This window comes from Salvia hispanica, chromosome 5, assembly GCF_029641045.1.
Source record: "Salvia hispanica isolate PSC_SH4W2 chromosome 5, Shi_PSC_v1, whole genome shotgun sequence".
Lineage (NCBI taxonomy): Eukaryota > Viridiplantae > Streptophyta > Magnoliopsida > Lamiales > Lamiaceae > Salvia > Salvia hispanica.
In genome coordinates, this window is record NC_142696.1 from 5,979,593 (window position 1) to 6,046,721 (window position 67,129).

General features: G+C 36.8%; 6 protein-coding genes and 1 long non-coding RNA gene across 7 annotated transcripts; 4 read left to right on the plus strand and 3 right to left on the minus strand.

The window, feature by feature from the left end:
- Positions 1 to 8,123: 8,123 nt before the first annotated feature.
- Positions 8,124 to 9,541, minus strand: LOC125216980 (uncharacterized). Its single transcript, XR_007175536.2, has 2 exons — positions 8,938 to 9,541; positions 8,124 to 8,394 (listed from the first exon to the last, which is right to left on the minus strand). It is a non-coding gene; the product is annotated as an uncharacterized LOC125216980 (long non-coding RNA).
- A 2,499-nt stretch (positions 9,542 to 12,040) lies between these two features.
- Positions 12,041 to 13,598, plus strand: ROP9 (RHO-related protein from plants 9). Its single transcript, XM_048118603.2, has 8 exons — positions 12,041 to 12,312; positions 12,393 to 12,480; positions 12,565 to 12,674; positions 12,754 to 12,817; positions 12,889 to 12,953; positions 13,036 to 13,101; positions 13,185 to 13,291; positions 13,405 to 13,598. The coding sequence occupies exons 1-8, from the start codon at positions 12,214 to 12,216 to the stop codon at positions 13,436 to 13,438; spliced, it is 633 nt and encodes a 210-aa protein (XP_047974560.1). The 5' UTR covers positions 12,041 to 12,213; the 3' UTR covers positions 13,439 to 13,598.
- Positions 13,599 to 15,295: 1,697 nt separating this feature from the next.
- On the plus strand, positions 15,296 to 18,853 carry LOC125216815 (cyclin-dependent kinase F-1-like). Its single transcript, XM_048118591.2, has 2 exons — positions 15,296 to 15,906; positions 17,304 to 18,853. Exons 1-2 carry the CDS (start codon positions 15,418 to 15,420, stop codon positions 18,219 to 18,221), a joined length of 1,407 nt encoding a protein of 468 aa, XP_047974548.1. The 5' UTR covers positions 15,296 to 15,417; the 3' UTR covers positions 18,222 to 18,853.
- A 792-nt stretch (positions 18,854 to 19,645) lies between these two features.
- LOC125216805 (putative plastidic glucose transporter 2) lies at positions 19,646 to 25,613 on the minus strand. The gene is made up of 14 exons (XM_048118581.2): positions 25,491 to 25,613; positions 24,935 to 25,096; positions 24,387 to 24,498; positions 24,237 to 24,304; positions 24,025 to 24,157; positions 22,956 to 23,055; positions 22,735 to 22,847; positions 22,503 to 22,596; positions 21,733 to 21,886; positions 21,477 to 21,620; positions 21,307 to 21,380; positions 20,618 to 20,706; positions 20,294 to 20,408; positions 19,646 to 20,173 (listed from the first exon to the last, which is right to left on the minus strand). The coding sequence occupies exons 2-14, from the start codon at positions 25,023 to 25,025 to the stop codon at positions 19,985 to 19,987; spliced, it is 1,476 nt and encodes a 491-aa protein (XP_047974538.1). The 5' UTR covers positions 25,026 to 25,096; positions 25,491 to 25,613; the 3' UTR covers positions 19,646 to 19,984.
- A 10,220-nt stretch (positions 25,614 to 35,833) lies between these two features.
- LOC148924261 (receptor-like protein EIX1) lies at positions 35,834 to 41,598 on the plus strand. Its single transcript, XM_089059033.1, has 3 exons — positions 35,834 to 35,921; positions 38,942 to 39,169; positions 39,335 to 41,598. The coding sequence occupies exons 1-3, from the start codon at positions 35,834 to 35,836 to the stop codon at positions 41,596 to 41,598; spliced, it is 2,580 nt and encodes an 859-aa protein (XP_088915159.1).
- A 655-nt stretch (positions 41,599 to 42,253) lies between these two features.
- Positions 42,254 to 45,235, minus strand: LOC125216794 (uncharacterized). Its single transcript, XM_048118569.2, has 3 exons — positions 43,649 to 45,235; positions 43,413 to 43,539; positions 42,254 to 43,026 (listed from the first exon to the last, which is right to left on the minus strand). The coding sequence occupies exons 1-3, from the start codon at positions 44,987 to 44,989 to the stop codon at positions 42,389 to 42,391; spliced, it is 2,106 nt and encodes a 701-aa protein (XP_047974526.1). The 5' UTR covers positions 44,990 to 45,235; the 3' UTR covers positions 42,254 to 42,388.
- Positions 45,236 to 54,112: 8,877 nt separating this feature from the next.
- Positions 54,113 to 59,500, plus strand: LOC125191186 (protein LIKE COV 1-like). Its single transcript, XM_048088685.2, has 7 exons — positions 54,113 to 54,555; positions 55,264 to 55,316; positions 56,719 to 56,828; positions 57,233 to 57,400; positions 57,488 to 57,585; positions 58,692 to 58,818; positions 59,113 to 59,500. The coding sequence occupies exons 1-7, from the start codon at positions 54,400 to 54,402 to the stop codon at positions 59,202 to 59,204; spliced, it is 804 nt and encodes a 267-aa protein (XP_047944642.1). The 5' UTR covers positions 54,113 to 54,399; the 3' UTR covers positions 59,205 to 59,500.
- Positions 59,501 to 67,129: the final 7,629 nt, after the last annotated feature.

The following is a 67,129-nucleotide window of genomic DNA, read 5'->3' on the forward strand; positions in this document are numbered from 1 at the left end:
TTGGTGGCCCGGCCACACTTTGTGGCTTGGCCCGGCCAACTATAGTGGACACTCTAAGGTGCATTTTGTATATAGTGTGCAGTTTGTATAGTGTATTTTGTTATAGTGTGAGTATGTATTTTGTGAAATGTGTCGTGTAGTGGTTCCGAAATTTGCTTAGATCATTCAAAAAGTTCCGAGTATTTCTCCTTCATCTTGTCTTCCAATTCCCGCGCAGCTTACTCAACACCATGATTTCTCCACTGAACCTTCATCGCAACAATAGACTTATTACTCAACTCTTGCACCTTTTGTTCGAGAATAGCTTCAGGCTTCTTTTAATAACTCAAATTGGATTCAAAATCATCATTTCCTCTTGAAGAATTATGTGATTAGGGTCGAACACGTACTTCCTCAATTGTGACACATGAAAAACATTGTGTACTTTTCAAAGGCTTGGTGGTAGCGCTACGGGATCCACTCTATCACGAACCTCATAAGGTCGTGGTCTCAATTTGCCTTTCACACCGAACCGAGTTATCCCTTTAGACGGAGCTACCTTTACAAAAACTTTATGTTGGGTTTCGAATTGTAGATCTGTTCTTCGAACATCAACATATGATTTCTGTCGATCCTGGGCTTGCTTGATCTTCTCACAGATTTGTTGAACAATCTCTATCATCTCTTCCATAGAGTCTATTCCAAGAATTCTTCTCTCACCTACTTCATCTGTGTTGACCTACATTTCTTCCCATACAATGACTCATACGAAGCTATGTATTAAGTCACCTGATAAATACTGTTGTAAGCGAACTCTATTATTAGCAACTCTTCCTCCTAACCTACTCCTCGATCTAGCACTACAACTCTCAACATATCCTCCAAACTCTCTATCGTCCTCTCTTCAGGTGGAATGCAGTACTAAAATTCAACTTAGTATCTAACTCTCTCGCTACAGGTTCATCCAGAATCTAGAAGTAAACTTTGCATCACGATCGGATGTGATGGTCAATGATACTCCATGTAAGCGTATGATCTCTCGCACATACATCTTAGACAACTTATTAGCTTCATAGGTATCATGAATCGGTACAAAGTGAGCGGATTTCGTTAGATGATCAATAATCACCCAAATAATAGTGTTCCCTCGTTGAGACCTTAGTAATCCTATCACGAAGTCCAATGCAATGTGCTCCCATTTTCATTCCGGAATCTCAAGTGGTTGCGGTCTCCCATAGGGTCGTTGATGTAGAGCTTTCACTTGTTGACATGCTAGACATCTCTCCACAAATGCCGCTACATGCTTTTTCATGTCATTCCACCAAAACTATTTCTTCATACTTAGATACATCATGGTACTTCCTGGATGCGCAGTATACAGTGTTTCATGCGAATCCCTTATGGTTCCATATCTAAGTCCTTTGTCTCTAGGCACACACAACCTTCCCTTGAATGTGAGGGCATTATCCGTCTCCTTGTGAAAATATTCTTGCTCTCCCGTCCTCACTTTCGAACGGATTTTCCGAACGAATTCCTCACTCAGGGCATCAGCCACTACATTCACATTTCCTGGGTGGTAGTTTATGCTATAATCATAATCCTTTATCAACTCGAGTCATCTACGCTGGCACATGTTCAAATTCTTTTGTTCAAAGAAGTACTTGAGGCTTTTATGGTCCGTGTATACACAATGAAATCCATAAAGATGGTGTCTCCAAATCTTCAGAGCATTTACTACTGCTGCCAACTCCAAGTCATGCGTTGCATAGTTCATCTCATGTGGTCTAAACTGCCTTGATGCATACATCATCATTTTCCCATTCTGCATAAGTATACATCCAAGTCCTACTTTCGATGCATCAGTATACAACACATAGTTAGTTTCTGGCTCCGGCACAGTGAGAATCGGTGCGGTGTGTTAGAGTTTGTATACTAGAATTCACTTTTCGAGTGATTGAATACTGTAAAAACTCTCATTTTATTTTCCATTTCTATCATAACGTTGTTATGTTTTACATTTAATGGATGTTTATTGCATGTTTAAATGTATTAGTAATTTAACAAAGTTTAAGGCTTTTTTTTAGTAGACCGGTTGTGAGCGTCGTTCACCTAAGTCAAATTCAAACCTCGCCGAATGTGAGCACAATTTACACCATTCGATTCCCCTAATTCTCATTTCTCCCCTCCCCACCGCCTGCCACCAGCCACGATCAATCATTTGTGCTCCGCCACCAGCCAATCTCTCTCTCCCTCTCCCAAATTGAAGAACAACAAATGTCCGTGAAGATCACTAGAAAGTAAGATCGCTAAAATCCAGCAGTTGTATCTTCCTTTTCTTTTTTTGAAATTGTATATGTTCGATTTTTTTTAATTATCGGATTGATCACTAGAAATGTCCGACTTGCCTGACTGATTTACTAGCAGAATTTCTGTTTTTAATCATCTATTGTCTAGCTAGTTTACTTGCAAAATAATTCCCCTTTGATGATATATCCTATTTATGCTTTGAATTTGAAATAATGACCAGGAACACAGTTAGGGATAATGGCGTCAATTTGTCTTCGATAGTTCCATGAATCTTATCAATGTGGCTTCGGAGGATTTCTATTGCCATTAAATTGAGTAATGGTGTCAATTTTACTGTTTCAATTTTGTCGAGAGCTAAATCAGGCGTTTAATTGAGTCATTTTTGCTTTTTGATATAATTTTGAGTATATTTACGTGTACCAGGTGTTTCATTTTTTATTGTGTCATTACTATAAAAAGAGGTACTAGCAAACCTCTCTTATGCTTTTAGTTGTTTACTTTGAAAATTGAAAATGGGCCGGATTCAGTACTTTTTGGACGATGCCGTTAAATATTAACACAAATTTGATCCCTTTCATTTTACTTCGTAAATTTGTTTCAAATTCATTTGAAAATTCAATCGAATTAATCATTTTGACTGACTATTTTTACGTAAATGATAAGTAGAAAGGCGGTAGGAACTAGAGTGAATAGTGCAATAGCAATAAATGCAAGAATATTTACTTCCATAATCTCATCGGTTTTTTACTTCGTAAGCTCTCTCCCAAAACCTCCGACCTCTTAGCATAAATTATTTCTAATATCGCGAAAATTTCTCCATTCTTATAAAATCACTGCACCTCAACGCATGACGCTTATTAGTACTTCAATGACCCGACTTTCTGAAACAAGAGCTAAACAAAATGACGATTGCGTTTCTTCCACCTCTGCCTCTCTCACGTATCTTGCCTCTCTCTCTCATTGAATTTCAACATTTCCTCAATTTTTGTTGATTGCTTGAATCAGTGGCAGATCCAATGTATATGGTGACTTACTCCCAAATATATCCTATTAAATTATATATGGAGACTTACTCCTTAACACTGAATTGGTGCTGGTAGTGGTAGCCGACCTCTAATGTTTATTTTTTGATCTTTCATTTTATTGTATAATTATTATATAACAAAATAATAAATGAATTCACACCCTTAACAAATAATTTATGATAGTTATTATATTTCTATCGATCTAAATTGGAAATAATTTTATTTTTGTGTACTTGTTATAGTTTTTCCATTTTTTTTTTATAAAAAATTTGCTCAAATATTTTGTGTTCTTTCAAAGTAATTTATTCTTTTTTAATGTAAACTTTACATTTATGTTTATATAAGACATTCACAACTAATATTATAAAACATTTAAATTTAGTAAAATAGAATAAAATGACCAGATTTTAAACTTCAAAGCCCTGTGTCTCTACAATTAAATATCGTAATCCCGAATCAAAATTTCTAGATCTGCCACTGGCTAGAATAATCCTTGATAATAATGCACAAATTTTAGAGGTAATTATATGAGCATGAGTTTTCACCTAATTTTGATTTTGTACAATCAAATAAAAATTTACTTAGTTGGAGACATCCTTGAGCAAACTAAAAAGAATGTTTGCGTTGATGGTTCATTCATGTGCCTCGTCCACCATTATCACACTATAGCTGACAAGAATCGGCTTGTTGCGAACCTGTTGAGGAAATTCATGGAGTAACCTTCCATTCATCATGTATTTCAAAACCGCATAATTCGATGTGGAGTCTTCGAATCGAATCGAGTAGCTGACTTAAATAGACTCAACTCATTTTTAGAAGGCACACTTGCAAAGAAATCACTCTAGAAGTTCCAGCGGATGCTAGCTCCACACCTCTCGTTCCTCGCCACCAGTCATGACCACTTGAAGACCTCGCAGTTCCACCGAGGATAGTTACCGTCAACTCCACCAGCCGTTGTAGTCGCCTAAATATTGTTTCATCGTCCGGAGTGGCAAAACAATCTTTATTTGCTTTCTAGTTTAATTCGTACTTCGTTTTATTTCGTTGGATCTTTGCTAGAACTAAATCTCTTGTTGCTTTTGAAGTCTTTTGTGGAGATCCAGATGCTATGATATGAAAGTTGTTTGAATTTCCTCTTTTCGTTGTTGTCGTGTTTTATTCTGCCTAGCGTAGAGTTGTTTGCGAGAAGTTTCTAAGTGTTGAAGCATGGTTTCGTTGAGTGGGCTGGATCTTTTGTTAAGTTTCTAAGTATTTGATAATTCGATTTGAGGTTTAATGTAAGAGATTTGTGATTACGTGACTGTTGCCACCTTGCATGTTAGTCAGTATGTTTAAATCTGAGTTTATCGGTCGTTAATCCGTGAGTTTTCATCTTTTGATTGTAAATCTTAGTTGTAGAAATTGTTGATCTGAGCTGTTATCCATAGAATCTGTGTTTATTTGAATTTGAATTTTTATGCATACTTGTTGGAGAAGACAACATCAGCATCCGGTTTGTGGACCACTTTTACTTTTCAGCTGCTTTTTCTCGTCCTTTCCCCTTTTGTCAGACTTTCTGCAGATCTGGCAGCACATCAGCCAGTTCGTTAGGATATTCACTCCAGCTTTTGTTTAAGTACTTTTAGTAAATTTATACTTTTCACATGCACTCTAGTAGAGTATTTCTTCTCTCTCACACAGTCCGCCTCTCCCAGATATTAGATAGTCTTACCAATCAGCAGAGTCCATGTCCACCTTTAGTTTTTCTGCCTAGGTAAAAACCTCAACCCATCCCTCCAGAATATTACCACAATCCCAACTTCCATCCATCTATCTCTGTGGAATTCGACCCTTACATCCACTATACTAGCCAGTAGAAGTGAGTTGAGGAAATTGTTGAGACCAAGGTTTGAGGTAATAGAGTCAGTGACGTGACTAGATTAGGAGTCTTCTTCTGACCAGTTGAATACAACCTGAGCCTTGTTCACTTTCAATATCACATTGATAAAGGATTGGGGAATGATTTTCTTGTATTTCTTATTCACAATCATATACATAGGTACATCATTATATATGACTAACAATATCTACACAAGGTAAACCTAATATACATTAATTCCATATCTCCTATTCTTAGTAAATATAATCATTGCATATTATCCTCCTAATATCTTGAGATTTCGTTCTAACACTCCCCCTCAAGTTAAGTAACGAGGTTACCGATACTCAACTTGCACAATACTTCTCGAAAAGACTTCGAGTTCACGGCTGTCGTCAACATACCGGCCAGCTGATCTTCGGACTTGACATATGGCATTTCAACTATCTTGGCTTCAATATTCTCCTTAATAAAGTGTTGATCCACTTCCACATGTTTGGTTTGATCATGTTGCACTGGGTTCTCTGATATACTAATGGCCACCTTATTTTCATAAAATAGTCTACACGATCGAGTGGGACCTATATCCAATTCTCTCATAAGTCTTCTCAACCAGTCTACTCTTAATTCCCCGAAACTTTGCTTCTGCACTAGAGAGTGCCACCATCTTTTGTTTCTTGCTCCTCCAAGTCACAAGATTACCTCCCACAAAGGTGAAATATCCCGCAGTCGACTTCCTATCATTTGGATTCCCAGCCTAGTCAGCATTAGTGAATCCATGTATCTCTAAGTGCCTGTGTTTCTCAAACAATAATCCATGTTTGGATGTCCCTTTCAAGTATCGAACGATCCTCAGAGTAGCTTCCCAGTGTTCCTCTTGAGGGGCATGCATGAATTGACTGACTACTCCCACATCATAGGCAATATTTGGCCTAGTATGAGCCAAATATATCAAATTCCCAACTAATCTCTGAGCTTCCCTTTCTCTTTTATCTACAATCCATGATTCAGAACCATTGGGGTGTTTGCTGGCTTGCAATCTAGCATCCCAACCTCTGCTAGAAGATCTAGTACATATTTCCTCTAATTTATGAAAATTCCTTTCTTCGATCTCAGCACTTCTATTCCTAAAAATATTTGAGAAGCCCCAAGTCATTCATCTCGAACTCAGTGAAAAGATTCTTCCTTAGCTCGGCCATTTCTTCCTCATCGTCCCTCGTGATAATCATATCATCCACATATATAATTAAACACGTGATTTTGCCATTCTTCTTCTTGAGAAACTGGGTATGGTCGGAGTTACTTTGTTTATATCCATACTTGTTCATCACCTCTGTGAATCTTCCAAACCATGCCCTTGGAGACTATTTTAACCCGTTCAATGTCTTTTTCAGCCGACAGACTTTCCCATCTTGAAACTATGCAATGAAACCCAGGAGGAGGTTCCATATAGACAGGTTTCGGCAATTCATCATGTAAAAAAAGCATTCGTCACATCAAATTGGTGAAGTGGCCAGTCTTTGTTGGCTGCAATCGAGAACAACACCCTTACTGTGTTGATCTTGGCTACTGGTGAAAAAGTCTCTTCATAGTCTACTCCATAAGTCTGAGTGTATCCTTTTGCCACCAGTCGAGCCCTATATCTCTCTATCGTACCATCTGGCCTTTGCTTTATCGTGAACACCCATCTGCACCCAACAGTTCTTACTCCTTCAGGCAGCTTTCCTTTTACCCAAGTCATGTTTTTCAGTAGTGCTCTCATTTCGGTGAACATAGCTTCTCTCCAATGCTTGTGTTTCATTGCTTTCTCCACTGACTGTGGAATCTCCTCTTCCTCATACAATAACTTCAAATGCTCGTGCTATCTTAGTTAGATTTCCTTGCACAAAGTTTGTCACCCCATACCGGCTTTTCTTTCCAATCTTCTCGGGAGAATGTCTTTTCGGTGGGACTCCTCCTGTACTTCGATGAGGAAGTACCAATAGTATTGTCTTCCTCTCTTGAAGTTCTGTATCATCATGGTTAATAGAAAATGTATCCTCATCAGGGCTTAGTTTAGAAGTTACCTCGGATATCGGTTGAGAAGGATCAAAAGGGTAGTGGATGAGACGACTCTTGTGGTGAGACTTGCTCGGCGGCAGTGACAAATGGATCTGTTTGGCCCATTATCGAAGAGTTTGGCAATGACACAACCTAACTTAGATAGTCCGCAGAATCAGAACAACTCGGATTGCTCTCCCCCTGACTACTAAGGTGGGTGTGGTAAAAGAATTCGGTTTCCAGGAAATTGCAATTCATGGTGGTGATGACTTTCTTGGTGTGGGGGTCAAAACATCGATAACCTTTTTGGTTGATCCCATAACGGACGAAACACACTTGGAGGCACAGGGTGATTGTTTGGTTCTTTCATGCTTCGGAATATGAACATAGATAGTACAACCAAAGACTTTGGGCTGTAGATTCAAATGTTGGGGAATTTTAGTGAGTTTAGAAAGGGTATCGAGCGGGGTTTTTTTGTTGAGGACTTTTGTAGGTAATCGGTTCATGTGGAAGACAGATGTGGCTATAGCTTCGGGCTAAAAATGTGTAGGGACTTTGGATTCAAGCATTAGGGCACGAGTTATTTCCAAGATTGTCCTATTTTTCCTTTCTGCTACCCCATTTTGTTCGGGAGTGTAGGCACAAGAAGTTTGATGAATCATGCCTTTTTCTTTACAGAATTGGGACATAGCATTCACGAATTCACTCCCATTATCTGACCTAAAAGTTTTTATAGTAGTGTGTAATTGTGTTTGGACCATTTTGAAGAACAAGATAAACTTATCAATGATCTCTGACTTATGTTTCAAAAAATAAATTCAAGTCATCCTAATGCAATCATCAACAAATATCACAAAATATCAAAAGCCACCCCTACCAGTAATTGGTGCAGGACCCCAGACATCAACATGCACTAAGGAAAAAATTGAATTCATTCAAGTATTGGAAAGCTTAAAAGGTTGTCTGTGGCTTTTGGCCAAAACACAAGTCTCACATAAAAAATTAGAAGGGATCGAAAAATTCATAAAAATAAGAGTGTCTTAGTCTTCGGTGCCATAGCCAAATTTCTTGTTTCATGGACTCGTGAGCCAGCATTGCACTACCATGTTGAGCTATCTCGTCCACTTAGTAGTAGAGTCCTTGCTTCTCAGTGTCACGCCCAAGAATCCTCTTCATCCGAATATCCTGTAAGGTACAAAAATCAGGGTGCATTAGCAGAGTACAATTCAACTCCTTCGTGACATGACTTATAGACATCAATCTCTGAGATAGAGTAGGCATAAACAATTCTTAAGCCGGAGAGTAGGAGAAATTTCAATAATGCCCGAACCAACAACAGTAATCAATTCCCCATTTGCAGTTTTAATGTAGGTTTTAGTAACTTCACTCAGGCTACTAAAATTATTCCTATCTGGGGTCATAGTGTCCGTTGTCCCATAGTCAAAAATCCAACCCTTGGTTGTATCCAACCCCTTTTGAAAATGAAACACGACGGATAAATTTTTCAAGGGGCGCAAAGGAATTTTTCAACATATAATGGGGGCTCAATTCACGATTTTTCTCAAGTTTGGGGCACCGAGCATATTTGGGGTCAATGTATAAGTTCTGAGAGTCTGGGGTTCAGTTTCAATCAAATGGGGTCCTTTTTTTAATTCACCATACTTCGGAGGTAAAAAAACGAATGAATTTAAACTTCCTAGGTTTTTGGTTTAAAACCAAACCTTTTACCTCCTGTCGGCGCCATCTCCGTTCACTCGACATAGTTCCCGGTTCCCCGCACACTGCCACCGCCGGACGGGGCATCCTGCTGATCCTCCTTGTCCTCCTTGATTTCCCGTTCTATTGATTTTGTGGCTGCCGGTAATTGGAAACTCCCACAGCCATTTTCGACTAAGATGAGTTCCCCTCACTTTCTGTCTCTCCTCCCACCAATCGGGATATCCCAATCGCTTGAAACACGTCTCGTATGTGTGTTTTGGTTTCTGGCAGTGGATGCACCAAAGGGAGGATTTATCCGGAGGGGTGGATTTCTTCGGTCTGTTCCCCGGTCCGCTAGTAGCGGTGGGGCGCGGCGGCCCGCTCCTGTGTTGTGGGCGTTGGCTGTGGGCAACAAATCCGCTCTCAATTTTAAGAATCGCCGGTGTTTCCGCTGATGGTTTCCACGGTGGGTGAGGCGGACGTTCAATTCATCAGATTGAAAATATTCTTTTCGTCAATGTACCTCTAGTTAATTTAAAACACAACTACCAACCGTTAATTTATAATTTGGCAGCGTAATATTAGTTTAGTCATTTCAAAATCTTACGCATTATAGAACATTGAAAGTGGGGAATTTTTGTGGTTGCGAAAACTAATTTTAGAAGGAATAAATGTTTATCTTATTATGTACTAAATTAAACGTGTTTAAAATAAAATTTATTATATATTAAATTATACTAAATACATAATGCATTCACAGAAAATGCACACCCCTTTCAGCTCTCTCTCTCCCAAATTTATATTTTAGCCGTTCTCGTTTCTTTTCTCTTTTCATTTTCTTTTTTAGCTTTATTTTCGTTTTTCTTATGGTATATTTAAATTTAAGTTTGTGTAATTTTTTATTTTCCTTAAATTCATGTTTTATTGATTTAATTTCATTTTTCAAATTTAGGATTGTAATTTTATTCAATTTTAATTCTATTAGAAAAGAATTGAAAATATATTATACTTTTATAACTTGAAATCTTATTAATATATAATTATAGTTAGAATACAGTTACAACAAATTAGTAATTACTAGTTCGATATAGTATCATATTCGTAGTATTACATTGTTATGACCCAAAAGGCTTTTCAACTCAAGCCCATCTAACTATTTGTACCTTCTATTAAAGTAGTTCCAGAGTCCAGACTTCCAGTAATTGAATAAAAAATCTAGTACTGACAGAATTCACGCAAATCTTTTCCTCTATAACTTTAATAAAAGTATTTGTAGAAAATACAGGAATTACAAATTTAGTTGGAATTTTTTTTAAAATCACATTAGATTTGGTTTTCTACTTGAGTAAAGTCTGTTGGATATTTAAGTCAATTGTGTGAACACGATAACAACATAACATGATATGAGAAAGTCAAATCTGATTACAATATCATAAGAATATGTTTGGCATGAAGACGAACACCACACAACTTATACGAACACATGGATATGACATGAATACGATAACGATCTGTAGATACGATAACATTCCACGGCATAACACGAAAAAAGTGATTTCATGCAACATGATAGATATACAAAGTCTAAATTAAAAGTCCAATACTCAAATAAACCCTAATTAGTAAACTAAGTCACGTTTGGTAGGTTGATTTAGCCTATAATAAAATTAATAAGGCCCAGCCCAAACTTAGTGTTTGGTAGCAACGAATACTAACGATCCCTGCTTTTGTTGGGCAAACTTTTTTTCACCTCGAATTTTTTGGGTAATATTGTGAAGAAGACCAAAAATATTTTTCTATAAAAAAAAACCAAAAAATAAGTCATTTTCCTTATCACTTTATAACTTAATCTTTATACCAAAAAACATTATAAGCTTTTTCAAATAAGACTGAAAAACTCACATTTCTATGAAAATAGTATAGAAGCCCAAAACCCCCGACAAAAGTGGTAGACTCATGAACAATAGTGAAATGTGACCATTATGTTGGCTTTTGTTGTATAATATTTTTTCAATTAACGTCCATTTCAATTCGAATGGCCAAAGTAGCCTTTTAACTTGTCCAAATTTTAGAAAAGTCGGCACTTTTAAGTAGAAGGCAATGTTATAAACCTTAAAGCTGGCAATGACTGAATTGTAATCAAAGTGACAAAGACTTTGAGTTTCTTTTTTTATTATTCGATTAATATTTTTGTTACGTAATTTTGGTCAAAATACTATGCTAGAATTTACTACTCTATATTACTTGATGATAATGGAGTTGGATGAGCAAGTTAAGGAGTCGTTTGGTTTCGGTGAAACCTAATCTTAAGTTAAGACAATGGGCATAAAAGCAATTGTCGAAACTATAGTTTTATTTTCTGGATCAGTTGTTTGGTTTAATGAAACAAATTCTTGGTGCAAAGAAAGAGGCAATTTCCATATCAGACAATCACTCTATGATTTGTAAACAACAACTCGATGAACAATTACCACGGGCCTATTCCCAATTCTTGAGCCAATAAGTAATAAATGCTGCAAAATCAAACACATGCATTCAATAGATAAATTCACTAAATACTCATTTCATGGAAACTAAACGCACTCCTAAAAAAACAAATCCTAATACATAACCAAGTATGGAGATTATTTCTAGATGGTTGAAATTTAGTCTCTAATTATGCATTAGAATTTAATTATTTTTTTCATCCCTATCCTATATACTATAGACTAAATAAATCACCATTTTAAGTTGGACTAGACTATTCTAATGTAGCATCGCAGATTATAAAACAATGCACATTAATTAAATTGGGAGTACTATATGGATGAAGTTGCTAGATATTATTAGACATAAATTTTGATTGGTTCATTATTCCAAACATACCAATAGCACATTTACTAGAGTATGTTGTTATAAATGCAAGAAAAAGAGGTTATTAATTTGAAATATTCAGCAGTAATAAATATTGAGAGGAGTAGTTGGGTTGGTGGTAGCCGTTTGGGAAAGCGGGTCCCACCAAAGCATATTTTTCAAAAAATGTTTCTGTTGGATATTTCAAATTTATTGAGAGGGACGAAAAGCGACAGTCAAACCACACAATAGAAAGAAATAGATACACACACTGAATATGCACACATAACCACAAAAACATGAGCTTAATTTGTCCCTAGCTTTGTTTTTTTATGCCATTCTTGAAACTCCAAGTTTGCTATATTAGAGATTAGGGCCTCTCTTTCTATATCCATCCATTTTCCCTTTTCTCTTCCTTCCTTCCTTCTGCATTTGCATTTGGGGCTTTCTCTCTCTCTCTCTCAAGATTCAATAATGAGTGCTTCAAAATTCATCAAATGTGTGACTGTGGGAGATGGAGCTGTTGGCAAAACCTGCATGCTCATTTGCTACACCAGCAACAAATTCCCTACTGTTAGTCTCTCTCTCTCTCTCTCTGTGTTGAATATTGTTGGAATTAGTTTGTGAATTGAAGGTGTTTGTGAAAATGGCAGGATTATATTCCAACAGTGTTTGACAATTTTAGTGCTAATGTGGCTGTTGATGGCAGCATTGTCAACTTAGGCCTCTGGGATACTGCAGGTATGTGTGTATATTATTTCCCCCTTTCCCTTTTAGTATAACTGTTTTTTGGTAGTACTAATTTTAGTTTGTTGAATTGGAAAGGGCAAGAAGATTACAGCAGGTTGAGGCCCCTGAGTTACAGAGGCGCAGACATATTTGTTTTGGCCTTCTCTTTAATCAGTAGGGCTAGCTATGAAAATGTCCTCAAGAAGGTACCCATTTTTTTTCCCCTTTTCTCACTCTCTCTGTTTGATCTTGTCAACTCAGATTAATTCTTGATTGTTTCTACAGTGGATGCCTGAACTTCGTAGATTTGCCCCTAATGTTCCAATTGTGCTTGTTGGAACAAAGTTAGGTAAGAATTTGTGGTTGGTTTGCGGATGTGTGTGAGAGTTGTGACTCACATTTTTGCCTTCCCTTGTGTAGATCTGAGGGATGACAGGGGTTATCTTGGTGATCATATGGGATCCAACATTATCACCACAGCCCAAGTGCGTATCGATTCGTTGCTCTTGATCTTGCTCTTATTTTGTTGTATGGTTTTTATTTGATTGCATTGGAAAAAATGTGTAGGGAGAGGAGCTGAGGAAACAGATAGGTGCAGCAGCTTATATAGAATGCAGCTCCAAGACTCAACAGGTAAGGATACTTATATAGTATTTCTAATTCATGCTTGGTCAAGTTTGGATTCTGAATCGGTTCATTACTTTGTTTGGTGGCAGAATGTGAAGGGTGTGTTTGATACTGCAATCAAAGTTGTGCTTCAACCTCCGCGCAGAAAGGAAGTGGCGTCACGCAAGAAGCGACACAGTAGTGGCTGCTCAATTGTGTAAGTTTATAGATTATCATCAATTACTTTATCAAACCAAAACCATCACTATGGTCTATGAGCAAAATAAGTGATGAGTTTGTTCATTTTAACATGTTGTTTTGTTTGTGCAGGAGAGGTATTGTTTGTGGAGGCTGCGTCGCCTAATGATGCAGGCAGCTGTGGTGCAAAATGTAACAATGTTTGGTAGTGTTACTCATGGGGGAACTGTTCATTCTCTCATGGTATTGTAGTAGTCTATGATTTATGTTATACTACTACTTCTGTTGTGTTGTGTGATTCAATTCAATATTTTGTTTTGATTTTAGCTCTCTGGTTTTACTTTCTGCGGTTTTAATTCCTCATATCATTATCATGTAAATTTCAATTTCATCCAGTAATGAAGATTTTTCATAACATCATTCTTTGAACTGGAGGCTTCAAGAAGTATATAGCCAAAGTTTGAAGTAATCCTAATTAGATGTGTCAACATTCCATGTTATGCAATGTTATTTTGAATCCATGTCAACTTGATACACATACATATTTACTTTTGCAATTGATACCAACCATAGAAAGGCACCAATCAAACCGATATAATCCTAAATTCTAGGAAAAATTAAAGAAAATTTCTCATAAACTTCAAAATGCAAATGAAACTAGTCATCAGCTTGATTCCTCAGTATCTCCCATCATCAGTTTTATAGTCAAACCATTTGAAGAGACCGACATGCAAATGTTGCCTGACCTGCAAAATCAACGAATCAACTTACCATATAAATTTTAATAACCATATCACTATTATAGGAAAATATTATAACACAGTCACAATATATGACAAAATATAGAATACCTGGACCACTGTATTCCCAAAAAAAGGGACCACACTCACTCCTGAAAATTGAGGGGTAGACTCCAAAATAGGAACACAAATACTTTCTACGAATGTAAAAGAAAATGAGAATCAAGTCTAGCTAATCTTCTCGATTTTCGAATGGGGATGACTTCTCTTGTTTTATGAACTTTGTCCTCCTATCTCGCGTGTGCCGCCAGGAGAACGGTAAAAAGAGAGTGGTAACTCTCAGCTCACAGAGAAGATGATTCTCGCTAAGGCTTACACTAGGTTTCAACAAAAATTCACAAAATGACAAAGAAGAAAAACCAGTGGGAGAACATTATGGCTTTACGTTTTGATATCTTCCTATTTTTTTATTTCATTTTCAAATCAACGGTCAATAATTTGAAAATGTTAAAATTCTAATTAATCATAAATTAGTATAGTACTAATTAGGTCAAAAGTTACCTGATTATGTTTGACCGCTAGTTTTTTATAATTCGGTCAAAAACTAAAAAAAATGGATCAATTTCATAATTTAGTAAATAAAAAAAGTAGCAAACATAATGTTATGCACTAAAATTATAAAATAATCAAATTTTAAGAACAATTTTAGACTTTAGTCTTAAATATACAATGACACATGTATTTAATAAATGTCCATGAAAAAAATCGATCGTTTTATCCAACTTAATAATAGTCCATGAAATAATCAAAATTAGAAGTGGGAAGGTACATTATACCATACTGAAAGTGTCATACTGTATTATACCGTATCGAAAATATCATACTGTTACTGTATCGAACTTTTTATTAAATCGAAATTTCAGTATAGAACAATTTGAATGCGTTACCGTACCGGTTTATGATATATACTGATATACTGAATTTATGTTCGACCATACCTTTTCTTATACCTGTATTTCGGAAATATCATTTGAAAATTTCGTGTATATTATAGATTTGGTATGTATTAATTAATATATGTATATACAGCAGTATGACAGTATACCAATACCAAACATATCGGTATATAATGTATGTTCGATATATCACAATATAAGAAAATTCATATCGATATTACATCAAAAGTTAAAATATATCAATAATTCGGTATTTTTCGGTACAATAAGTTCGTTGGCATTTCGATATCCCAAATCAATACTAAAATCGCATCGAACCGGTTTTATGTGTTGATCGATTTACCACGAATTGTTGTTGGATCCTACAAAAGGAAAGGGCAAAAAATCCAGATCCCCAAAAAATCGAAATAGGAGAGAAGTGAGAAGGAGTGATGCAGTGATCTTCAACTATGGAGCAGCCGCCGTCCAAGAGCTGGAGCATCCACACGCGCCGCGAGATCACCGCCAACTACGAGATCCTGGAGCGCGTGGGCTCCGGCGCCTACTCCGATGTCTACAAGGCCCGCCGCCGATCCGACTCAACCATCGTGGCCCTGAAGGAGGTGCACGACTACCAGTCCGCCTTCCGCGAGATCGAGGCTCTCCAGACGCTCCAGAACTGCCCTAACGTCGTCCTCCTCCACGAGTACTTCTGGAGCGACGACGAAGATGCCGTTCTCGTGCTCGAGTACCTTCCCACCGACCTCTCCGCCGTCGTCAAGGCCGCCAAGAAAGACTGGAAGGGCGGGATCACTTCCGGCGAGCTCAAACGCTGGATGGTCCAGATTTTGCGCGGGGTCGACGCCTGCCACCGCAATTCGATCGCTCACAGAGATTTAAAGCCATCGAATCTGCTCATTTCCGCCGACGGAATTCTCAAAATCGCCGATTTTGGTCAGGTATGGATATGTTGATTGCATTTATTAGGGCTTTTCCTCTGAGTGAATGTTTGTTGATATTACATTAGAGTTGGTAATCTTTTGCTAGTGAAATCTGGTTCTCGAACATAATAGTACTATTTCCCCTTTCTTGGCCAGTTTTTCCTTGCTTATTATGTTCACATATATTTCGGGACTGCATTGACATCAAAGAAAATGTAGCATTCTGTAATGAGCAAATCGTGATATTTGTGAGGAATGGGAGATTTATAACTTCCAAGTTATGTTACTACTTCACAGTAGATTGGTGAGAAGAGATTTGTGGGAGAGTTATCCACACTTATATAGATTAGATTGGATCATCACCAAGTCGATGTGGGACAGAATTTAGAGAATTTAACACGCCCCCTCACGTGTGGGCCGGAAAGGACATTGGTCTTCCATCACGTGGGTAGGCAATGCTAGAGATAAGAGAACCATCATCGATGTGGGCCGGAAAGGACATCGGTCTTCCTACATCGGTCTTCCATCACGTGGGTAGGCAATGCTAGAGATAAGAGAACCATCATCGATGTGGGCCGGAAAGGACATCGGTCTTCCACTCGTGAGGTAGATAAGAAATAAAGAGAAATCCATCATCGACTTGGGCCCGCTTTGATACCATATTAGAAATGGGCCACTCACCCCTTAAAAGGCCTCATAAGGGGGAGAGTTATCCACACTTATATAGATTAGATTGAATCATCACCAAGTCGATGTGGGACAGAATTTAGAGAATTTAACATTACCTGAGATGTAGTACCATTGGGATAATACATCTGTAGAAAAAATTGTAATCTTGGGTTATTTTAGAGAAAAGGTTCCTTGGCCGAGAACATTGTTTTTGTATTCTATGAAGGGGAAACACGCCATTGTCATTTAAAATTCAAACAAAATAAAGAATAAAATTTGACACATTGGAATTTTTCTCTTTAAACACACCATTATCATTGCCTTGCTACCCCTTGACTCTACTGACAATATGGGGATTTTTAGAGATGTGTCCTTATCTACATTATAAATTTATAAGGTATTCAAACTATTGCAGCTTGACTAATTAAGTAATTGCTAATTAAAAAGTTAAATAGATGAGAACTGCCATTTGGTTATTTATCAGTGTTGTTGATTTTTAAAGTAGCTAAGATATGTGCTGCATTAAACAAAATATTAGTATGTCTTGAATTACATTGATGCATATGAGTCAAGAAGTTAGCTCAAACCTCAACTGCAGGCACCATCTGACCTCTTGAAAATTATAGTTTAATCAGTTTAAGAGATAAGTATCATAGTACAGTTGCTTTTTTCATGGTTAATCTTTATTACCTGGCACATCAATGGTTACACATGCATTGATATTTCATCTGTTTGCCTGTGGTCAGGCTAGGATACTCCTTGCTCCTGGATTTCTTGATGAGGGCACTTATAATCAGTTGAACGAGGAACCTTCATCAAATCAAGCAGCATTTCCTCAATCATCTGAAACTGTTCCTCCCAGACTAGATGGCCACTTCCCTCAAGAGCATGTGGAAAAGATAAGTGGAAAGGGGGCTTCAGAGCCAGAAGACCTTAGAATGGGTGAGTTTCACAATGATGGTGATGAAGAAAGTGTAACTCATGATGGAGCTGCTTCTTGTCTTGCTACATGCACGACAAGTGATCTTGAGGATCCCTTCCAGCAGTCTTATTCTTATGAAGCTGAGGAGGGTCGGGTTGATGGGAGTGGTGCTCTTACCTCCTGTGTTGGAACCCGGTGGTTTAGAGCCCCTGAGCTACTTTATGGTTCCATAAATTACGGGCTGGAGATTGATCTGTGGTCACTCGGTTGTATATTCGGTGAGCTCCTGAGTCTTGAACCATTATTCCCAGGTGCATCAGATATTGATCAGCTGGGTAAAATCTTTAGCGTATTGGGTAACTTGACCGAGGAGGTCTGGCCTGGTTGTGTGCACCTTCCAGACTACAATATAATCTCATTTGGTGAAGTTGAAAAACCCAGTGGTATAGAAGCATGCCTTGTTAATCGGTCTCCTGATGAGATTCTTCTTGTGAGAAAACTATTGTGCTATGACCCAGCTAGCAGAGCTACCGCGATGGAATTGCTTGATGATAAGTATTTGAATGAAGAACCTTTACCAGTTCCTATATCTGATTTGAGGGTTCCCTCCAAACATGGGAGTCCTGATGAGGATTCCTCTGCTAACTGGAACGATTATGGTCTTGAATTGGATTCGGATTTTGAAGATTTTGGGCCATCACTGGTAACTAGCACGGATAATGGCTTCTCAATTCGCTTCTGATAATAAGCAAAGATAGACCTCTGCAGTTGGAAGAAGAGCCAATAAGTATTATGTTTGTGGATCACTCTGCAGCAAGGATGATCATATTTGAAGAGAGAAATTCCTGGAGAAACTGTGCAACTCTACCAATAAATCACTTTGTTGTGAGTTGAGGTATATAGGCATATAGCTATTTATGTACCCAGATTATGAAAGAAGTTGGTTATGCTTTTATCCATCAATAGTCCAAAAGCGAGCCCTGTATGAAAGACTTCAAGCTATGATAAGTATACCTTAGTAACTTTTATACAACACCTAACTCTCTCTCCAAAAATCCTTGAGGGCCCTTGTGGAGATTCTGTTTTGGAATGGCCAATTGGCCTTGTTTTCTCAGTTTATGGCGACACCAGCAGGTGAGTGAGTTATAAAGGAACACTGCCATCTCATCACACATACACTATGGTTCCGGTGAGTCGCTGGTTGTCCCGATTCCATGCGAAATGTGTGTATATCAACTTAGTTGTATGAGAGCAATAGAGTGTTTACTGTTTTATTTCATGAAACTTCCCTTTTCAGTTTCTGATTTTTTTTCCCTGTAATTAGTTGGCTGAATGTTGGAGGTTAATGTCTGGGCTATTAAGAGTTTTATATCATTGTGTGTTGAACAAATTGAGATTGGTTGAGGTTGATTCACGAAGAAAGCGTAAAAACATACTCCCTCCGTCCTGCTATAAGCGAGATGCTTTTTTGAACACGATATTTGAGAAAATGATACTACCTCCGTCCCATAATAGATGTCACACTTTCCTTTTTAGTTTGTCCCACAAAAGATGTCACATTTCCTCTTTTAGAAAAAGTTCTCTCTCACATCAATTATAAAATAATATTTTCTCTCATCATTTAACACACAAAATAACATCTCCTAAAATCTCGTGTCATCTCTCAAGTGTGACATCTACTATAGGACGGAGGGAGTAGTATTTAAAGAGTTAACTGAAGGAAGAGTAAAGTATTAGAGGAAAAAAAAGAGAATATATATTACTTTTTGCTAAAAATGAAAATGATTCATTTTAGGAGGAAATAATGGAGCATGAGAGAAAATAAAAAGTTTGAATAGGAGCATGAGGGGAAAGGTTGGATAAGAAGTTTACTATATTTGCAAAAATTCCAATTAGAAAAAAAAACTCACACCCGAAAGTGTGGGTGAAAGTTATCTTTAAATACTTTGGTAAGAGGGAAATCAACATTCACTGTCAAAGATTCACACATGTATACACCTTTGGTTAGTAAAATGGAGTAACTTCATTAACACTTTGACGTGATTCACGATTAAGATGCACTCCCTTGTCTTTCTTGAATTATAAAACTCGTGTTTTTTAAGCCAAAGCTTCATGATTTGGATTATAAAACAGAAAACGCATAGAAATAAATATTACTGTAAGCAGTTAACACAAAAGAGAATAGCATCTCTGTTTAATGTCGGGAGGCATTTTTTCAGTCACGCATTACTGATAATTTTCCCTATTGTAAACTTTTTTCATAGTAATACTATTTCTCAAAGAATACAGACATCACCAGTAATCATTGGCCCCACAAATGCCATCACTTCACAAGTGATGCGACAGCGCGCGCCTTATGCTACTATCTATTCTACAATCATCGTCCTCATCTAAACGTTATCGTGAACATCGATATACCTGAACGTGCACACTCTTCTATATAAGTTACTCGTGGTAGAAGAAGAAGACGACAACATACTGGTGGGATAGCACATGAGCTTATATTTAAGACTGATCCTGAGCAAGGAGAGCTATCTCGATTTCTTGTAGTGATTTCCCTTTAGTTTCCAGCACATTTTGCTTCACAAAGACAACTGCGAGCAAGCAGAATGAGCCAAACATTGAGTAGAGCAGTTGAGGCCCCATGCGGTCCAGCAAACGCAGGAACAACAACCCAACAAGAAAATTTGCCACCTGAAAGTAGCCTGAAATTAGTTTAGATCGAGACAAAAGGCATGTATAATATATGTGTGTATATAACAGCTGTTCGGGGAAGCATCTGTTGCATCAAATAAAAAGGTGAAGGCCAATTACCCAATGCACAGACATACAAAAAGCCATAGCTTTTGCTCTGATTCGGTTGTGAAATATTTCAGGGAGCAAAAGACCAGGAACTGGACCGGCTCCAACAGCAAACATTAAGACGAACCTGCATAACCAAACTCATAACTAAATTTGCCGTGTAGGGCATATACACATACTGCTTCCAAATGGGAATCGAAGGAGACACTAAATTTCCACTACCTGCAGCTATTCTTTGTTACTGGTCAAGTTTTTCAGAATAATATTACTTGCAAGAAAATTACGAGGACATGTATAAATTCATGCTGAAGAAAGGAAGCCAAAACAAGCACTTACAGCATCATTCCACCGACGGATAGTAAAAACCCAATCGTGTTTGAAGGAGGTGAAGCTGCTGCAAGAACTTGAAGACCCGTTGAAGCAGCCTGATAGGAAAAAGCAGTGAAATGCATAGTCATGTTATGCATGAAAGTGAATAGTTTTAAAGTCATAAATGCATTAGGACTACTAGCAGCTGGTTATATGAATCATGCAAGTGAAAAATGCTAGATATCATATCCATTGATATGCAGTAGCACAGGTATTTAGCAACAACTAATTACACAACTGCACAGGTATCCGGTACATAAGCTCTCTGCTACCTCTAAAAACCAGGCGTCCAGTAATTCCAATTAACTCGCGTAATGAAGTCACTGAGATAATATCTAGTGCTTCACTTTTATTAGCTTTGTTATTTTTATCTAGGTTTTTAAGACAACGGAAAGAGGGTTAAGAAACTGGGACTGATCAGTAAGAGAAGTGTAAGATGCAGTGAGAAGCAGTAAGTTCAATGGCAACAAGCTGAAACTCCCTCATGGAAATAATAAGCAAAAAGTTTACATTATCTAAGCAGGCAAAGCAATGAAATCATAACAGCTCTGAGCATTTGATATTTTATTAATAGGTTCCTAGGAGATTCAAACATCAACCCCGAATCACATTGCTCAAAAAGCCAGATTTCAACCCAGAAATGTCAATCATCTAACCATGCCAAAGAAGCTCCACAGCAGGAGCGCCTTCCTTCCTAGCTTATCCATCAATGCCAGAGCGATAAAGGAACCTGCAGAAAATACATATATTCAACATACAAGAATGTGAGAGAGAAATAAAATGAAAATGCAAATCATGATGTTGTGCATAAGAAAACACATATTACCTATTAAATTTGCGATCCCCACACAAACATTTGCTAGGTTCGAGGAAACTCCAGCACGTCTAAATACAGTTGAAGAGAAATAAAACACAGCATTTATTCCAGAAAGCTGTTGTAAAGCAAATAGGGTTGATCCAATAAAAACAACTGCAAAAGAATTGAGTAAAAAACAACGCATTTTTGGGTAAAACTAAAACATAATGCTTCAGATATTATTCCTAGAGCTTCTGCTATACGATAAGCAGGTCATCATATGTACCTCTTGAGTGCCGCCCACAGAGCAATTCCGCAAGCTTTACGGTATCAGTTTCATCTTCTCTCTGAGTCTTTGATAGCTCTACTATTGCATCTTTTGCATGAGAAGTTCCGAGAAGCTTCTCAAGTTCATTCTCAGCTTCACCATGTCTTCCTTGCTGCATGCCAAAGATGATGAAAGTGATGATTAGCGTTACAAATCATCTATTGATAACACAATGATAAAATACTTAATCTACAGAGCACTATAGCCTGCTCTATATATTTAATAACCGAAGTTGTACTTCTAAAGCAACTGGTCATCTGGAGACTGATTCTAGCCTACTGGACGATCGAGCATGAAATCAGACCCCTCACCCCTTCCTAGGTCTTCGAGGTCAAAGTGTGTAGTAACTTTTGAAGTCACTTGAATCACACAACACATATAAATTGCATAAATTTCAGAAGCATAAACTAAAATAGCTTTGCATGAAGTATATTGGACAAGCAACAGCCAAAAAAAATCCAAGCGATAACATACATGGAACACTGCAACATAATAAATTAAAATAAAGCACAAAAGATTTCATTGACAAACCTGAAGCAGACTTGACAGAGTGACAAGGCTACAGATTACCATAGAAGAAACAACTAAAGCACTTCGGGTAAAGGGGGAAGGAACGTGACAGCATTTACATACATTTATAAGTTTACTATTGATTTCTAAAATTCCAAATAAATTCCCAAATCAGAAACATGGAAGCAATTCAATTAAGAATATTAAAATAGTTGAACCTTGTATAGCCAGTGTGGAGATTCGACACAAAACGCCATTAAAAGAGATAGCATTGAAGCAGGAAAGATAGATATCCAAAAGCAGATGCGCCACCTAGGCAAATACATGGTGAAGACCACTTAGATGCGATTAGTTCGGTAACCTTCCTTTCCCATTAAACATAACGATCTTAACCAAAAACGAAAAAATATTAATCATTTTTCCAGAACCAATCTCAGTTAAATCATTTACCATCCAAAAATACTCCTTACTGGAATTCCAACCACTAGAGCGGCCATCAGCCCAAGACAAGTGGCTATCTGAATAAAGCTGCCATAAGTACCCCTCACATGTGCAGGTGATATCTACTTGAAAGAAAACAAATAAGCGCATAAATAAAAATCCAAGAGGATAAGCCCATATCTGTTTTACAGAGCAATATTAAATGCACATGAAACTGAAGGTGTTTGTACCTCAGTTATGTAAAGAGATGCAACTGGAGGACCAATACCCAAGCCAATGCCAACTAAAATTCTTCCCAAAAGCATTCCTGTCAAATTTCTAGATGTGGCACTGGAAATACAGAGTGTAGCACCTCTTTCAAAATCAAAGATAAATATGAAAATGGAAAAAATTGAATAGTATATCAAGTTATACTATGAAATACGATCATTCAGGACACCTGCAAGACCTTAGCGACTATGGTTTGAGAAGAATAATGTGCCCCTTCAGTTCATAAAGAAAACCACCACAATGAATATTTTTGGCAAAATGAAAAGAGGACTCTACTTCTATACTTGAATAATATATTTTTTATATAGGGCAGCATTGAATATCCTAGTTTCCACTCTACCACATCAAGTATCAAATAACATATTCTGACGTAATGTGGAGATTCCACTGAAAACATTGTCGATTTAGAATTGTCAATCTAGCTTCCCATCTTGTTTTCAGCTAATGAGTTTTTTTTTCGTTTTATTTCACGGGAGGGGGGGGGTCTCTGCCATTTTACATTGGTCTAAATTTTACTGTCCCACTTCTGCATATACCAGAACGAGTCAAAGAGAAATGCACAGCCTTTAGATCAACAAATTGCTAGACTGTTTTAATGCTGAATTAGGTTTTGTCTTTTAAGTTGCTTCCAAATTGCACCACTTAGTAGTTACTAGTCACACAGTTTTATGGGTGTTGCAGGGGAGAAATAAATTGTTAGTTCTTAATCTGCTTACTGTTTATATGCTAGTTTGCAATAAATTACTGCAGAAAAAGCTGGTCTACTGTAGCTTGTGCATGAAAACTGGAGTACCTTTTTATCTAAGATATGTGCCATATGACTAGCATAATCTAAAAAAAACGGACCACAAGGAGGGAGCATTGGTTAACTTCTTCATACTCCATGATGTGCTTAGTGAAACACATAGTAAATCCACAATGAATACCCATATCACCAGAATCAAAGAAGGACAAATGCATAAAAAGCACAGCAGCATATGGTCTCGAGGTCATAAAAGGGGGTTTTAAAGAAAACACATTTTTAAGTACCATATTGGAGCACCGATAAGCATAGGCAAAGCACACAACTGAAAAGCTCTACGACGTCCAACTTCATCAGCAATCCAACCACTGATCAGTGATCCAACAAAAGCTCCAGCAAGACAAGTACTAACCACCAAGCCTGTAAAATATATGGTATTAAAGTCAATGTGCAGTTTATAGCGCACACATTAATAACAAATTGTAAAGTTCAATGTCACCTTCTTGCAGGGTATTCCCATGGAAACCAAGATCAACAGAAATTGTTTCAAGAGGCTCATTGACAACTCTGAGGAAAAATAGTAGATATCAGTTCAGAAGAAACAGAGATATCAGAGAAAGACGGAAGTAAAAGCTGTAAGAGAACAAACCCAAGATGATAGCCAAATAAGAAGGGAACTATAGTAGCCACCAGCACATGTGGAATGGAAAGCTTCCAAGGTGGATTTTCAGTTTCTTGCCCCATACTACTCTCTAGAAGCTCTGAAACAACCACAAAGGAATCATTTTATGTAGAACAAAACCAATAAAATTAATCAAAATATTTCTTAGAAACAACATCCTATAGGCTCATTCTGTTTGAAGGATTATGACAACCATTTTCAAGTCATGATAACAAGTCCACCAACCTGTTTGGATGGTTTCAAAACTTATCCAATGTAGAGTAACTAGAAATACTTAATATGATCTCCTTCAATTCAGATTCAAACCATAGCCAAATGTGACTTTGCAGTAAGCATTCTTTTGTTTAATTTCTATCAGAGAACAGAACACAAATCTATGCAGCACAAACATGGACAACCCAGAATGAGGATAAAGTTGTGGAAGTCAGCTCCAATCTAGGCACAATTATGCTCAGAATGAATGGACTATACACATTAATGGTATAAAAAAAAAGATGTTAACATTTTAAGTTTACCAGTATCATCTTCAAGATCAGTGGATTCATCGTAATCCCTAGGATCCATTGCTCGTTTATGCGCCGGTGATCTTCGCAAGTCTGCCAACATCCTATATCTTTACTCCTTTTCCCAGATAGTGCTAGAAACTTCCCTTCTTCTCATATGACAATTGCTACAAACTTCCCGCCACAATAATTGAATAACGAACCATTGTCAAAGCACAGCCGAAAAATGCATATAACTCTTTGATTTCTTCCACACTATCGCATGATTCACATCAACAGATTGAATTTCCTAACAAAAGTATACTGATAAAGCAACAAAATCGTGTTTTTTCTCCCATTCTCCAGTACTTTTTTACTATCCCCCCATGCCTTAAAATGATCTATTAGTATTTCTATAAAAATGAAACAGAAGCTGGTAAAGTGAAATTTCAACAGATTGAAGAAGAAACAAGCTCAAAGTTACTTGGGAGTGAGATCACAAAAGTAAATGCTGATGAATTTACAGAAAGTGCGATGAAAAAAAAAAGGGATAAAAACGACAGAAAAGCAGTGGAAGTGGAAAACCTACCAGAGTTGATAAACTAGGCGCTGAATGAAACTCTGGATGCGCAAAAGGGGTTCTACATTTATCTCAATTCGTACGACAGCGACGGGTTTTGCATAATAATTAATTTAAATCAATATATAATCAACAAATTATGTCTGGAAGTGTATCTGTATGATGATGCCAGCTGTCGCCTCTCCCTGAAAACCGACACAGCAATTTAATGAACCCCAACGTAGAGAAAAAATTGCACTTTATCGTTTATGCGTCGATGATCTTCGAAATTTAATCAAGAATTACGTTACATTTGTTTTATAGCCGACACAATCTATACTATAGCAAATTATTTTGTTCATTTCTTTATTTTGACTAAAAGTTCTACGGTATTTTATAGAAGAGTTTGTTAAGCCGTCCCGGCTAAAATGACACATTGCTTAGCCGGCACGGGGTTTTAGGAGTTATTGGTTAAAGTGTTTAATTGGAGAGATAGAAGGTGGATGTCAGTAGAGAGATGAAGAAAGATGGATATCTGTACATATATAAAAGGCGAGTTTTGGGCAGTTTTGAATAACTATTTTGTGTAAGGAATGTAAATGCAATAAATAAAAACTGCAAAAGTAAATTTTGATTAAATAAATTTAGCTGTGAAAATATTTTAATGTACTAGCAGTTATAATGATTATTTCCATTAATTGCTTTTAATTCATTTCATTCGTAATACAATATTCTTTATAATTATGAAATAATTAATTGAGCCGTTTATTCTTCTATTCAAATTTATCATTTTTACACTATACAACAACACATTGGACATGTTGAATACATTGGATTACGTAATTTAATCACAATTGATATTCGGCTACTACAGTCATAATTTCATTTAATGTGAATTACACTAAAGATAAATTTTCCATTACACTAATTAAAAACTGAAACTGCCACCAATCAAATGTGAGTTACACATAATAAATTTCAATATGAATACTATTAAGAAAAGCCTCTATATATATGCCCTATATTATCTCACAACTCCAAATATTCACACACCAAATATTCACACTGTTAGAGTTTGTATACTAGAAATCACGTTTCGAGTGATTGAATACTGTAAAACTCTTATTTTATTTTCCAATGAATAAAACAGATTATTTTTGTCATAATGTTGTTATGTTTTACATTTAATGGATGTTAATGCATGTTTAAATGTATAAGTTAACTTAACAAAGTCTAAGTCTTTGTTTTAGTAGACCGGTTGTGGGCGTCGTCCACTTTAAGGTAATACGGTCAGTTCTAAACAAAAAAAAATATGAATTTCACAACCTAGATGGAATTAGACTACCCATCGAGAAAGGTTGCAATGTCAGTCCGTATATTTCTAAGCCTTACTGAAATAAGATGACATTGGTGTGGTATAGCACTGAACGGATCTAACAGCAAGACTTGCCTTGGGCTATCTACTGAAAGGCGAGGTCTTGATAAATATTTATTTCTTAATCAATGTAGGTTAGCATTGAGCATACGGTATTGATTATGCATTGCTTTGACTTATCAAATGGTGCGGGTTTTTCGTAGCCCAATTATCCTGATATATTGGGCAGTGGTGATCGATATCTAGCGGTGCTAGGATTGCTATTATATTGAATCGTGCACGAGGTGAGTCTCGTTTGATAATGTCCTCAAGAGGAGCGCGAAACTAAGTTTTATTATTCGGAACCTAGCTAGTTGGAGTATGATTACTCTATGAATAATAAATGAGTGTTTCATGCTAAGTCCACTCTTGGAATTAATAAGAAGTTAATTAATTAAGTCAATAGCAGACATTAATTAATTAATGGACATATTAATCTTAAGCACGGGAAATGAAAGATAAACGGAAACCCGGATTACTTATAATTTCGGATTTGGATGGGGAGAGTTCAATATTACTTCTGTAGTGGCTGCTCGTAATATTCCAATTATAACTTATATTAAATTGTGGGTTCAATTTAATTAGTAAAAAGTAAATTGGATGAGCCCATATCCAAAGCCTTCCATAGATCCCTGTCTGGGCCCAAAAGGAACTTAATATAAATAGGAGAATAAAGGAGACAGAAAATACACAATATCTCATATTGCAATTTTCGAAAATTTCGATCTCTCCCAGCTGTAGGAGATTTCGAATTTGAGTCCTATTCCAAAAAGGATTTCTTCTGTCTTCTTTATTTAAGTCCTAGTATTCTAGTAAGATCAGCCCACACTGATATTAGAGTACAGTTCGGGAACCAGAGAGAAGATTTGTGGTCTAGTACTTAAAGCTACACGTGGAGAAGTCGCTAGCCATCTTCAATTCTTTGGAGAATTAATTAGGTATTATTCTACTCCGTAGAAAAGCATGTTTTAGGTTTTCAATATTCTTAAAGCATGATTAATTCAAGTTATGAGCATGATACATGTGATAATTACGCGAATAGATTTTGTCTAAATAATCTGCTAAATAGATCTGATTATTATGTGATTTATTTACATGCTCTTCCGCTGCGTGAACCAACAATTGGTATCAGAGCAAGTCTTTGGCTCTGATTATTTGGATTTAAATTTCGCGAAATTCATGTATGCATGTCTTGATTGATTACGAAGCATGTTCTTGTGTTTTTATTTTTTTATGTTTATGCATGTTGAACTCAAGAACATTCGAATCATAGAACTTGAATTATTCGAACGAACTAGATGTGCGATTCGTCGGCGCTTGCGCCGGGACGAATTGCGCTATGATCGATCGAAGAGGGTTGCCAATCGAGTGGGAGCCGAGGGCGACGGGCATGGGGCGACGCGCCGGCGAGCAAGGGCTCGCGCGCGCCACCGGCCAAGCCCGCCAAACCCTAGCCGGCCCCGATCAAACGCGATGCGACGCGACAGGAGCCGAGGACGTGCGATCACGCGGCGACGCGCATGCGAGCAGGGGCTCGCGCGCGCCGCCGATCGAGACCGCGAGCCCAGGCGGCACCAGACGCGTCGGACGGAGGAAGCCTGGCACGGTGGCTCGTCCGAGAACCACCGAGGCGCCGGTCTTCTTCGCAAAACCCTAACCCTAACCCTAATACCGAAACCCTAGCCGACCCAGCCCTAGCGAGGCGCAACCGAGAGCAGCCGCCGGCTGCTGGTGCGCGCGAGCTCGTCGGGCAGTGGGAGATCGCCGGGAGGTCGTGGCTCTGGCTGCGCCTTCTGGCTCGACGACGACGGAGGGTGAAATCTCGGCGGTTGTCCGCCGGGAGGAAGAAGGGAGAAGGAAGAGCGCGCCGTAAGGCGCGGGTTTTCCGGCGGTCGTCGGGGGGCGAACAAGCCGTCCCGGCGAGAATCTCCGGGGATATCTTCGTATCTTCGTTGTGTAGATTCGTGCCAACCTCGAATCTCTAGAAATTGACGAAAGATTATTTTAATGATTATTTAATTGTTTAATTAATAGATATCATTAAAAATAATATTATTTAATGAAATAAAACATTTTGGGAAGATTTCCCTAGATTTTAGGAATATTTGGATTATTTTCTATATCTATGAATATTTTATATCCTAGATGATATAGATAAGAATAATTTAATAGTTTCCTAATTATAATATATATCTAGAATCTATTATAAGATATGATATATATAAGAATACATTAAATAATATAATTGATATTCTTCCTAATCTTGAACTTGGAAATTATATGAATTTGATTTTTCATGTCTAATTAAGATTATAAATAATGTATTTTATTTTAGATATATCTTATAGTAAGACATGAATGAGAATTAAATTCTAGATTAATAGTTTCTATATTAAGATATTAAAGATTATAAAAGATTTAATTATCCAGTAAATTAAATACCAACAGAATTTAATTAGTCTTAATCTGCCTTAAGGCTAAAGGATAATTAATTAAAACCATAACCCAAATATCTAAGCGATAATTATGAACTAATGGTTTATATATGGTCTCCATCGGTTGGACTGCCAAATTTTGTGAAGCTGATTTTCTAATATTATCGCCACCTACAGAGTAGGGACAATAATCCTACGAAAACAGTAAGTTCATAAGGGCGGACTTCTCAAATAATGAATAGAGTGAACTAGAAAGTGATTCCTAATATTATCGCCACCTACAGAGTAGGGACAATAATCCTAAGGAATTGCGAGTTTCAGGGTTCAATCGGAATTTATGAGATAGCTTGATTTTGTTATCAACACATGAACATTGTTATGGGAGTGTGTTGTAGAAATAAAATACTGTAATGCTAAACCAGGTGGTCGTGCTTAGGAAGCATTTGACATGTCAACCTCCAGAGGAGGAAGCTATTGATATGTCGGTGTTGTGACCAGTAAATTGTCGAAATTTTAATGCGTATTAACCTCCTGAGGAGGATACAATTTATTAATTTTGCTGTTGTAAGATTTTGAAAAGTTTTATGGTTAATCTACTCAATTTCCTTACATAAGTTTATGACAAATAGTAAAATCTTCTGTTTGCAGTGCAATAAAATTCGTCAAGATGTCTTTTAATCCTCTTTCTGCCATTCTCAAAGAAAACAAACTCGAAGGCCAAAATTACATCGAATGGAAACAAAACTTGGATATCGTTCTCACAGCAGAAGAGTACAAGTTCGTACTCACTACTCCACGCCCAGCTGTCCCGGCTGCTAGTGCCAGCCAAGCATTGCGAGATGCGCATAGACGGTGGCATAAGGCGAATGAGATGGCTAAGTGCTACATGTTGGCTTCTATGTCATCAGTACTCAAGCATCAGCATTCTGCCATGGAAACTGCCGCCGAGATCATGACAAATCTCGCAAATCTTTTTGGTACTCAGAATCGAACGGCTAAGTCTCAAGCCTTTCGGAGTATCATGACGAAGTCTATGAAGGAAGGCTCGTCTGTGAGGCAACACGTCCTCGAGATGATGAGTCACCTCAACCAGATTGAGGTATTGGGAGGGACGATCGATCCCGAGTCCCAGGTTACTATAATCCTTCAGAGTCTTCCCCCTAGCTTCCAGCAGTTCAAGCTCAACTTTGAGATGAACAAACGGAATTATACTTTAGCAGAGTTGCTGACTGAACTTCAGTCGGCGGAGGACCTTATGGTTCAAGCTAAAGTAGCTATGATGAGTATCGCGCCTAATTCCTCTGGCTCTAAGGCTAGAAGAGGAAAGAAAAAGGCACCGAACCAAGTAGCAGTCAACAATGCTAAGGGAAAGAAGAAACAGCGGGGTGACAAGAAGCAAACTGGAAAATGCTTCAAGTGTGGAGAGAAAGGTCATTGGAAGCCAGATTGTCCTAAAAAGGGCAAGGCTGCAGGTATGCACCATGCTCTAGTAGTCGAGTCATGTTTGGCTTTGACATCTACTCATACTTGGGTTATTGATACTGGAGCAACTGATCATATATGTTTTGATCCTGACTTGATGCAGGTGACAAGACGGCTACATGATCGTGAGATAGAGGTCCAGCTGGGCGACGCTACGAAAGTGGCGGCCGTTGCAGTGGGAGACGTTTATTTACGTTTTTCTAGTGATAGATTTTTGATTTTGAAGAATGTTTTGTTGATACCCTCTTTTAGAAGAAATTTAATTTCAGTTTCTAAATTGTCTTATGATGGATATTCGATTTCTTTTAATGACAATTGCGTTATTAAGAAAGATGGTTCTTATATCTGTCGCGGTATCATGGAAAACAATCTGTACACGATCACTTCTACACAATTTAATCAACGTAAATCAGAACTCAATGCTACATCGAAAATTTCTAAGAAAAGAAAAGAACCTTCAACTTCAATGAATGAAACGTACTTATGGCACCTTAGACTTGGTCATGCCAACGAAAGAAGGATTCATGCGATGGTTGATCAAGATCTTATTAAAGGTCTTGAGAAGGAACCGTTTTCGAAGTGTGAGTCCTGTCTCGAAGGCAAGATGACTAAGAGATCTTTTAGATCAAAGGGGAATAGGGCCAAAGAAGTACTTGAGCTCATTCATACTGATGTGTGTGGACCAATGTCAACCGAGGCAAGGGGCGGTTTTCGATATTTCGTCACCTTTACAGATGACTACTCGAAAATCGGATACATCTATTTGATGCGCTACAAGTCTGAAACTTTTGACAAGTTCAAGGAGTTTAAGGCTAAAGTAGAGACGCAACATGGTAAGAGTATCAAATGCCTGCGATCTGATCGCGGAGGCGAATACCTAAGTGCCGAGTTTTTGGACTATTTATCGGTAGCTGGGATTGAATCCCAAACGACTGCGCCGGGCACACCCCAGCAGAATGGCGTGGCTGAAAGAAGGAATAGGACCTTATTAAATATGGTCAGATCGATGATGAGTTATGCACGGTTACCTGTTTCGTTTTGGGGTCATGCTTTGCTTTCTGCAAACTATCTCTTAGACGTCTTACCTTCTAAATCTGTTCCTACTACCCCATATGAGTTGTGGAATGGGCGTAAGCCCAATCTAGAACATCTCAGAGTATGGGGGTGTCCGGCTCATGTATTGGAAAAGGATCCAACTAAGCTGGAATCTAGGACTGAGGTTTGCGTGTTTATAGGATACCCTAGAGGAACGAAAGCTTATGAATTCTATAGTCTCAGAGATCAGAAAGTGATTGTGAGCACTCATGCCACATTCTTAGAGGAAGACTATGTAATGAATCATAAGTCCAGCAGTGAGATTGCTCTAGAAGAGCTAACTCAAGTTTCAACTTCCATTAACCAAGAACAATTACCAAGTGTAACAACAATTCCAGAAACTTCAACTAATACTCCAGATATTGTAGTGCCGCGCCGCAGTGGGAGGGTCTCTCATGAGCCCGATAGATACATTGGTTTGGGTGAGTGTATGGATCACTCCTCGGACAGCAATGTACTGGATCCCTGGAATTTTGCAGAGGCGCAGGCTGATGTCGATCATTGCGAATGGGTGAAAGCAATGGATTCGGAACTACAATCTATGTTAGACAAAGACGTCTACGATTTGTCTGTCCTACCCGAAGGCTGTACTGCCATTGGGAGCAAGTGGATATACAAACGTAAACGTGGACCCGATGGACGAGTTAAAGTCTTCAAGGCAAGACTAGTGGCTAAGGGGTATACCCAAAAGGAAGGTATCGATTACGATGAGACCTTCTCCCCAGTGGCCATGCTCAAATCGATCCGTATACTTTTGTCTATAGCAGCTTACATGGATTGGGAAGTATGGCAGATGGACGTTAAGACTGCGTTTCTAAACGGGAGTCTTGAGGAGACCATCTACATGGAACAACCCGAAGGCTATGTAGTGAAGGGCAAGGAACACATGGTTTGGAAGCTTAAGAAGGCCATTTATGGTCTCAAGCAAGCATCTAGATCATGGAACCAGTGTTTCGATCAAACTGTTCAAAAGTTTGGATTCGAAAAATGCCCTAATGAAAGCTGCGTGTATAAGAAGGTTGAAAAAGGAAATGTTGTGTTCTTAGTTTTGTATGTAGATGACATTCTTCTAATTGGAAACAATAAAAAGATGTTGTCATCAGTGCGAACTTGGTTGTCCAGCCAGTTCGAGATGAAAGATATGGGTGATGCGGGACACATTCTCGGTATCAAGGTTCTTAGGAACCGAGGTAAGAAAATGTTGTGCTTATCCCAAGAATCTTACATCGAAACGGTACTTAGACGCTTTAGCATGCAAGATGCCAAGAAAGGTTTCCTACCTTTTAGACATGGCATCCAGTTGTCTCAAGAGATGTGTCCTAAGACAGCATCTGAGATAGCAGAGATGAGAAGAATACCATATGCCTCGGCAGTTGGTAGTCTCATGTATGCTATGCTTTGTACTAGACCCGATATCTGCTTTGCTGTTGGCATGGTAGCAAGATATCAATCAAATCCCGGCCAAGGACATTGGACTGCCGTAAAGAACATACTCAAGTACCTTAATCGGACTAAGGACTATGTTCTAGTTTACAATGCAGCCGAGCTCTGTCCTTTAGGATATACAGATTCAGACTTTCAGGCTGATCTGGATTCGAGAAAATCAACTTCCGGATATGTGTTTACCTTAGGAGGTGGAGCTATAGTTTGGAAGAGTGTAAAGCAGAAATGCATTGCAGACTCTACCATGGAAGCCGAGTATGTAGCCGCTTCGGAGGCTGCAAAGGAGGCTGTATGGCTTAAGAACTTCCTTCTGGACTTAGGTGTGGTTACGAATATGCCCAAGCGCATCACCGTTTATTGTGATAACTCTGGTGCTGTGGCAAATTCGAGGGAACCACGGGCTCATAAGGCGAGCAAGCACATAGAGAGGAAGCATCATATCATTCGAGATATAGTGCAGAGAGGAGACATACAAGTGGTCAAGATTGAGTCAGAAAACAACCTGGCAGATCCTTTCACGAAGGCGTTAGCGGTAAAGCCGTATGAAAGCCATGTTGAAGGAATGGGAGTTCGACTAATTCAAGACCTCAATCCGCTTTCAGTATAAGTGGGAGATTTAGACGTTAGCACATTTTGTATACTCGAAAGTGTTTTGAGTATAAGTGGGAGATTGTTAGAGTTTGTATACTAGAAATCACGTTTCGAGTGATTGAATACTGTAAAACTCTTATTTTATTTTCCAATGAATAAAACAGATTATTTTTGTCATAATGTTGTTATGTTTTACATTTAATGGATGTTAATGCATGTTTAAATGTATAAGTTAACTTAACAAAGTCTAAGTCTTTGTTTTAGTAGACCGGTTGTGGGCGTCGTCCACTTTAAGGTAATACGGTCAGTTCTAAACAAAAAAAAATATGAATTTCACAACCTAGATGGAATTAGACTACCCATCGAGAAAGGTTGCAATGTCAGTCCGTATATTTCTAAGCCTTACTGAAATAAGATGACATTGGTGTGGTATAGCACTGAACGGATCTAACAGCAAGACTTGCCTTGGGCTATCTACTGAAAGGCGAGGTCTTGATAAATATTTATTTCTTAATCAATGTAGGTTAGCATTGAGCATACGGTATTGATTATGCATTGCTTTGACTTATCAAATGGTGCGGGTTTTTCGTAGCCCAATTATCCTGATATATTGGGCAGTGGTGATCGATATCTAGCGGTGCTAGGATTGCTATTATATTGAATCGTGCACGAGGTGAGTCTCGTTTGATAATGTCCTCAAGAGGAGCGCGAAACTAAGTTTTATTATTCGGAACCTAGCTAGTTGGAGTATGATTACTCTATGAATAATAAATGAGTGTTTCATGCTAAGTCCACTCTTGGAATTAATAAGAAGTTAATTAATTAAGTCAATAGCAGACATTAATTAATTAATGGACATATTAATCTTAAGCACGGGAAATGAAAGATAAACGGAAACCCGGATTACTTATAATTTCGGATTTGGATGGGGAGAGTTCAATATTACTTCTGTAGTGGCTGCTCGTAATATTCCAATTATAACTTATATTAAATTGTGGGTTCAATTTAATTAGTAAAAAGTAAATTGGATGAGCCCATATCCAAAGCCTTCCATAGATCCCTGTCTGGGCCCAAAAGGAACTTAATATAAATAGGAGAATAAAGGAGACAGAAAATACACAATATCTCATATTGCAATTTTCGAAAATTTCGATCTCTCCCAGCTGTAGGAGATTTCGAATTTGAGTCCTATTCCAAAAAGGATTTCTTCTGTCTTCTTTATTTAAGTCCTAGTATTCTAGTAAGATCAGCCCACACTGATATTAGAGTACAGTTCGGGAACCAGAGAGAAGATTTGTGGTCTAGTACTTAAAGCTACACGTGGAGAAGTCGCTAGCCATCTTCAATTCTTTGGAGAATTAATTAGGTATTATTCTACTCCGTAGAAAAGCATGTTTTAGGTTTTCAATATTCTTAAAGCATGATTAATTCAAGTTATGAGCATGATACATGTGATAATTACGCGAATAGATTTTGTCTAAATAATCTGCTAAATAGATCTGATTATTATGTGATTTATTTACATGCTCTTCCGCTGCGTGAACCAACACACACATCATACATTATACTTCCTCCCACGGTAATCAACTTCCCCAATATTTGGCAAAATTTCATGTATCCAAAGGTATGGTATCATTTCTAGCTTATAATTCCTTTCCTCATCGCATTCTTTATACATGTTGCATCACTGGATTTTTTCTATAAAAAAATTGTGATTATTTATCTATTTTAAGCATTATTTGTGTGCAATTATTATGTTCCTAATATATGATCTTATCAGCAAAAAATGAAATTTTGGGATTTACCTTTCTCGATGATCTACATCCTAACAATACTTCTGAGTCATTAAAAGACCCGTGAAAGACGAAGGACATGGGGTGTTGTGACTACAATAAAGAGTGAGTGAGGCTGAAATGGAAGATATTGACGTTGACCGCGAGCTGATAGCGGCAACTACTAGCAAGAAATCTTCAAGAAACAAGGATGTAAATGGTGTAAATGGTTAAAATTGGCACGAGGGAGAAACAAGGATAGAGAATTTCTAGAAATTTGTGTAAATTTTTCTAATTGGATTTTTCTCTTTTCTCTTTGCATTAAGTAAATATATGTAACCTATAACATGTTTTCTAAATTTCCATACCTAACTAAAATATGTTTGGCACACCTCAACTTTCAAATAAATAAATTTAATTAAAAGTTTTAATATCACACTTTATTCATACTCCCAACTTATATATATTTATGATTTTATATTTCGTATCATAATAATTATCACAAAATACAAAGTTAATATAAAGAAAAATTAATGAGTCGTGCAACACACCGGGTTGATACTAGGGTTTAGGGTTTAGCTAATAATAATCAATTAAGATTATGGATTGAATATGATTATACATGATTTCTAACGCTTTTTATTTATATCATAAAGTAATATATGTTTTAATTACTATTTATTAGGTAGATAAATGTTCTTTCATTTTTTGTGATGTATAGTTGCATTTGAAAGGTTTTAGAAATTGTTGGTGATCTTTGTCTATAAATACATGTTCTATCATTGTGGAAACCGTAAATGAGGCGGAGCAGGTGTCATATGAGAGAGTAAAGACGAAGAACAAAAGACGTGAGTCGGAGATAGTGGAGAGAGAGTTGTGCAAAAGATGGTAAAAGGCAAAGAGCACTTTTAAATCCTTTTTGAAGATCATTCTATTTTAGTGATATTATTTCATATCTAAGTATTTTCTCCATGTTAATTTTTTTTTATTTTTTCGTCTAGGCTACAGTATTTTGTTTTTTACAAATAAAGAAATCACATAAGTTGTTGACTATCTATAATATTTTGAAGCTACAGCTTTACACATTCGTCGCCAACTTCGTCACTTCCATAATTTTCATGCAAAGAAAAACACCTAACAACAAAATGGCTAAAGGAAGCAAAGAAGACAAAAATCATAAATATCACATTTGCATTTGCACATACGCATAAATCATCAATTTAGAGATTAAGGAGAAAAATAAGGCTGAAGAAGAGTCGTGATAGATGTGGTTTGTGTTTTTTGTTTGTTTTGTTATTCATTATTTATCTTTTTATGGCGATATTATTGTCTTAATTATATTTTGTAGTGGTATATTAAATAATTATACCAATTGAATATTATTAGTAATTTAATATTAAAGTATGTAGTATTAAGGATGGTAATTTTCTTTGTTGTAAAGACCTATATAAGTGTTGTAATTAATAAATATTTCATGTTGATTTAATTTAAACTTTTTTAATTTTATATCGTTAATCCATATTGTGATTATAATGTATTACATTTTATTTTTTAATCTTATGTAATGATGTTATTTTTTTATTTTATGTTACTTATTCACAATGTCTAATTAATAAAACAAAAATATTTTGTGTCGCGCATAGCGTGTGGGCTAAAACTAGTTTTAATAGGAGTGAGAAAAAGTGGTTAAATGTGTTAATTGGAGAGAGAAAGTTACCAAAAAAAGAAATGTGTCATCTTAGTTGGGACAAACTAAAAAGGAAAACGTGTCATCTTAAGCGGGACGGAGGGAGTATATAATTAGTAGATGAAAAATAAATTGTATATAAACATTACTATTGGATAAATTGCTAGATAAAAATCATGAATTTTGGTTAAATTCTAGGTCACCTTACGACTTTAACCGATCATAAAAATTATGTCTTTCAATATTTTTCTCAACTTCGTATCGGTCTAATTTGGATGAAATTGTACAAGGACGAGAGTGTCCATAAAGTTTATCGTTTTTTTCCAACACACTTAGCTAGACAAATAATTCAACCACTCCACCAATTAATTTGAAACATGTGCACGTATATTACAAATAGAAAATCATAATACTATTTCGCTAGGAAGAAATTAAAAGAATTGTTAAATATCATGCGAATGAGGGGCAAGATGAAGATCATATTTTGGAGTTGAAAAAAGAAAATAACAAGATGATAAAGCAGATAACAAGGTTGTTGGTTACAAAAAGCCGGAAACAAGAACAGGCCAAGCTATATTTCATGCTTCATGGAATGTTTATTCCTTTTGTGCATAGTGAACACGACAAAATTCGGCCATTGCCAAAAATCGTGCTGAAACTTCTGAAAAGTTTGCTGCTACATATAAGCGGCAACTGCGTATGCTTGTTGGGCACATTGAAGATCATAACCAGTCCTTGTCAAAGAAGATGGGAATAAGTTATAGAGTTTCTCTTCTTCCATCTGAAAATAAGATTTGCCGCAGAGAGTTAACACTGTTGTAAGAAGAGAATGCGGAGGTCAGCATATAGGTCTTGGTGCTGCTCATTCAATTCTCGACGCGTATTGAAACTGATTGTGCGAATTTTCCGAGGAAGAAAATATTAGTGAAAATAGTCTAGTACTGGTTTATGATCCTACACATTAAGTGTGTAAGCTTTTGGTCCTAAACTATATGTTTTGGTCATATTTAACTCATCAATCAGGTCAAAATGCGGTTGACCGTTATTTTAATGGACCCGTGAAATATAGATAAAAACATATTGTTTAAAATCCAAAGCTAACACACTATGTGTAGGTCCAAAAAGTTTTTTTGGGCAAATGTACGAGACCAATTTTGGGCTTTAATTAGTGTTATGGTAGTTTTGTTCTATTACATATGCTTTAAAGTAATACTCCATATAAACAGATATCGTACTCGTTATTGATATGAATATTATTATTAATTCTTTGGAATTCAGAAACTTGTATTTCCTAAATAGTTGAAATTATAAAAAATGAGATTTTTCTTAACTCAAAGTCAAAAATCTTCGAATAATCCAACTCAAATAGAAAGACTTGGAATCTAGTTTATTTTGTTCTATATCAAGTAAACCAGACCATTTATTTTACATGAAGAATTTTTGCCCAAACTTTCAAGGAAAAAAAAAAAGCAAAAAGATGAATATTGAAAAAAGAATAGCTATAAAATTTCTTCTTGTTGTTTTACTGTGCATGGAATGTTGTGATTTCCGGTTGGTTTCAGGCGAAGTAAGGTGCGTGGAGAGGGAGAGAGAAGCTCTGGTGAGGTTCAAGAAAGGTGTTATAGATGAGAGTGGTATTCTCTCATCGTGGGGAAGTGAAGACAGCAAGAAGGATTGCTGCAAATGGAAGGGTGTTGTATGTAGCAACACCAACACCACCTCTGCTCATGTGATCGCTCTACTACTTGGTTATGATTTCAGCGGTTATCCTTACACCAAACCTTTGGGGGGTAATATTAGTGATGCCTTGCAGGAATTGCATCATTTAACTAATTTGGATTTGAGCATGATTGATTTTGATGATCAGTTCCCACAATTTATGGGTTCCATGAAATAGTTAGAGCACTTGAATCTTCATGGATGCTTCCTTCATGGGACTCTTCCTCCTCAACTAGGAAACCTGACCAACTTGCGGACACTTGATCTCGAGGGTAATTCTGAGCTAAGGTCTGAGAATCTCGATTGGCTTTCTCATCTCTCTTTGCTGAATCGACTCAATCTGAGCTTGATTGACTTAAGTCATACAGGTTGGCTACAACAAATACTAAAACTTCGTTCCTTGCAAGAATTGAGCTTAGCTTACTCTAAAATTGGAGCTACTATACCAGCTAGGGTACCCTCTGCTAATTCTTCTTTTGCATCTCTTTCCATCCTTGATTTGTCATGTAACGCGTTTGTGTCTTCCAACCTTGACTGGTTATTTAACACAAGCATGAGCCTTTCTAAATTAAACATGCTAGAGAATAAATTAGATGGCCAAATCCCTCATGTATTTGGGAGACTGGTTCTTCTTGAGGATCTTGATCTTTCTGGCAACATGCTTGAAGGTGGCATCTCTGAATCATTGAGGAATTTGAGTCATTTGCAAGCCTTAGACTTGTCCGGTAATGACTTTAGAGGAGATCTTGAGGATTTTTTATTTGGGAATCTATCTACAAAAGTAAACATGTCAATGGAAAGTTGGAGACTAAAGCATTTTTCAGCATTGAAAAAACTCAATGTTGGAAGCAACAAGTTTGTAGGATCAATGCCTGAAAGTCTTAGCCAACATTCAGTTCTTGAAGAAGTTGATGTATCTTTGAACTCATTGCAAGGTATCATCTCCGAGGCCTACTTCACGAAACTTCACAACTTAAAGGTGCTTGACTTGTCCTTCAATTCGGTGACTTTGCAAATCACCCAGGACTGGAATCCGCCTTTTCAGTTGGATGTTATCAGGTTAGCAGGCTGCAACATAAACCCTCATTTCCCCCAATGGGTTCAAACTCAGATGAACGTTCGTTTCCTTGATCTTTCTTATGCTCATATATCAGATGAAGTACCTAGATGGCTGTGGAGTTTGTCTCCTGCACTTTTGAGTTTAAATATATCTCATAATCATATTAGTGGGACTATCTCTCATCTCCTGTCCACTTCCATCGAAGATTTAGATGTCAGCTCTAACAACCTTTCTGGGCCTCTACCATTGCTTCAACAAAACATGTCGACTGCTCAGTTCAGTCAAAACATGTTTTCAGGATCAGTTTCATCTATATGCTCATCTTTGCTTGTGGAAATGAGGATCCTTGACCTCTCCAACAACCAATTGGATGGAGAGATACCAAATTGCTGGGAGAAAATGAGTAACTTGGACTATCTTAGTTTAGGTAACAACAGTTTTTCTGGTGAAGTTCCACGTACTTTGGGCAACTTGTCGATGCTAAACTCTTTGAACTTGCATGGCAATAATCTGTCTGGTGAGTTGCCTTCTACTTTAAGCAAGTGTGGAGAATTAATGTTCATTGATGTCGGAGGGAACAAGTTAACAGGAAATATCCCTGCATGGATAGGTGCAAATAAGAACTTGGTATATGTTATCCTTAGACGCAATATATTTTATGGCAGCATCCCGCTAGAAATCTGCCTTCTTACTTACATCCAAGTGTTGGACCTCTCCAGAAACAATATATCAGGAAAAATTCCTCAGTGCTTCAACAAATTTACCTCACTGAGCAAGAAGAATACAACTGTGCAAGGAGCTGCCATCACCTTCTTCCCTACACTATACGAGCCTTTGAAATTGTACGAGCATGCATTTGTTCAGTGGAAAGGTGGAGAATTTGAATATCGGAAGATTCTTCAACATCTCAAACTCATTGATCTGTCCAGCAATAGATTAGTGGGGAGCATTCCTAGATCATTTTCCAGTATGAGGGCATTAATTTCCTTGAACCTATCAAGAAATATGTTGACAGGGTCCATAGTTTCAGATATTGGTGAAATGGAGATGCTAGAAGTCCTTGATCTATCTAGGAACCAACTCTCTGGTCACATTCCCAATAGCCTAGCACAACTACATTTTTTGGCTGTTCTTGATCTGGCAAATAATAGTTTGTGGGGCAGAATTCCAGCGAGTACTCAACTACAGAGTTTCAATGCATCTGCTTATGCCGGGAACGATGGACTTTGTGGACTCCCTCTCAAGTTGTGCCCAGGAGATCATCCAGTCATCACTTATCAAGGAAAAAACATCAAGAAAGATGGTGGCATTGTGAGCAAAGAGTTTGGCATATCAATGGCCTTGGGTTTTATTATTGGATTTTTGGGAGTTGTTGCTGTTGAAGGGATCATGGGGAGCCGGAGAAGCATATTTTTACTACTTGTGCAGATATTTGATTAAAATATCTCAAGACAGGTAACTCTCTCACTCTACCACCTTACGTATCATTTTGATTAAAATCTGATTTCTAAAGTATATTAGGAAGGGATTGCATCAACTTTTTTAGACCCTTCTAGAATGATACAAACATGGTCAATTTTCAAGCTAAGATGTCTACTTCAAATATGTTCTGAAATCAATTTAATGTTGTTGTAGTATTACTAACTCGTTGAAAATTGGACCTGGGGTTAGCATTTTTAATTGAAAGGTGTTAAGCTGTGTACTACTTATTGATCTTCAGCCCATAAAATCATTTATGATAGTTTCTTTTAAGGAACTTGAGATTACTTATTTGTATATCCTTTCTCCTTGCAGCTAGCAAAACAAGTAAGAACATATCCGAAACGTCTCGAAGTTAGTTTCAACGTTGTTGCAGTGTATTATCTTTGTTTTTGTTGGTTTGAGTGAACTAGTGAAATAAATCCATTGTGATACTAGTGTGAGTTTATGTAAGAAGATGAACTTATTGTATTATGCATTTGTGTTGTTTCTTTTGGTATGAGCAAGTGAATAAAATCCTTAGTGATACTAGTGTGTATTACTGTATTATGCAAGTCAAGAAGATGAACATAATGTATTATGTATTTGTTCTATTGTTTAGTGCAAATGAAGGAAATTGGAGACCAAAGTGTTATCAATTATAGAATGAATCAAGCAGTTAATACAGTAGAACTCTCTACATCTCTATGTTTTGTCAGGATATGTACTGATTATAAATCTAATGAAATTTTTACACCAAAAGCTCAATAATTTATTGCATAATTTCTGTAATCACATCAGCTACTATTTCACTCAAAACTTGCTCTTCCACTTCATGCATCACTTCATCAACTGCTTCCATTGCATATCCCTTCCTCCAGCCAGAATCCCAAGCACCCGTCACCTCTTCATTCCGCCTTAGGTCTTTGTCCAGCATCGGGTATATGCTGTCTGCGACAACTATATTGCCACAATCTTCACTATAGTTTTGCAAATCTTCAATGATATCAGCTATCTCCTCTACCAACTGCTCTATAGATGAATGGTATTTCGGCCTTCTCAAGAGGTTTTGTGACCAAAGATTTCTCGTGCTCCTGCAGCTTAGGCTCTTACGCTCTAGTATTTCTTTTGCACAGTCGAGGAGAAGAGCATCATAAAGCCCTTCACTATCAACTGAACTTCGAAAGACGGTAGAGTCATGAGTGCCTGTGTCGAAGAGCTCCTCCACATGATTGAGAAATGAAGCACTTCTTAGGAGTAAATATCTTGAATTCATTCGGATTTTGCAGCCTTTGTTATGATCTGAATCTAAACTTGGAAACAAAGTGTCATTTTCAATATGATGGGGATCATCCTTGGTAGTTACGTCCGAATCATCTCTAGGAGAACTTGCTGCATTCGTTGAACTATCTGTATTGAATAGAGAATCACTATGTATGATACGAAAAATTGTTGCATCTATCTGATTAATGTCTTCGTGTAAATCAACCGCCAAAGTTCTAACAATATGAGTATGCTTTGGGTATCAACAGTACAGAGTAGCACTTTCTATCGCACAGTGAGACGATTCAAGGTTCCACTAGAATTCCACTAGTTTTGTGTATAAATAGAATGTCAAATTTTTACAATGTTTTGAAGAATACAGTTACTTATTAGCAGATGGCATACTATGGTTTTCAAAATAACCAATAGTCCTCTAGAATATAATGAACACAGTTCTAACTTCTAACCATTATAGCAGAAACAAAAACAAAAAGCATTAAGAAAAATCATATTGATTAGATTTAGTGATTTACCAGACACATTATAAGCTTTAGCCACTTCCTCAGTAGCATGTTTTGGTTCTGTATTCTTCACCGTGAACTCACTGACGATAGTTTCAGTACAGATTGCAAAATTGCCTTTACTTTGTGTATTTTCAACCTGCATCATTATGTTAGCTCAGTATTTTCAAGAAGTATAGTAGCTAAGATGGTAACTTAATACTTTTAGTATAACTACCTAAATGCTAACATAGAAAGATGAAACTTACTACATGTGGTGAGGGCTTGCTGTTGGATTCACCTTTCCGCGGACTCTTCTTTGGAACAGTTCGACTAAGAGGTGTTGGTTTCATGCCCTTATCCGCGGCTGCAACCTTTCCTCTAGCAACCTGACTTTTAGAGACATTGTTTCCTCTCACAGTCTTCACTGCAGCAAGTTTGGCTACATCTTGAGTTTTATCAGACATTTTAGGCTTAGCATCTTTTTGTTTCCTTACTTTGGGGGCTTCTTTCTTCTGTATTTGTGGAGGAAGAGGCTTTGTTTGGCTCATCCTCGTCGTAGAGAGGCTATCTACTGCTGCTTTCATTACTGGCCTCGCTTGAGTTCTCTTATCGAGCTTCTGTTTTGAAGATTGATCTACTACAGATTTCTCATTAGGCTTCTTTGCCTTCAACTCTGGTCTAGGTGGAAGCTCTGGCCCCGTCTTTCTTGGCGTTTGTCGACTCTTGACGTGCTCCCCACCATCGGTACACTGATAACCACGGACACGAAGAGGCTCCATGATCACGATAGGCGGGGTCTCAACAGCCGATTCATTCCTCAAGAACAACGCATTAGAATGCAACTTGTAATCATGTAAAGACTTTCTCCCCAAAATCCCCTTAAACTGCATAGTCTCAATGATCTCTTCTAACGTTCTCGTCTCTCTTCTAGCTACCTTGAACTGAGGCCTGTTGATAGGCCTCGGCAGATCAATATCAAGGAAAGGGCTTCTCCTATACGGCGAAGCCCTTTCCTTGGAAAACGCGGGCATTGCTTCCTCCAACCCCATGAGCTTCGCAATCAAGTTTGACTTCCTCTCAAGCTGGATGCTGGAAGACCCCGAGGAGCCCGAGTGGAGCAGCGAAGACGAGGTCTGGCTCGAGCTAGAAGACGGCAAATCAACACACAACTCAGAGTGCTTTCTATCAACGTCACAAGCTAGTTTCTCCTTGGGCAATAAATTCTGCCTAGCAAAGCTCTCCCTAATCACATCCCTCAGCTCATCATAGCAATCTCTGGATGCAGAAACTCTAGGCTTATCAAGAGGCCTCTTCTCCTTGTGCAAATTCCCAAACATAACTAGAGAGTGCTGCAAATGCAGAGCGCCTCTGAGCAAGTCGGTGGCGGTGTGCGGGCTTTCCACCGCTTTGGAGAGCCTCTCTGCGCCTCTAGAAACCTCCATCACTTGAAAACACAAGCCGGCCTCCTCACCTCTCTCTTTAGAGTTTGATGATGTTGATGTTTTATGGAGTTTTTTTTGTCGGGCTTTCTTGGATTTTGCGACGGTCTTGCAGTCGGCGACGCCTTTGGGGTCGTCACACGTGACGAAGGATCGGTAAACAGGCATGTTTTTTTTCTCTCAGCTCAATTGAAAGAGTCAAGATTTAACATCCATTTTTGTTTTTGCAGTGATAAAATAAGGTGCCGTCCAAACAGAGAAGAAAGGAAACCATATTTTAATTTTTAAAGATTGACAAAAGGAGGAAGAAGAAATGATGCAGAGAAACAATGGTGAAAAGGCATAGGGCTGAGGGAGAAAGTGAAGGAGACAGATGAACGATTTTCAGTTAATGAGAGACCTCAGATTCACGCAATTGAATTCAACACATAACTATTTATGGCTGCTGACCTTTTTTTTTTTTTTTTTTGTGTTTTGATTGTGATTAAGAGAATCTTGAATAATGGGGATCCGTTTTGATTGTCATTGTTTTGGTAGTAGTACCAATGAAAGTGATGATTAGTTTAGTATAGTAGTTATCAATAATAAGAGATGATGATGTTTTGTCATTTTTGGAATGCGAAAACCCAAAATTTAAGGTGAATGGTAGGGGTCACTTTGTTATACATTTTCCTTAATGGATTTGGATAACAACAGACAATTTTAATGGAGAAGCCCTGTACCATTGCTGTGCAATTAGTCACCTGTGGGTGTGTGGAATTTTTTTGTTGCTTTGTACTATAATTTATGTATAATTTGTCAAGTAAGCAAGCATGGTTTTTGTATAAATGAGACAGGGACGTTGCCAAAAAAATAAAACTTGTTTGGTGGGGGCTGAATGGATTATTTTAGTGAACACCTCTTCACCGAACATGTGCAAATCAAACCGCCTTTTTGCACCATCATTTGTAGGAGTACTACAAAATGTGTTCAATTTGATGATTTTATAAAAAATAAAATAAAAATTTTGTTTGGTTGTACTATTTAAATTTAAAAAAACAGTACTAAAATTTTAGGATCTAAAAGGGCGAAGTATCACTCTTACACTGAGAAGACTCAATTGATTCTTTTAAAAAGTGTGATTTAATTCAAAAAGTTACAATCACGACACAATTTAAAGAACGAAAATACTACTTTCAAACCTTAACTAAATGTTTTAGTTATTCAGCCCTATATGTACAACTTTTTTTTTTTTTTTTTTTGATAAAGAAAGCTGGGCACAGCCCAGAAAACTAGAGAAACTATCGCAAATAAGAAACACCTAATCTATCATGTAGTAGTCAAACATTCATACCCGGTGGAGGGCCATCAAGAACATGAACTCCTTTACGAGCGCTATACGCATAATGAGAGAGGAAGTCTGCAGCAAAATTGTCTTTTCTATGCACATGTTGAACTACCACCGATTCAAAATCTTGTAATAAGCCACACAACCTCCGCACAATATTCTGGCAGTTAACAGTTACCTCAAAATGCCCCATAATCATGGCAACTCCAACAGAACTATCACTTTCCACTACTAGTTTCCGGATGCCCAAATTTTTTGCCAACTGGACTCCATGGAAAAGACACCAAATCTCTGCCGTCAAAATTGAACAAACCCCAACATTAGCTACAAACCTAGCCCTCCATGCTCCTAGCTCATCACGGATAAAACCTCCCCAAAAGCAAGTCCAACTCTCCTTTTCAAAGACACATCTGTATTTAACTTAAGATTTATTTCATGGGCTAAGTAAAAATTTAAGAAGAATTGTTACGACTCACCAATGAAGTAATGGTGTAATATTAAGTATTTGAATAAAAGAAAATATATTATCTTATTCAACCCTATAACATGAATAGATCTAAAATGCCGTTGCGCTATAAGAAAAAAATAGTAAGCGTTTGCGTATTGTGTTTTTCTTTTACTATAAAATGAGAACAATTTGGGTTGACCACAAATTTCGCTAAACAACTCCTTTATTTAATTAATATTATTGTCTTTACCCTACAAAGAATTTAATATTGTCTTTCAGATTAATTATTATGCCTCTTCATATACTAGTATTTTGTAGATTTAGTTGACAACAACTGAACTTGGTCACATAAAAATATTAAAGTTCTGTTCACATATTAAAACGTTTTTCTTTCCTTGTGACTGCAAATTAAGTGTAACATTGCAGATCAATTGTCTTTGAATGCCAAATGCCATCCACGTATATTTCAATTTGTTTATATGTTTTACCGAAAGTAAATATTCCATACATGACTTCATAATTTTAAATTCAATTAATATTATGCTCAACGAGCAAATTTGATGACCATAATTAGTTTATGAAAAAACAAAGAGATCATAGTAATGTGTATAAATGTCTTCGAATTGTATAGGGAGTAATAAATTTGAGCCGCTATGTATCGTTACACGCCCACCATACACCACATTAACTCCATTTTCTTCTAGCTAGGTTAAAATTGGCCTATTTTTCAAAATGCAATTTTCCAAGATGCACATGTTTTGGTCATTTAAAGTTAAAGAAACAAAAAAAATAAATGTTAAGTAGTAATTCCCGCCGCAACTATTAAAGTTAAATTCCCGAAAATTAAATGACTTATGTAAATGTAGGGGTAGTATATCTTGATTAAAATGGACAAGCTTTAAATGCAGTCACAAGAGTCTTGTCACGTCGGTGCCCACCATCATGCATTCATACTATATTATAAGTACGTACTTTTAACCATACTAATTTGATTCATCACATTCGAATTTTCAAATTAAAGGTGCACACATTTAATTCAAATACAGGCTTTGCCCCTCAACAAGCCCACATCATGTGTGAACTGATGAGGGTGTGCATAAAGATAAGCTACAATCTAGCTAGCTAATTACAACTCGTATTTGAAAAGGTAGTAATTAAAAAGATCGTCTTTAATGTTTCTTCAAATGTTATAATTCGTTTATCACTAACTTTTTTCTAAAACAACAAAGTCCAACCTTGTGAAGAGGCATTGAGTTGATTGTTATACTTACTAGTCTTAACCCACGTGCATCGCACGACGAAATATTTTTTTGTCATACAATTTTAAATTGTTAATCGATTAATTAAAATAAGAAACAATATAATTATATACGATTTAAAATAGAAAAATATACTACTATGTAATAAAAATTCAATAAATATAAACTCCTCAATTCATTTTACACCTAAAGACATTAACTTAAACATATTTAAAATTGAATTGAGACAAACACAATTATTTGGACAATGATAAAAAGACTATATTAAGTGTTTACATTTTTGAAAAATATGTTTAAAACAATCCTTCATATTTCTCTACTAAAAATAATAAATTGTGTAAAGATGAAGATAAATACTATGTATGTTTGAGTTAAGGATGTTACAATTCTTCTCTCTCTAAGAACTGTAAGAAATATTGGGATAAAATTCTGGAACCATATACACGCGGTACTCTAACTTTTGTAATCAAAGGAAAAAAACAACAATAAATGAAATGGAAATTACAATGAAAATTAGTCAAGAAAAACCATCTTTCCGCAAGACAAATTACATCAAGGTTAGTGCTCTCGGATTGACATATTTTCCCCAGAGATGAAAACGACTTCCTCCTAACGTATATAACATCTCAAACCTGCTAGGCACCTATAAACTTGACGGGGCTCCAAAATCGAGCAAAACAATGTTCCTAAAATGTGCAATAAAATGTTGAGAGCTTGAGAGAGAATGAAGAATGTTTTGTTAGTGTGTATATTGTATTTCATCCACAATTCAATGCCCTTTATAGGTACAAAATTAGTAAATGAGAGATCATGGAATTAAAACATCATAATTTTAAAATCAAGACAATATAGGTTACAAAATTTGTTAAATGCTCATTATTCTATTTAAATATTTGTAACCATCAATGAGTCATCGTGGTGCTTTAAGAATTAGTCAAATGCTCATTAAAATATCTAAATAAATATTTATGAGTTACTTAAAATATTCAAATTGGTCCATAACTTATAAATATTTCAGAATAAGGACAAAACATATAAATATTTCAAGAAAAGACCAAAACTCGCCTTTTATATATGTATAGATACCTACCAATACCATACATAGGCAGAGAGAAATTTACAGGTGAACTTCATATTGTGATGTATAGGCGTGTGGCCCATATACCATCTCGGCCCACTTACCTTTTGTGTAATAGTCCATCTCAATGGCGAATCCAGAACTTTTAATACGGGAGTACGAATTATCCAACAAATAATTATATAATATAGTATTAAAAATAATATAAAAAATAGTAGTATAACAAAACTAATCTACTAGTTTGTATTTGTAAAAAACACAAAACAAAATAAGAAAAATACTAGCAAATTATTTAATTTTGAAATTTGAAATTCATACCTAAACATTAAAAATATAACTGAAAAATAAATATATGCCTAATCTTCGAAAGAAACTCAAATTGACAGAACTACTATTAAGAATATAATTGAAATAAAAAAAATAAAATGCAATACATATCTATCTTTGAAAATAGACTAACTGAATTTTCAAACTTTACTATAGTTCAGATTATAGTAAAATGCAATAAAAAATCTACATAGAGATAAAATAAACTGCAATAAATCATTTATAAATATTCTAGGCTAATTGAATTTTCAATTTTTATAGCACATTGAGAATATAATTCAAATTAAAGTAAAATGCATTAAAAAACTATATAGAGATATAAGTTGAGATAAAATAAAATAAAATAATTAAACTCCCTGATATTTATAGTAGTAAAAGGACAAACATAACATTTAGAAGTAAAATATAATGCAGAAGGAGGAGTTGAACACTGAACAACAAGTAGGAATACCAAATGCTAAACCACCCGGCGACAAGAGCTTTTGTGAAACATTACCTCAATAATACATTAAGACCGAAAATATTTGGGGTACAGTGGTAACCCCTTGTTCCCATGTGACTCTGCCACTGGTCCATCTCTCGTATCCCGTTCATACTTAGAGAGTTATTAGATTGTCGTCACATGTCACTCCATTCGGGTCGTGTATTTTGATTGATGATTTATGAGATGGTCACTGAGGAGTCGTTTAAGCGTGTCCACTATGGTGTGGACATGGCCGGTGGACAAGCCACCAAAAGTTGTCCATAGCAACAAAAACAATTGTTCAGCCCTATAGTGGACTTGCACAGTCACAAAACACAATATTTTTATCAATTGTTGGTATATTTTTGTTCAATTCGAATAAAAATTATCGGACAAACATAATTAGAAAAAACACATAATTTAACATAAAAATAATTTTAAAATGAAAAAATAAAAAAAAAGTTGTCCACGGTCGTGGCTCTCCTGGTTCTACTATAGGGAGCCGCGGTCAGAGCTGCGTCCTCCACCCCTCGCCCCGTCCGCCCTCATCCTCCACTATAAGGAGGCACAGCCACACCACCTCCCTCGGCCTCAGCCGTGTCCACCCATAGTGGACACTCTAATGATCTCTCTCTCTCAGCATCTCTCTATCTCACTCTCACACGTTGTGGTTTCTCTCTCTCTCTCTCACACACACACACACATATATTTTTTCATGACACGATAACCTGATGATTTCAGTTGGATTAGGGTTTGACCTTATTTCATTGTGTCGATATCGGGTTGACCGATAACTAAACTAACCAATCCGCATGATTTGTCAGCCCTAGTATGAAGCGGGACAGGCGTTCTGCTACTTATCGTCATTACAAGGTAGATATTTAATGCCGGACAGATTTTACATTTTATTTCTAAGTTACTATCACAATTAATTACTTGTTGAATTTTAAAAATAGTATTATCATATACTCTTGATTTACTTATTCAAAAGATGGGGAATTGCTTCCTAGAAGAAAATACATAATTGCTTACTTGTATGAGTTGTCTTAGTCCAAAAAACTCATTTATAGCTTCAATATCGACAAAGTTAGTTCATCTCGCATAACTTTATTTGGATGACTTCTCGTTGACTGAATGTGGTTGTTCCCTATCACTCCTATCACTTTAAAACTTATAGTATAAGTGATATAGTAATTGATAAGGTTGAGTTCTCCAATATTGAAGATTTAAGAAATTTAGCTAAGATTTTGGTTGCTATCACCATAGATAAAGATTTTCCCATGGTGTCATGTTTGATTAAGTTGACACTGATGACAGCTTTTGTCAAAAGATTATTTTCTTCAATAAAACGTATTAAGACAAATATGGGAAATATAATGAGAGACAATTGGGTGAATGATATCTTAGTTGTATTAAGTCAGAGAAAATTTTTATAAAATATTGAAAATGATAGTATTATTCTTCGACGGTTTCAAGGTATGGCGACTAATCGGAAATTACTATAAGGATATTATATATAAAACTATTTTTTTCATTAGTGCGTTTTTAAATTTAAGTCCTTGACTTGTTTAAATTTCTGATTCCATCATAAAACTATTCTTTTACATAAACCAGTGGCAATCTGAGATCTATGAGTACTATCACTTTATATTTTCCAAAAAGACTATTTTAAATATGCAAGTTATCCAAGAAAAATAAAGACGGCAACATCCTGTCATAACATAACCAAAGAGCGACACAGAGCTGTAGTAATGCGCAAGGCTAGGATGTTGGCTCTTATGGCAACTGTGAGCCTAATTTGGAGAGCTCGAAATGCTTTCTTACACGAGGGAATAAACTTTTAGCCAAGGCACATTGTGTTCGAAGTCAAGAAGATCACGTATGCCACATTGTATTCCAGCTTCTCGCATGAACTCGTACAACAATATCTGGGGTAAGAGGCCGACATTATTAATTACCGGACAATGGATACCAAACCTCAGCTTTTCCTTTGGATTTCCTTTTGGTTCCCCCTTGTATGTGTACCAAAGACCGATTGGAGTTTCAATAAAATTGCACGAAGGTAATTACCTTGGTTTTGGGTGTCACTAGGGGTGTGCATTCGGGTTTCGGTTCGGTTTTTTATCCAAACCGAACCGAACCCGAAAAATCGAATTTAGGCCAAAATTGAAACCGAACCGAACCGAAAAACCGAAAACCGAAAAACCGAAAACCGAACTTAAAAAACCGAACCAAACCGAAAAAACCGAAATTTCAAAACAAAACCGAAAAACCGAAAAAAATAGTATATTTTAATATATCTAATTTATTTTATTTTATATATACTAATAGAATATAAATATATATAATATAAAATTAATATAATATATATAATATTTATTATATAAAAATATATTAGAAGAATATATATTATATATATGATATAATATACTAAATTAATAAGATAAAAATATATAATAATATATTTAAAATATAATTCGGTTTTTCGGTTTTTTTTCGCCCAAACCGAACCGAACCGAAAAACCGAAATTTTTGTATTTTTAAAACCGAACCGAACCGAAAAACTGAAAAAACCGAACCGAATTTCAAAATTTCGGTTTGGTTCGGTTCGGATATTCGGTTTTCGGTTATTTTGCTCACCCCTAGGTGTCACCACTGCGACGGGAGTCCCCCATTGTAGGATGGTTGATAGGGTCCTCTAGGATCCGTCTTAGTGTTCATTGCCGATGCTAAGTGGCAAGCTTTCGTTAATCGGTGTCGCTGACTTTTAACACATCCTTCGAGAATTCCGGATAGGACTTACGAGATTGCCCTTAGTTTTCCAAGACCATCGGTATGGTATTGTTTTTGGTATGATAAACAAATGTTCTCATATTCTATGCTCATGAGCCTCATTCAATCTTCATGCGATCCCCTATCCCCTCATCCCCCAATCAGGGTACTCTTTTTCCTCTTGAGGATTTTTCCCATTTGGGTTTTGCCTCAAAAGGTTTTAATGAGGCCCGCCCTCCACCGCCGGAGGGTCGCTGTTAGTGGTTTCAAGACAGACCCGGATTGTCCCACATGGGTATGCCTATGTTTCCATGTAAACTCTTCATAACAAGGACGTTTGTCTAAGCTATTAGGCTGGCTATGATCAACTACTTAACCTCAGGGTTTTTCTTGTTTTGAGAATGTATTCTGGCTTAGTATAAGCCCTTGGGAATGCCCAAGTTTGTGTGTATTTCGTTACTTCCCCTCCTCTGACTCGCTAGCCTAGGCTAGTTGGCTGTATCCCTCGAGTATGCCAGAGTCATGCTTGTTTTTAACTTTATTTTGTATAATTCATTTATTCATAAAAAAAACAAGTGGAGATGTAAAGCACCACTTGTACGACTATACTTTGATGCTTGCTCATATTGAAGAACTTCACAACCGTGTTTGGGGAAATACGAGCACTGTTTGTGTCATTTCCTCCTCAAAGACCTCGTTCAAGCTTTGAACAATATCACAATATTTAATGTTATGTGACATTTGATTATTGAACATGTCCGAGAATAGTAGTTTTAATGGATACATTAGCTCAAAGATGGATAATTCCTTATATTCTAAAAATAGTCTCGTCTATGGACGACACGACTTTTAATTTGAATTGGTAAATGTGAGCGAAAAATATGAAAATAGATAAAAGGAGTATAATATGAGAGAAATAAAAAATATAAGTAAAGTAAAAGAGAGAAAGATAAATCATCAATAATAAATTGAGAGTAACTTTTTATTTTGATACCCGACTAATTTTGGTGGACGGAATTAAATAAAAAGATGACACTATTTTTTTATGCACCAATGAAATTCATGAATTCGTGAGAGTCAAATAGTGGCAGAGAAAAAAAAGGAAAAAGTGAAAACTGACTAAAAAAATTAAAACATTATTGATATTTGTGAAATGTAATTGTTAAATTATCATAATCTAAATGGAATAAGGTAAAAAAAAATACTGCTGTAATGGTCAAAAGGACATGTAATTTGAGTAATGATATTATTAAATTATCATAATTTCAATAGAATAAGGTAAAAAGAATATTGCTTAGTTAATGGAGCTACAACGTCCGAGACCTATACAATCAAGGCAGAAGACCTCAAATCAATTGATTCAAAGTTAAACTGAAGAAAAGAAAAGAGGTTAGGTTCTAAACATAACAATAGTATTTGTTAAATTTGATGAAACTTTTGATATCACTTTAAATTTGATGAAACTTTTGATATCACTTTAAATTGTCAATTATTTTTTGTACTATTAATAATACGTCATTTATATGTAACGGCATGTGATAATATAATAAGTGTAGCATTACAAAAAGTACTTGTACATTTGTTATTATCATTTTCTTGTTGGAGTCCATTGCTTAATCTTAAAATTTTGTTTGTTTTGAAGAATGAAATAGTATTAGCGTAAAAGAGCTGTAGTTGGGCCAGAGTTGAATTGTCAACAATCGTTGAATTCTCCGTCGAGTTCTTGTGATTAACAGCCAATTACTACTATAATTGTTTGGCTCTATTATTGGTTTCATCAATTTTATGCCTAATCTACATCCCCATAACCCAAAATTCTCATGCTCAATTTCTAGAAAGAGAAAGAGAGAGAAGCAGAGCACTGAATCTGTTAAGACTGTGGGAGTCTTCAACGACTGTTTGTGATGGGAGATGAAAAATCTCTCAGCGTGATGGGCGCCGGCAGAGACAGAGATCGTGAGCTTCTAATTCCAGTACCTGATTCTGTTGACCGCCACCTCGATGACGACGGCCCCTCCTCCGCCTCCGCTTCCTCCTCCCACCATCATCCTGGCCGTGAGGTATTTTCTGTGGATTGTTTTCTTTCTTTTTCTTTTTTCCTGTTAGGGTTTTAGCATTTTAGGACTTAAATTTACCACCTTTTTTTCCTTCTCTCTCTCTCTTTTTGTATTGGAAAAGTGTATGATTTATCGCTATTTGTTTCTTTAATTGCATATATGAATTATTAGTTATGTTTAGTTAGCAATTAAGAGTGGTTCAGTAATTCTTCTAGTGAGGAAACAACTGATGAGTAATTGTGATGTGATGAGCTTTGCACCACAAGGAAAACGCAAATAAAGAATTCGATTATCCTTCTATTCTAGCAATTTCAAACCTTTTACACAGAATTATCTGTAAAATATCATTGTTCCTCTGGATTAGGGGTTGTAATTGCTGAGTTTAGCCACACGTGCGGAAGGCTAGTATTGCCATAGAGATAATAAGGGGGAGGCGGAGGCTGTTTTTGGATGAGAAACAAGGCACATGCATATCAGTTGTGGCCATTTTGTTTCTTTTTGTGTAGTGGAGAGGCGCCACTTTAGTCAGCTTGCAACCCACCCCTTACCCCTATCTCCAAGCTGATAATGATATGCGCATGTGAAGAAATTCATGCAAACATATTGTGTTGTTCCTTTGTCGATGAAAGCCCAATTTTGTGCTGATTTTAGATATGTTGCTTAAGCTTTGTATCAACAAAAACGTAATTCTTCATCTTTGTAACAATGCAGACGTTTTACAAAGTTGTGAGGAGCTGGGCTTCGAAGAAGTTCATGACTGGATGGTGAGCACATATTTATGCTACATGGTCCTTACAATTCTTAGCTTAAGATGTGGAGTATAATACATGTAGGAGCTTCTAGATGTTGATTTGACTACTGTTATATTTTTTTCTCTTTGGCATAATCATTACAGTGGGTCTGTTAATATGTTTGGTGATCTCTGATCTCTTCAGCTGGTTCTCTATTGCATAGACCTGCAATATATTTGGACACTCAGGCATAATAATTATTATCTCCGTAAATCATGGAGTACATCTTTTTTTAATTAGGAATGAAGCAGCATGAGGGCCAAGTATGGGTATTAGTGCTAGTTCTATTTGTATCTTTTGAACCACTCTAGTTGCCAATAACTGATACCTCACTCTGGGATTTTTGGTAACTATTTACATGCCTTCGGAAATTTCAATGGTTTTGAGGAAAGGCTTGTACAATCTCTTTCCTCATGTGTGATCTAGCTATTTAGTACCTTATGGATTTTTGCCTGGTACGTCACAATATATTTGCAACTTGCATGCTTTATAGAGAGTTTAGTGGTTTTGTGAAGGGCTTGACCGGCCTCATTCTTAATTTGTACTATTAGAAGAGGCTTTCTTTAAAAAATAAACTTATTGATAATATACAGTCCTGTAGGAGTCTATAATTTATTACACATGTTAATGCTTTCGAGGCCATGAAAATCCAAAGAACAATATAGATCAGCGATACTTGGTTGTAGGATTCCCATGTGATTCCAAATATGAAGCCTATGTGTCTCTAATTTTTGTACCATCCATTGATCAATAAGTTCGGACTATCTCAATTTTCTTGGAACTGTGCTATACTGTTATGACTGTTTTTCAATTTTTTATATACTTTGAGCTACACACCACTTCTGTAATGTTACAGAGGAAGGAAGATTGATACATCTGTCCTCAACAAATAAATATGTATGTAATAATCTGTCCCTAACAGAATAGCTTCACAAACATTTACTGTTCATTAGTTAGTTGCACCTGTTAAATATGTTGGCAAAGTTATCAACATGTCGGGGTGTGTATTTATGCCATATATACATAAAGCTGTAGGCATGTCTTGTGGTTTGTTGTTGGTTGGGAGAAACACAGCAAATACTTATGCTTAATCTAAGCAAGGTTTCTCTCATGAATCGTTCAAACATCAAGCTTGAATTGAGGTTTTTAAGCTATCCTGTCTTTGAATAAAGAATGTGTTATTTTAACTTTTGAAATGATCCAATCCATGAGAAAACTACTGTTTCTTGTTTGTAACTTTGTAAGTTTGTATTGCCTCAGATTTTGAAAAATGTTACTCCGAGGATAGTAAAGTTTTGTTCTACTTTTTGCACCAGAAACGAATTGTTGCTCATCTGCTCACTTGTTGATATGCACCTGCTTTGTCATTTTGCAGTGTTATCCTTCTACCAATAGCTATTACTTTCTATGTAACATGGTGGTTCATTCATTTCGTGGATGGATTTTTCTCTCCTATTTATGCTCAACTTGGAATTGATATATTTGGTAAGTATGCTGAACTTTCACTTAATGTACACATTACACAAGTAGGGACCTTAAAAAATTGTGCAAACTATCAGTTAAGAAATAGAATGATATCATAAGTTTTATATTTTTATTTTTTTACTAAAATTAAAAAAAATAGAATGATATCATAAATCATAATATTGTCTTCTGTGGGCAAAAAAGAAAACACTATAGAATTAAAATTTCTATAATTCAAAAGAAGTACTATAAATTAAATCTCTGTTTCATATAATGGATTTTTTTTTACATGTGGATATTATTTTAAGTTCTTGCAAGTATGGTTAATTTTCATTGAGTTATCTTTGCTAGTTAAATCCCACATTTTGAATGTTCCTTTTGGATAATTTTTACGGCAACTAACACTGTATATTCTGTTGGTTTAGGTTTGGGATTTGTGACCTCCATTACTTTTATTTTCTTGGTTGGAGTATTTATGTCATCATGGTTGGGGGCTTCTGTTTTGAGCCTTGGAGAGTGGTTTATTAAGCGCATGCCCTTCATTCGTCATATTTACAATGCCTCGAAGCAAATTAGTGCTGCCATATCTCCAGGTACACTTGTTTTTTCATGTTTTAGGCTCTTGAACAGAGTTTTTACCAGGTATGGATTCTGAGTTTGTTAGACAATTAATTTTGCAGATCAGAACACACGGGCTTTCAAAGAAGTGGCTATAATAAGGCATCCACGTATTGGTGAATATGCATTTGGGTTCATCACTTCATCTCTCACACTCCAGGTTTGCCATGTCTGTCATCTCTTAGCTTATTATTTTCTGGCACTTGGATTTATATCACTGGACCTGGTCCTTTTAGTCCCTTAAATTTGGGTTCTTTTGATCTACCTAGGCTGTGGAACTGGAACTTAAATATTGTGTTGCACTATGGTCACTTTGAAATTAATTGATGAAAAGAGATGTTCTCAAAATCATGGCTAGGTGGTTTTCCACCTGCACATATTAAGTGCATAACCCGGAGTCTTTATCTTGTCAAACTTTTGATGCATTGATCTTCATAAAGTTGATAACCTTCCTTGCATATGTACTTTTTGCACCACCTTCCTGATACTCCTGATACTGTTAGAGGGACATTCAGTGAAGATAAACATTGTTTTGGTTGTGTTACTTGTGTATGAGATGTGTCGATTGTTGCAATTGAAAAGTACTAAAATTCTCTTTCACTGAAGGTCATGGTTGCCCTTGTACAAATATAAACTTGAAAAGATAAAAACCCTTATCTAACATCAAGGGATTATAAAGTGCACATCATTACATGCCCAACACCTTATCTCCTTTTTTTGCGGCTGCTCGAACATCCCACCATTGGTAATTGACAATCATGGCTGCTTCTAACGTCCAAAGCTTTTATCCCATCTTCATCAAGGTCTGCAACATAATCCAATGCCTTCCATTAACAAGCTGATCTAACGTCCAAACCACTGTAATCAATCACTCTTCGGCTTCCTTGATAGTAAACCCTCCCACCCTTCCAAGGATGAGGATGGTCGGTATCGGATACACTATAAACCTTGAACAAAAGATGCAGATGACTTGATAAGTCTGTTCAATAATCTACATCTGCAGCTATTTATTTGATTATTGTAGTTAACTATTAAAGCTTGGACATCTAGTCTAGTTTGAAAGCAACTATGTATCTTTATTAATAATTTGATAGGAGTAGTATAGTAATGCAGAAGCTCAATATAGTGGGATATCTTTATAAATGTTAATAATTGAGAATGACAATCCGATGTGTTTGTGTATTTGCAAATGAAGGCTGATTTTACTTCTATATATATTTTTATTATCTTATTTAACTATTAGTATAATTTTTCTTCTCATGCCAGAGTTATTCAGGAGATGAAGAGCTTTGCTGTGTGTATGTCCCAACGAACCATCTTTACATTGGAGATATATTCCTGGTCAATGCTAAAGATATTATTAGACCGAATTTGTCTGTAAGAGAAGGAATTGGTAAGATATGTTTGCAACTATTTTGGTATGATAATGAGGTAGTTCTGTAGTTGCCTTTACTGACTGTTGGTTTGGCAGAAAGATAAAAAGAAAAGATATAAATCTGAAAGTGTATGGAAAATATTTTGTTAGGAGAAGAAGGTTTCCAAATCTTTGAATGTTTGATTATGCATTTCTCCTTCCCTTCTCCAAGGTCGCTCCTGACTTGTTTTTTTATCTGTGAAAGCTTTTCTTGGTGTCTCTTTATATGGGTTGAAAGTGTGGTCCAATGTAGTATTCGTTTTCTTTATGCAGAAATCGTGGTATCTGGTGGCATGTCGATGCCCCAAATGCTATCTACCTTGGATCTGAGAACCACGCAACTCGATAGAATCAGACCGGTATAGATCATAGAAGCTGGGAGACTTTCAATTCATCAGTAATATGACAGGTTGCGCATGCCTTCGCCATATCTGACATTCCCAAATTTCACTACTTGTGTGGTAATGATGGCATCTAACATGGATTCCAAATTTTCATTTTTGTCTTATAATTGTTAGAATACTATCTTCTTCTGCAGCATAACTATTGTAGTTTACTAGGTAGGAAGTTGGTTTTCTAATTTATGGCAGCTTATGTTTCTCTTACAGTAATTTTATTGAGTTTACAAGTTAGTATTTGCCCCTTTACTGGGCTTAATTTAGCATTTTGTCTTCACTAAGCTATTTTGGGTCAGCTATATTTTGGTCTTTATTTTTTATTTTTTTGTTAAAAAAATGTGCATTGTCTTAAAAATCGGATGGAATCGACTAGTTTGATCAGTTGAGCTGGCTTTTTATCTGGTCCGGTTTGACCTTTAAAACTCTTTATATACTATAATATGTTGGATCGTTTTAAATCGGTAAAACCAAATGAAATTTTATCAACTGATAAAGTAACGGTACGTAAATTTTATTTGCAGCAAATCAATGGTGGAGTTTTATTTACTCCCTTAGTTTCAAGATAATTGAGTCATTTATTTTTCTAACTGCTTTAAAAAAATGATATAAATACTTAAAGTGGTGATATAGTAAAACAATAGAGAAAAAAATACAGAGAAAATTCTTCTTTACAATATTCTCTTTCGTACACTACATTATCTCCGTTTTAACTATTTATTACTTCATTATTTTTGCAAAACGAATGAAAAAAAACCGACTCAACTATCTTGGGAATGAGAGAGTATATTTTATAAATCCTAATTGACATTATTATGTATAAATCGAATAGTTCTTACTTATACGTTGGAACTAGTACTATAATTTTTCAAATCATAAGGACATCTTAGAAATTATATGCTTAGTGCCTGTTTGGTAGACAAGATAGGCCTAGATAAATAAGTTATCATGGTTAAACTGTTGTTTGGTAGCTTAATTAAATTATCTTAGGGCCCATGTTTATTTGTCGGCCCGCCCAAGGCCCACATAGATTCCCTCATTCTTCCAGATAAATAATCTACCGAAATTTGGCCTGATACTATATCTATACCCCAGATATGGCCCAAAATCAACTGAATTTACTTTAATACCCTTCTCACTGTTTTTCATGGACGGATGAATATAAAAGATATAAGTCAACATATCATAATTCATGATATTGATACATTATAAAGTCATCCATTTTAGTATTCATAATTGAATTGTGTTAGTTGTGAGGCCATTGTAATTCAACTTTAGGTCGTGTTTGGTTCGTGGATTAAGTCAATATGGTAGAACGCTTCATCTCGTTCCAATAAGTTATGAGGGCTCAAGTCACCATTGGATTAAATATGTACTCTTATTGATCATCTTTTTTCCAAAGTTCTTTGACTTGTGCCGATGATGTTTTTGTAAGTGTCTGGTATCCAATTACCACTATCACGATGGCATTTGCGGATACATAATGGCATGGGGGGTACTTGGGACTCCCAACCATTCGAAATTTGCCTATATATTATACTCCCAACCATTCGAAATTTGCCTACAAGAATATACACTCTTACTTTTTTAGTCTGTCCCACAAGATTATGCACTTTCTAATTTAAAATATTCTTTTCTCTCTAATGAGGTGGGACCCATTCCCCACTAACAATACTTTAAATTACTTTTACTCTCTACCTCTCATTTACTTTACCAATTTTGCATTAAAACTCGTATCGAACTGAAAATTAATATTCTTCGTGAACGGAGGGAGTATATTCATATTACAGTTAAAAAATGGAGTGTAGTTGGCTTTCAAGTAGACATGGCCAAACCAAACCGGCCCACCGGTTAACCGCCGATTTTGAACCGGCGGTTCGGAACCGGAACCGGAACCAGACGACGGTTCCGGTTCGAAATCCGGTTACGGTTCGACATACGATTCGGTTACGGTTCAACAAAATACGAAACCGTAACCGCCGTTAACCGCCGATTCGCCGGTTAACCGCCGGTTAACCGGAAATAAATGGTCATCGCCGGTAGGTTCGTAGGGTTGCAGGGGTAGGGTCGGAAAAGGACGGTTAACCGCCGGTTTTCGGTCAGAAACCGGCGGTTCGTGTCGAAAAACCGGCGGTTTCTGACACAAAACCGCCGGTTGGGGGGTAGGGTTGCAGGCGTAGGGCGTAGGGTTGCAGCGTAGGCCTGAAAAGGTGTCGGAAACCGGCGGTTTCTGACCAAAAACCGGCGGTTCCGACCGTTTTCAAAATTTGAATTTCAAAATTTAAATTTAAGTTGAGCTCAAGTCCTTTTCCTTTTTTTTCTTTTTTTTTCTAATTGTTTCAACTTTACTTTTAATATATTTTTTTTAAATCGTAATTTTGTATCTATATTTTAAATTCAAGTGTATAGTTGTATACTTGTATTGTTGTATTTTGTAACTTGTAAGTTGTAACTTGTTATTGTATTGTAGAAATTTACATTCAAAGTTTCAAATCAATAAAATTGCAATTCTTTATCATTATCAATTTCTCTTTGGATTGTACTATAGAATTTAAAAGTAATAACTATAAGATTTAAAAAAAAACAAACAAACAAACAAACCGGAACTGAACTGGAACCGGCCCAGATGAACCGGAACCGGCGAAAAACCGGCGGTTATTAACCGGAACCGGAACCGCCGTGACCGCCGGTTAAACCGGAACCGGAACCGTCATAGCCGGGCCGGTTACGGTTCAAGCATGTCATGAACCGGAACCGGCGGTTTTACGAACCGTGGCCACGTTTCAAGTGGATCTAATATATCCCTTCGATATTGGGATCGAATCTAGCCGCTTGATTAGTTGTCTTTTCTCATGCATTTTGATGATTTTCTATTTATCTTTTTCTAATTTTTTCACACTTGTCCTATAGCTACAATTATTCATGATTCATTTTTCTAAATCTCATAGTTAATCATTAGCTGGCAGTAGTAATTATTTATTTATATTTTTTTTCTCACGCTAGTAATTTTAAATTTTGCTTTATTTTCTTTCACACATTAGTAATTATGGATTTTTTCAATATTTTCTCATTTGTGTAAATATTGTTATTGTAAGATCATAGGAGGTAAGGTTCTTTATAATCTAAGGATAAACACAATTCTTTAGCCCAATAAATATGCATATGTATCCTATGAGTTTTGATATGCTAGGCGTCCAATATGAGCGTCTGCTGGGCGACTTCAGAAATAGTAACAGATTTTTTTATTCATTTCCTTGTTTTATTTTTCTTTTCTTAATATTTTTATTCATATCCCTCTTTCCTTCACATGCGATACTTTTCTGGTAAACACATCTCCTCCCTGTGTAACGTTCATCCTTATTGAAGAAGTAGACTCCAAGAGTGGAGAACAAGAAATTGAGAAAATGAATTTCTTTCATCAATTTATCCAAACTTGTTAACTGTGCAAGTAGAAAAAATATTGTTTATTATTTTTTTTTAATTTTGAAAATCAAGTTGAGGAAGAGAGAAGAATTAACATTCCTATGTATTTCTCTTCTATCTCGTTCCTCAATTAGAATTTTACACATTAAGATGTGAATCTTGGAATTTTGATGTAGTCATTCTATCTTTATTAATTGAATAGGGGAATTAAAACCAAGATGATTCCATTTTGTTTTTATGACGACAAAGTGTAAATCTATCTTCCGATTAGAGAATCGAGGTCTTGAACATCTGATGATGGATCTGGAGGTATACAAGATCTAGAAATCATAATTTTCAATTTTGAGAGTAAGGGCACTATGAGAGCAAAAAAGTATTGAAAAATATAACTAAAACTGGTGATAATGTTTTCCAATTTTCAGATTTGGGAGGAGTACGAAGTTATACACAGAAGAAGACGAAAAAAAGAAACAGTAATGTTTAGAGAGAAAGTGCAGGCCGCAAGATTATACGAAGAGAAAAAACTAAAAAGGAAACACAAAAAGAAAATAAAAAAAAAATTGTTGATTAATTTTGCACCAAATCAATAGTCGACGCCTAAATTGGGCGCTCAGCATAACAGACTCTGTATCCTATAGTATTAGTAAATTTAATTAAGTTTTGTTTTTATTTTGGAAAAAAACCATTCTTCAATTATTTCGACAGTGTTATTGTACATATCTTTAATTTATATTGCTCAATCCCAAATTATTTATCTCTCATTATTCATTTCTCTTGGCTCTATGTTGTTTATGTCAGTATTGTTTTTGCCAATGTTGACACTAAAAATATGCAACAATTATTAACAGTTGGCCCACAGTATCAAAATCATGGGTCTGCCACTGCTGATGGCCCACATTTTGGAGAATGTTCGAGGTAAAAAAGTTGAACTTAATGAACTTAAGTATCAAAATCATGTATCGCACAAAATTGTTGTGATGGCCAAGCATGTCCACATAGTAAACCACAATAGCTTTCTTTTTCTTAATCACCGATCCGATTTCTCTACTTCTGAGTGTTGGTGGTGGTGCAAGGTCGAGTTAGATTTGCTTTGTTTGAGTTACGCTAAGGTGGATGACATGTTACTTCTTGGGTTTTGCTTGTGTTAATCCGTTTTTAGGTCCGTTTTAGTTCTGATTATGACGATTTCTAAATTTGTGATGAGTGAGGCTATAATTTGCCTAGGCAAACTCATACTCTCTCCATCCCCAAAGAATATGTACTTTGGGTTCGGCACAAGTTTTAATGCAAAATTGATAAAGTAAGAGAGAGGTAGAGAGAAAAAGTAATCAAAGTATTATTAGTGGAGAATGGGTCTCATCTCATTAAAGAGAAAAAATAGTTTCTAAAATTAGAAAGTGCATATTCTTATGGAATGGACTAAAAAGGAAAGAGTGTGGGATGAAGGAAGTATGTAAGTAGGGTGGTCTACGCATGTTTAAAAACGTGTAGCCGTAATGCACGTTTTTTAAAACGTGCAAGGGCTACTGATGCACTATTTTTTAGCACTAAATAAACATGCAAGTATACAGAGTATATATAGTATAGCCAAAGGTCAGTACCGGGATATCGAACACGGGGAAGGCAAACACAAAGTGTCTATCCTCTACTAAGACTCAATTACTATTTGGAAGAACAGAATGTTTTTGAAAACTTTTGAAAACAGAAAATATTTGAAAATAATTAACAACTAAATGCAAGCAAAACACAGAGACAATCGATAGAGATAAGAGAATTCCAGGGATGTACGTTCACAGTTATGGTTATACAAATTCCAAACTACAATACCCTAGCACAGTTATTACTTTGATAGGACTAGTCACCTAGCTTATGCTCATGCGATGCAAACGTTGATTACAAGATTAGGGTTGTCAATCCCAACACGTAACTCCATTAAGCTCCTAAGACCCTTGAAAAGTCCTCACTCTCAATTAACAGTGTCGTTTTAAGGGAAGCTAACTGTAGCGTCTACTAAGTGGACCTAACTCGCTAGAACTCTGTCACAGTTATAAAGCAAGTTATATTAAATCATACACAATTGTGTCACTCAATCATGCAACATCAAGACTAACTTAGGGAAGAAACAAAGTAAAAACAAAACGGATATTAAATAGAAAATTAGAATTGTATAACCAGAGTCGTTACTAACACATCCCTAGAATCCTATGAGTTTAGTTACACATAATGAAATAAGCTAAACACATAGATTGAAGGGAAGACAATTTGAACATAAAACTAAAAAAAATAAAACCCGTAGGTTGAATCCTTGTCGTTCTTGATGTTCTTGAAATCCTTCTCAAACTTCTTGCACAAGTGAAGTACTCTAGCTCTTGATCTCTATGAATTATTTTGCAAATAGAAGCTCTCTCTTTTTGATGAAGCTTGAGGTCTTATTTATAGGGGAAAGACAATCCTTGTTGTAGAAGGAAAAGATCTTCAAAATATGGTAAATCTTGGAGCAAATCTAGGGCATCTCGGATTCGCCGCTTTTCTCCGGCGGGCCGCCGCACCTTGGCCAGTGGTCGCCGCGTTGGAGTCCAGAGAGTCTGTCTCTTCGGCGGCGGACCGCCGCACGACTTCCGGCGGTCGCCGGGCGGGACTTCTCTTCCAAGCGTATTTTTCCGAGGTGGACCGCTGCATTGATCTGCCCGCCGGGCGCCGGCGGTCGCCGCACACATTCGCGGCGGTCGCCGGTCGCCGTTTGACTCCAGATTTCCAGACTTTGCGTTTTGGCTCCCTTTTTCGGCTCAATTATGCATATTTCTCACAAAACACGTCAAAATACCAAAATAGACAAAATATGCAAATAATGGACGTGTAGAGTGACTTTGACATAAAAAAACGGACCAAATAACGGCCTTAAAATAGTGCAAAATCCGAGCGTATCAGCTACGCATGTTTAAACACGAATCGGCTATGCGTTTTTGAAGATGCGTCGCCATTGCTTGTTTTTAAACGTGTACGCGTCTTTCCTAAAGCCATAAATATAAAAAAAATCGTATTTTGAAAACTTATATAAGGCCCAAGGCACGAAACACCACCGTGTCTACCAAAAAGGATTTCTCAATGGATAGATACTTTAGCCAATAATAGGAAGGGATATTGGCACCTAATATCATGGAACTTTCAAAAAGTTGCATTTTTCCCACGAACTTTGAAATTGATAAATAATATCACGAACTTTACCCCGAGTTTGTTATTTCCCACAAAAGAAAAAATTTCGGCAAATAATGTCATGATACATATTTTTTTCGTAATTTATCGACAACAACTTCGAGAGCTTCAAGTTTTTTAATCTTTGAGGATAGTTATTCTTGAAGCACACCCTTCAAAATTATTCTTCAATCTATAAAAGTAATCGGAATCTTTTTTTTGTTGGGAAATAACAAACTCGGTGTAAGAGCATCTCCAATAGCGGCTAGCCCACCGGCTAGCCTATTCGCGGCGCTAGCCGGTCGGCTAGCCGAACTATTGCAACCGGCCAGCGCACTTTCGGCGAGAAATTAGGCGAGCGCACGCCGATTTCCAGGCACTCGCCGATGCGTTTGCCGCCATTGCGGGCTGGCGATCGGCGAGCGATCGGCCAGCGCATTTTTATTTTATTTTTTTAATTTTTGAAACACTATATATTCGCGATTTTCACGTCATTTTCATTTGCACCACTTGTTTTAACGAGTTTTATCTCTATCTAAATTTCTGTACAAGAGCAACTTCGAGAGATGGACAACAACAACCAGTTTACTCCGGCGACGAGCAGGTCTCAGACTCCCACGGGTACCGTGGGGTCTGGATGGGGGCAAATGGGCGGGCAGTACAACATGTACCCTTGGCAACAGTTGATGGGATTGATGGCGGGCGGGCAGGCGATGCCGGGCGGGGGGCAGGCCAGCGGCGGGCAGGGAATGTCGGGGTGGGGAGGTACGCCGCAGATGATGCAACGATGATGGGGATGATGTCGGTATGGTGGGGGGGGGGTGTGCAGCCCGGTATGCAGGGGTCGCCGGGGGGGGGGGGGGGGAGGACACGGTCTATCGTCCCACTTTTGACTTTTTGACGGCTTCGTCTCACACATCGACCCCGGTGGAGACGCAGTTCACTGGGGATGACCGTTTCTCTTTACAGGAGTTGGGGATCGATGTTGAGGAGACGGACACTCCCGTTCCAACGGGGGGAGCAGAGCGGGCTCGGGCCGCGCCGAAGAAGAAGAAGAACAACAAGGGGAAGAGCAAGGTGGTCAGGGAGTCGTCGCAGCCGGCTGTTGACGACACCACTGCACGGAGGAAGTGGACGGACGATGAGAACGTCGCCATGTCCAAGGCGTGGTTGTCGGTTTGCGACGATCCTCTGGTTGCGAACAACCAGAGGATCGTCAATATGTGGGCTATGATTAGAGCAGCCTACTAGAGGAACTGCCCGCATGGAAAGGACTTCAC

What these genes read in the sequence shown, in the direction of transcription:
- ROP9 (XM_048118603.2), top strand. Translation starts at nt 12,214, where the DNA reads ATGAGTGCTTCAAAATTCATCAAATGTGTGACTGTGGGAGATGGAGCT. An exon ending in CCAGCAACAAATTCCCTACT is followed by an intron (nt 12,313 to 12,392) that starts GTTAGTCTCTCT and finishes TGAAAATGGCAG; the next exon opens with GATTATATTCCAACAGTGTT. An exon ending in ACATTATCACCACAGCCCAA is followed by an intron (nt 12,954 to 13,035) that starts GTGCGTATCGAT and finishes AAAAATGTGTAG; the next exon opens with GGAGAGGAGCTGAGGAAACA.
- LOC125216815 (XM_048118591.2), top strand. Translation starts at nt 15,418, where the DNA reads ATGGAGCAGCCGCCGTCCAAGAGCTGGAGCATCCACACGCGCCGCGAG. An exon ending in AAATCGCCGATTTTGGTCAG is followed by an intron (nt 15,907 to 17,303) that starts GTATGGATATGT and finishes GCCTGTGGTCAG; the next exon opens with GCTAGGATACTCCTTGCTCC.
- LOC125216805 (XM_048118581.2), bottom strand. Translation starts at nt 25,025, where the DNA reads ATGTTGGCAGACTTGCGAAGATCACCGGCGCATAAACGAGCAATGGAT. An exon ending in TGATCTTGAAGATGATACTG is followed by an intron (nt 24,499 to 24,934) that starts GTAAACTTAAAA and finishes TGGTTGTTTCAG; the next exon opens with AGCTTCTAGAGAGTAGTATG. An exon ending in CTGTGGGCGGCACTCAAGAG is followed by an intron (nt 21,621 to 21,732) that starts GTACATATGATG and finishes ATTCTTTTGCAG; the next exon opens with TTGTTTTTATTGGATCAACC.
- LOC148924261 (XM_089059033.1), top strand. Translation starts at nt 35,834, where the DNA reads ATGGAAGATATTGACGTTGACCGCGAGCTGATAGCGGCAACTACTAGC. An exon ending in GGATGTAAATGGTGTAAATG is followed by an intron (nt 35,922 to 38,941) that starts GTTAAAATTGGC and finishes GGTTGGTTTCAG; the next exon opens with GCGAAGTAAGGTGCGTGGAG. An exon ending in TTACACCAAACCTTTGGGGG is followed by an intron (nt 39,170 to 39,334) that starts GTAATATTAGTG and finishes CTCCTCAACTAG; the next exon opens with GAAACCTGACCAACTTGCGG.
- LOC125216794 (XM_048118569.2), bottom strand. Translation starts at nt 44,989, where the DNA reads ATGCCTGTTTACCGATCCTTCGTCACGTGTGACGACCCCAAAGGCGTC. An exon ending in GCAAGCCCTCACCACATGTA is followed by an intron (nt 43,540 to 43,648) that starts GTAAGTTTCATC and finishes ATAATGATGCAG; the next exon opens with GTTGAAAATACACAAAGTAA. An exon ending in TAAAGCTTATAATGTGTCTG is followed by an intron (nt 43,027 to 43,412) that starts GTAAATCACTAA and finishes TATTCAATACAG; the next exon opens with ATAGTTCAACGAATGCAGCA.
- LOC125191186 (XM_048088685.2), top strand. Translation starts at nt 54,400, where the DNA reads ATGGGAGATGAAAAATCTCTCAGCGTGATGGGCGCCGGCAGAGACAGA. An exon ending in ACCATCATCCTGGCCGTGAG is followed by an intron (nt 54,556 to 55,263) that starts GTATTTTCTGTG and finishes GTAACAATGCAG; the next exon opens with ACGTTTTACAAAGTTGTGAG. An exon ending in CTTCATCTCTCACACTCCAG is followed by an intron (nt 57,586 to 58,691) that starts GTTTGCCATGTC and finishes TTCTCATGCCAG; the next exon opens with AGTTATTCAGGAGATGAAGA.